At 41.2% G+C, this 68,105-nt stretch overlaps 1 protein-coding gene across 1 annotated transcript; it reads right to left on the bottom strand.

The window, feature by feature from the left end:
- Window positions 1–7,670: 7,670 nt before the first annotated feature.
- LOC128698089 (uncharacterized) lies at window positions 7,671–43,761 on the bottom strand. The gene is made up of 7 exons (XM_053790193.2): window positions 43,238–43,761; window positions 40,324–41,050; window positions 29,117–29,209; window positions 17,910–18,018; window positions 13,435–13,486; window positions 10,669–10,821; window positions 7,671–10,174 (listed from the first exon to the last, which is right to left on the bottom strand). Exons 2-7 carry the CDS (start codon window positions 40,578–40,580, stop codon window positions 9,696–9,698), a joined length of 1,143 nt encoding a protein of 380 aa, XP_053646168.2. The 5' UTR covers window positions 40,581–41,050; window positions 43,238–43,761; the 3' UTR covers window positions 7,671–9,695.
- Between the last annotated feature and the right edge of the window lie 24,344 nt (window positions 43,762–68,105).

Here is a 68,105-nt window from a genome sequence, read left to right as displayed (position 1 = left end):
GAAGTTGATGAGAAGAATTCACTCGATCGAAGACCAGGCAGAACTACAAAGGGATCTGGACAGGCTGCAGACCTGGTCCAGCAATTGGCTCCTGGAGTTCAATCCCACCAAGTGCAAAGTCATGAAGATTGGGGAAGGGCAAAGAAGACCGCAGACGGAGTACAGTCTAGGGGGCCAGAGACTACAAACCTCACTCAAGGAAAAAGATCTTGGGGTGAGTATAACACCAGGCACATCTCCTGAAGCGCACATCAACCAAATAACTGCTGCAGCATATGGGCGCCTAGCAAACCTCAGAACAGCATTCCGACATCTTAATAAGGAATCATTCAGGACCCTGTACACCGTGTACGTTAGGCCCATATTGGAGTATGCGGCACCAGTTTGGAACCCACACCTAGCTAAGCACGTAAAGAAACTAGAGAAAGTGCAAAGGTTTGCAACAAGACTAGTCCCAGAGCTAAGAGGTATGTCCTACGAGGAGAGGTTAAGGGAAATCAACCTGACGACACTGGAGGACAGGAGAGATAGGGGGGACATGATAACGACATACAAAATACTGAGAGGAATTGACAAGGTGGACAAAGACAGGATGTTCCAGAGATTGGACACAGTAACAAGGGGACACAGTTGGAAGCTGAAGACACAGATGAATCACAGGGATGTTAGGAAGTATTTCTTCAGCCACAGAGTAGTCAGTAAGTGGAATAGTTTGGGAAGTGATGTAGTGGAGGCAGGATCCATACATAGCTTTAAGCAGAGGTATGATAAAGCTCACGGCTCAGGGAGAGTGACCTAGTAGCGATCAGTGAAGAGGCGGGGCCAGGAGCTCGGACTCGACCCCCGCAACCTCAACTAGGTGAGTACAACTAGGTGAGTACACACACACACACACACACACACACACACACACACACACACACACACACACACACACACACACACAGCAGGTTAAGAAAATGGAGAAAGATCAGAAATATGCAACAAGGTTTGTTCCTGAGGTAAAAGCATCAGCTGCTACGAGGGGAGATTAACGGAATTGACCTAATAACATTGTGGCACCGAAGAACCAGAGCGACATGATAACATAACAAAACACTCAGAGGAATTTATCTGATAAGATAGATAGGGATAGGCTTTTTGAAAGGTAAGAAACAGGAACCTGAAGTCACATTATTATTATAATCACGAGGGAGCGCTAAGCACTTAGGGATTATACAGCGCCTGATGGGGGCATGGAAGGTATTCAAGCTTAATTCATGGAACTGAAGCACATATCCAGTTCCCTAGATCAAGAGCCCCTCACCAGCGGAGTTCTGAAGTCACAGATGAGTCACAGGGATGTTTGGAACTATTTCTTCAGTCTTAGAGTGGTTCGGAAGTGGGATGATCTTAATAAGGAAGTATTGGACGCAGGTTCCATACACAGTTTCAAGAGCAGGTACGATAGGGCTTACGAGGCTAAGGAGTGAATCTGAAGAGTGGCAAGTTAAGATGAAGGACCAGGATCCGAGAATCGACACCTGCAACCACACACACACACGTTAGGAAGTATTTCTTCAGTCATAGAGTTGTTAGGAAGTGGAATAGTCTAGCAAGTGATGTAGTGGAGGCAGGAAGCATACATAGCTTTAAGACGAGGTATGACAAAGCTCAGGGAGCAGAGACAGAGGACCTAGTATCGATCAGTGAAGAGGCGGGGCCAGGAGCTGAGTATCGATCCATGCAACCACAATTATGTGAGTACACACACACACACACACACACAGGAGCTGAGTCTCGACCCCTGCAACCACAATTAGGTGAGTACACACACACACGCGCACACACACACACACACACACACACACACACACACACACACACACACACACACACACACACACACACACACACACACATATATATATATATATATATATATATATATATATATATATATATATATATATATATATATATATATATATATATATATATATATATATATATATATATATATATATATATATATCCATGCAGCCATGGAAACAAGCGATTGCATCAAAATTTGTACTACTCGGCTGCTCGTACCCAAACTGGAGTGAGAATGAAATAAGTCTCTGGTGATAAAAAGAAGCACGTCTAGCTTCTTCCTCTCGAGGAGCAAACCTAGTAATAATATGAATTTATCAAGGCTTAAAACTAAGGACTAGGCTAGTTCTGGTGCCGCATGCTATATGAACTGTCAAAGTTTTATCCCGAGTGGTATGAGACGTGTCAGGTGTCAGGCAAGTCTCCTGACACCTGCTGCCTGTTACCCTGGTAGTAAATAGGTACCAGAGAATTAATAGACTGTTGTAGATTGAACTGTAAAACCCGAAAGACTACTATATAAGCCACGGATTTACTTACTTTTGTTATTTTTACTTATTATAATAAGCCACCCCTGGGTAATAATAAAGTCGCCGGCTTTTGCTGGCTGTTAGATATGAAAGAGATCAGAGAGCAGGATACATAACCCTGGGAACATATTTTGCCAGGTTGTAAGTCATTCGAGACGGTCTCTCACATGAATATATAAGATAACATTAAGATTAGATTACGAGAATTGTTCCAGTTATCAGCTACTATTGTTGAAGTTTTAATAAGTTGTGACAGATCTTGCTTCCTTTAAAAATATTATGTGACATTCATTTCCCGGCATTTTCTTTTTTTGTTCTTCGTAGAATTAATGGAAGGTGATCTTCTGATGTAATGCTGCATTTTTAAAATGTATTATAAGTTTCTCTTCTAATGTCTTTCGTCGATAACTAAAATATAGGTGAAGCTGTGGAAATTTTTTGCATAATTTCCTAAATGTAGAACATACAAATGAATAATATAACAACACAACTGCGTATTAAAATGTGATGCTATTTGGACCCTTCAAGAAATTTCGACGGGGGAGGCAGAACAGCCGGGGGGGGGGGGGGTGACGCAGCAGAGGGGCACGCCATTTGTAATTTGTGAACACTTGTTGTCATGGGAAATTCTGCCAATAATCCAGCGTCTTCCGAGCCAAATTGGAGGTTTCGGCTTGAATTTGTAATTACGAACCCATGTTAATGTCCCCTGCTGAAGAATTGGGACAGGAAATTTGCGGGACCTCAAAAATTACGTGTAGATGGCGGAAGATAAGGATTATGACATCACTCTCAGGGAAGTGCGCCGTTAGTCCTTGCATTTAGATCTCTAGCTGGCCAGTGTAGGGTCTAGGTGTCAGGCAGGTGTGGTGTGATCCAGCTACAGTAATTAAATGGTAAGTGGTAATAGGAATTTCTTTTGTGTACACAGCAAGCCCAATCATATTCAGTCCACAGCTTTAATTTACCAGAGTAGCCGGTTTTAATATTAGAATTATTAATTTAATGTCAGGTCTAGCTTTGTGTGAGTGGTAGGGAGTGTGCATCAAGGGTGTTACAGTCCTGCGACTTACTGTGACTTAAGTCCCACTTACCTCACCCAAATTACTTGCAAGTAATAATTCAGGTAAAACCCTGTAAACCTCCTGCGGGTAATTTACTCACATAATAATAATTCACAAAGAAGCTTTTCTTAATGAGTACTAGGACTTGGGGTCTTGTTTGGCAAAGGTCAGTTCATAATTTCAAGCCCCCTACCTGCCCATGCTGTTACATTTATAATATTAAGGGGTATCAGTCTGCATTATCTTTAGCTTGCAGGACATATAAGTTGCATAACCGTACCGTCGTTTGTTTACAATCGTGTCATTACGATTTCGTGAGTCAATCTTATGTTAGCTGAGTAACAGTTGAAGCTCATTTTTTTGGAATGCTTGAATGCTTGTAGTCCTCTTGGTAGCGTGTCTGGCAAATAACGCACGCACATACACACACACACACACAGGGGCCAGGAGCTGAGTATCGACTCCTGCAACCACAAATAGGTGAGTACAAATAAGTGAGTTCACACACACACACACACACGTGGACAAAGACGGGATGTTCCAGAGAAGGGACACAGACACGAGAGGTCACAATTGGAAGTTGAAGACTCAGATGAATCAAAGGGATGTTAGGAAGTATTTCTTCAGTCATAGAGTAGTCAGGCCGTGGAATAGCCTAGAGAGTGACGTAGTGGAGGCGGGAACCATACATAGTTTTAAGGCGAGGTATGATAGAGCTCATGGGGCAGGGAGAGAGAGGACCTAGTAGCAATCAGCGAAGAGGCGGGGCCAGGAGCTATGAATCGACCCCTGCAACCACAAATAGATGAGTACAAATAGGTGAGTACACACACACACACACACACACACATCCTATGAAGAAATGTTGAGGGAAATCGGCCTGACGACACTGGAGGATAGGAGGGATAGGGGAGACATGATAACAACATACAAAATACTGCGTGGAATAGACAAGGTTGACAGAGACAAGATGTTCCAGAGAGGGGACACAGAAACAAGGGGTCACTCTTGGAAGTTGAAGACTCAGATGAGCCACATGGATGATAGGAAGCATTTCTTCAGTTATAGAGTGGTCAGGAAGTGGAACAGTCTGGCGAGCGATGTAGTGGAGGCAGGAATCATACATAGCTTTAAGACGAGGGATGATAAAGCTCATGGAGCAGGGAGAGAGAGGACCTAGTAGCGTTCAGTGAAGAGGCGGGGCCAGGAGCTGAGTCTCGACCCCTGCAACTACAATTAGGTGAGTATATATATATATATATATATATATATATATATATATATATATATATATATATATATATATATATATATCGTGCCGAATAGGTAAAACTGGTCAATTAGCAAAAACTCGTTTAAAATTAAGTCCTTTCTAAAATTTTCTCATATACGTTTAAAGATATATATATATATATATATATATATATATATATATATATATATATATATATATATATATATATATATATATATACACATATATACATATACCCTCATCCTCAGAGAAGACAATGAACGTACCTCAGGGAAAACTCAAGGTTCTCCCCACAGCTGTTTGAATATTTTCTTCTACCACCACCTATATTTTATATTCTATGGGAAAATTTATTAATGGATAGAATACATTTACAGGAAACACAAACATGAATACAGTGGTACAATATGTTAAAGATTATGGACTTCCTCCAGCTCCGCCGAAGCCGGACGCGAGCCAAGTATACATATATACATGTATTCAGCAGGAATACAGGACCTTAACTATGCCAGTGCCATCGCTGAATGGGAGACTCTTGCTGCTCCAGCGCCAAACCCTAGTGCAACACTGGCTCACAGTCAAGCTGGGATGGCGCGATCGCTGAAAAGGTGCTTGCCAACATGCTCAGGGCTGTAACATCAGACTGGCCATCTCCTTGCTGTGAGCGCACATCACTCCGGAAACTTCCTCAAAACAGTTCCCATATCGGCAATGGGAACGCGCCTCGACTCTAAGACCCTCCGTATTGCAGTGGCTCTGCGCCTTGCTGCCCCAATTCACACGGAATATACGTATATCTGCGGCGAAGCGCAAGCCGACCAATATGGTCTACACGGTCTTAACTGCTCCAAAACCAAGGGCTGGCATGCAAGACACAATGAGGTCAACGACATCATAAAGAGAACCCTTGCTACAGCTGGATGCCCAGCCGAGAGGGAGCCCCGATCACTAGCTGCCAACAATACCCACAACCCAGAAAACCGCCACAACGGGATCACCATCTATTCTTGGAAGAATGGTAAGTTCTTAGTATGGGACTATACCTTTGTGTCCACGCTGGCTGACACCTATATCCGTCACAGTGTTGGGCGACAGGGAGAAGCTGCCGACCACAGGGAGGGGTACAAGATCAGCAAGTACAGGGACATAAGCCAACAGTATCAATTTGTCCCAGTGGGATCAGAGACCTTGGGATCATGGGGAAAAAATGCTACACGTTTTCTTAAAGAATTGGGTTCCATACTCATCGACACTACCAGGGACCCAAGGGCAGCCACTTTCATGTTCCAGCGCCTCAGCGTAGCCATCCAGAGAAATGCTTGCTGTATACTTGGCTCGCATCCGGCTTCGGAGGAGCTGGAGGAAGTCCATAATCTTTAACATATTGAACCATTGTATTCATGTTTGTGTTTCATGTAAATGTATTTTGTCTATTAATAAATTTTCCCATAGAATATAAAATATAGGTGGTGGTAGATGAATAATATATTCAAACAGCTCTGGGGAACCTTGAGTTTTCCCTGAGGTATGTTTATTGTCTTCTCTGAGGATGAGGGTCCCCAGACCAGTATAGAGGTGGTACCTCCCTATATATATATATATATATATATATATATATATATATATATATATATATATATATATATATATATATATATATATATATATATACTATGTGCGTGGTTGCAAGGGCTGAGCCACAGCTCCTGACCCTGCCTCTTCACTAGTCTACTAGGTCACTCCCCGCTCCAAGAGCCTTATCATACCTCTTCTTAGAGCTATATACGGATCTTGCCTCCACTACCTCATTCTTCAGATTGTTCCACTTCCTGACAACTTTAACATCCTATGACTTATCTGACTTCCTAACATCCCTATGACTTATCTGACTTTCCAGCTTTCAGTTGTGTTCCCTTGTTCTTCTGTCCCATCTGAAACATTCTAGCCCTGTCCACCTTCTCAATTCCTCTCAGTATTTTATACGTCGTTATCATGTCGCCCTGTCCACCTCAATTCCTCTCAGTATTTTATACGTCGTTATCATGTCCCCCATCCCTCCTATCCTCTAGTAAAACACTGATGGATGAACATAAGAGAGTTCCCTTATGTTCATCCATCAGTATATTATTATTATTATTATAATCAAAAAGAAGCGCTAAGCCACAAGGACTATACAGCATCCATCAGTATAAAATGGGTACCTGGGTGTTAGTCGACTGGTATGGGTCGCATTCCGGGACAAAATTGACCTAATTTACCCGAAATGTTCAGCATAACTCCGGCTTTCTATATAGTAGTATGTCATTGATGTCAGCTAGGCCTGTATACCTTGTGCATGTACTTGTAGAAATAAAAAATAATATTTAATAAATAATAATACTTACCTTCTCCCCTTAAGACATACCCCTTAGCTCCGGGACTAATTTTATTGCAAAACTTCTACACTTTCTTCAGTTTCTTGATGTGTTTGACCAGGTGTGGGCTCCATACTGGTACTGCATACTCCAATATGGGCCCGACGTACACAGTGTAGTGTCGTGAATGACTCCTTGCTTAGATATCGAAAAGATATCCTCAGGTTTGCCAGGCGCCTATATACTGTAGCGATTATTTGGCTGATGTGCGCCTCCTTCAGTGAGGTTTGCAGCCTTTGATTCCCTAGCCTGTACTCCCTCTGCAGTCTTTTTTGTCCTTCCCCAGCTTCATGACTTTGCACTTGGTAGAGTTAAACTCCAGGAGATACTTGTCGGACCAGGCTTGCAGTCCGCCCAGATCCCCTTGTAATTTTGCCTGATTCTCGTCCGCTTGTATTCCCCTCATCAGTTTCACATCATCAGCGAACAGGGACATCTCTGAATCTATTCCTTCCATCTTATCATTCATGTGTGTGTGTGTGTGTGTGTGTGTTAGAACACATTAGTTTTACAATTACACAAGTTTTCTCACAGGAAAAAAAAAAACTTCGCAGAAAAATAATTCGTTTAATACAGATTCAGATACAAAGCTTTTTTTTGTGAGTCAATAATAATAATGATATTATTATTATTACAATTATTGTTGGTGTCTGTAGACTACCTCCACCACTACTACTGATGCTATTGCCCCACTACACTCTTTGACTCTCATGTCACTACCACTACTCCCTTCTTACCACTTCTGGCACTATTTTACTACTTACTACTGCTACTACCTCTACCACTACCTCTGTTTTTATACTACTACCTCCTGTCGTTCTCCTGGCCTTGCCCCCTCTTGTATATACATTGACTCTCTTCCCTTCGCGCTTCTGTGTGACTAGTTAATGGCCCGAAACATTTTCTTAAGTTTCATTCTCCTATGTGCGGGTTATTTGTGTATTGTTCCAATCACAGTAGTATTGTGCCTTTTTATTATTTTCCGAGCATGATACAAACATGATACAAGCATGGCACAAACATGATACAAGCATGGCACAAACATGATACAAGCATGGTACAAACATGATACAAGCATGGCATAAACGTGATACAAGCATGGCACAAACATGATACAAGCATGGCACAAACATGATACAAGCATGGCACAAACATGATACAAGCATGGCATAAACATGATACAAGCATGGCACAAACATGATACAAGCATGGCACAAACATGATACAAGCATGGCACAAACATGATACAAGCATGGCATAAACATGATACAAGCATGGCACAAACATGATACAAGCATGGCATAAACATGATACAAGCATGGCACAAACATGATACAAGCATGGCATAAACATGATACAAGCATGGCACAAACATGATACAAGCATGGCATAAACATGATACAAGCATGGCACAAACATGATACAAGCATGGCACAAACATGATACAAGCATGGCACAAACATGATACAAACATTATACAAGCATGACAAACATGATACAAACCATGATACAAACATGATATAATGATTCAAACATGACACAAACATGATACTACTATGATTGCCTCCCACTTCCCATGGACTGGATGACCTTGACGGCTTTAATGCTTTTCCACGAATAATAATTAATAATTATTACATGAGAAGGTCCAACATCTGTGAGTCATGAACGAACCGTTGAGATCGAGTTATTGTGATAATTGTGGGGATAGTTATTGTGATAATTGTGGGGAAGAGCTAAATCCGTAGGTGTTGCACATTGCCTGGGGAATGAAAAGAAATCAGGTTTGATTCAAGGAAGAGGAGGGTAGCTCTAGTTCCGTAGAACAAGAGCCCTTAACCAGCATGAAGACATTTCATTGAAGGGAATGAAGAGTTAAACTCAACCTTGGAAATAAAGCTGCAGAGGCGAGCCATTTTTCAAACCATCAGCGTAGAGTGAGACAGTGTATGTGTGTGTGTGTAGTCGTAGTAGTAGTAGTAGTAGTATAGTAATAGTAGTAGTTACTAGTTGTCAAAGGCACTTGTCGATAGACACTTGACCTGTTATGTATGGTGTGATTGTTGGTGTATGCAGTAGTTACTAAATGTTAAAGGCACTTGTCGACAGATCTTGGTCTGTTTTGTGTGTAGTGCGATTGTTGGGGTGTGTGTGTGTGTGAGAGAATGAAAATGCTGCTTATTTAACACTCAAGTAAAAGTTCTTGCTCCTGAAGCTTTCCTCAGTGGTGGGCTTAAATTCACCTTCAGGAAATTGTCTATCAAATGATGTGAGCAGCCGGGAGTGGTTCATCCTGTCTATCATTACACACCACAAACTAGTTAACCAAACTTAGATAATATAATTATGATATAAGTTATTATCTGGCCTACTGACCATTATGTTCAGTGTCCTTCCTCTTTCTATATTCAGGAAATGAGTCTGAGACTTTTTTAAGTTGTAACAATAATTTGCTAAATAATATTTATTTGTCCACCTGTCTGTCATGGCTACTATGGCATTACTCTCTACTTTCAATTTTGTCATCACAATGTATAGTTTTTACTATTATTAACAACATATTTTTATTTGATAAATATCAACAGTAATCATTTTCTAAATAACCATTGGTGTTATTTTTATTGACATTAACTTTTTTATCAGAATCAGCACTGCTAAGTATTCGTGCAAACCTTGTAAATGTGATCTCAAAAATGCTCCATTTGTAGAGTATAAAGCTAAATGCCACGACCTGAGCGACGAAGGGCACTGCCCATGCTACCCACTGTATACTAGTATCGTGGTGCTTCACTATCTGAGGCAGAGACATACCCAGCCAACACACGGTAGTCAATATTGTGGCTATCTTCTCCTTGGATGCGGTCATAGCGTACAGTGCAGCTATCGGCAAGGGCATAATAAATCGGAAAAAGATGTCGGCAACACTTCCTGTACATAAAGGCTTGGTGGTGCACAAACACATGATATAATTAAAAATGATGGGTGCTGCAATTACAAATATAAGAAACCACCAACTGATGACTGCTGCTACCATAGCCATAGAGACGATACGTCCACCTGTAACACAAACATTGTAAGTTGACAAGACATGTGCAAGAGTTAGGTATCTATTACGAAACGCTTCGCCTACACAGTAGGCTTCTTCACTCGAATAGAGTGAAGGCAACTGAATCAGTAGAGATGTACAGATTAAATCGTCTTTACGTCTCTACTGCCTCCTCTGTATTCGACTGAAGAAGCCTACTGTGTAGGAAAAACGTTTCGGAATAAAGACACCTAACTGTTGCACATGTGTCTCTGACAAAACCTAGCACAAAGTATTTGTATCTACCGAGCGACACTTTATCTGTCATTGTAACATTTATAGTTATGTTAGTAGTGTCCACAGTACTTCTAAAACAGAGATCAACTGCTTGATCTTAACTTAAACTTAGTTACATTTGATTTCAACAACTATTTTTTATATGAAAATATGGCAAATGACAAAATATTTGAGGAAAATCAAAATGTCTTCTGTACCCATATATAAACAGAAGCACGTCAAGACTTACACATATTGAGAGAGACGGACAAGAAAATAAAGAAGAAATCTGTGATGGGGATTGTTTCGTGTTCCTCCTCGTAGTGCTCCTTCCAGATGTAGGTACACATGCCCACCACTGCATGAACTGCAAACACCGAACTACCAACTACCATTACAGTAACTGTTACAACACAAGAGTCAACGTTGTAGTACAGATATCCAACTGAATCTTGTCTAAATCATTTTTTATTTACATTTAAGAAGTGTAATATGGACATGGTACATATTATGTTATAAAGATCTAGTAAATACAAACATCCAACTGAATCTTGTATAAGGCAGCGTTTTTTTATTTACATTTGTTTAAGAAGTGTAATACGGTACACCTGGATTCATACCAGGTGACCATTGCGAATTCCTCCCTTTTTAAAATTACGTTGCCTTAATTTTTTATCAAATACTTTTTAAGGTTATACGTAGATATAGTTAAATTCAGCAGAAGATGCATTATATTGTTTATATGAATTGTGGAAAATTAAAATTACCTGTATGAACCTCATAAGATACATACCAGTAATTGGTATTATTCTTTATCAAGGTTACAAAGACATGTAGGAATTTTAGGACATCCTAGGTCGCAAAAAATGTCCCCCTTCGATACCTACTCCACTCTATCTCCACAAGTCACTCTGGACTTATATTAATTTCAAATGAAATATACATCACCAGGAATTATGGTATAACATTAATATAAATATGTGGACTGTATGTTAAATTTAATAAATGACTACATATACACATTTATGTAACAGAAGGCGAATTTATAATAATAACACTCACCAATTTGTCTGGAGATTACTTGGTGTGTCATACATAAACTCTTGCCTAAAATATGAAGAAAACGCTGGCCAGAATTTCAACATAAATATAGACATTACTCAACTGGGGTGATTTTATCCTCTTCCCATCTAATTACGGAGTCCTGTCCAGTTGCCTGTTTATAACATTCTACAGGACTGCAAATCCAACAATTTCTGCTCCTATTTGAGAGGTTTTAAACAATTTAACCTCTAGAGCGACGAAAATTCTTCTAATTTTCACTAACGTTCTCTTGCCCAGTTCAAAAACAATGGCCTCCTTCCTTCCCCAAGCGACGCTAACCCTATCGCTGGTTCCTTTTTTATTTACAAATTAATTTTTATTAACTACAGTATATTTCATCAATTTACATACAAAATACACTGTATTTTCGGAAAATATACATTATTTTCCACATGAATAATAATTGTGAAACAGGGACTAGCAGAGGCAGCTGACTCTCTTAAACATCAGTGAATGTAGAATATAACTGAGAGCTGTGTGGATTGAAATGAAAGTGGTATGTGAGAGGTGAGTAAGTCTGTGATGATGCACCTGGAGGTGAGAAAGACTTTACACTGGCTGGAATTAAATTTAAGAAACCTTTTAGCTGACTAGTCCTGCAATTTGTCCAGATCCATTTGAAGCCTTTCCTTGTCCTCTTCTGCTTTTATCATCCACATAAGTTTTACGTCATCAGCAAACAGGAATATATATGAATCAATCACATCTGTAATGCTATTCACATAAACCAGAAATAGTACTGTTCCTTTTTCAACCCCTCTAAATTTCCTCTTCTAAAATCTGTTTTTTTTTTTTTTTCACTCCTCTACTTACCGTACTTCCCGCTACCTTTAGTTCCACTAGGCACTCGAAGTTCAGAATCGCACGATCACTAGCGCTCAGAGGGATCTCATATTCTTTTTCACCTGTCAGGTATACCTGTGGCAAACACTGGGTCCAGTCTTAATGGTTAGTCATCTCCTCTCTCCCCCTTCCATGTCCTTAACTAGCTGACTCAGAACATTTTCTCTTATCACCTCCATCAACCTAGTCCCCCACATCTCCGGTTAGGTTAGGTTAGGTAAGGTTCGTCAGGAAACAGGACAAATGTTTCCTGACGCGGGTCTTAGTCAGATGATGACCCGCCTTTGGAGCTTTAGGTCATCTGACCGAGGCCTTCCGCTGGCTTACCGGTCCACCCCTTTAAAAATTATGGTCATTTATAACCAGTCTGTCCTCCACGTGGGTTCCAGTTCTCTCAGTTCATTTATCTATGGTTGAAATCACTCGTTACAAGTATAGTTTCATTTTAGCCCTAAATGCACTCCCGGCTGCTTCTGCTATGATGTCAACAATCGCTCGGATATCTTCATATTTCATATTCCCGCTGTCTCTTATTATTAGGTGATGTACTGTGTATCACTGCAACTACTACTCTGGGACCACCGGTCTTAACTGACCATTCTATGAAAACATTTTTTTCTTAGATCTATTGTTTATTCCTCTCACTTCTTCTAAACTCCACTGATTTCTGATTAACAGTGTCACTCCTCTGCCTCTCCTGTCTTTTCTTAATATGTACTTGGCATCCTGTTGGAAATCTGGCATTTGATGTTATTCAGCTTTGTCACTGTGATACCTCTCATGTCTAGAGTGACCTCACTTGTTCGTTCCTTAGAAAAACCATATACATTAGTGTACTACACTCTGAAACTACTTTTTCTTACAGTACACTGATGTGTGTATGTGTGTGTGTGTGTGTGTGTGTGTGTGTGTGTGTGTGTGTGTGTGTGTGTGTGTGTGTGTGTGTGTGTGTGTGTGTGTGTGGATGTGTGTGTGTGTGTGTGTGTGTGTGTGTGTGTGTGTGTGTGTGTGTGTGTGTGTGTGTGTGTGTGTGTGTGTGTCTATTAATTATTATGCAAGCAACACTCACAGTCTTCAGAATAGCTGGTAATGTTCCACCACAATCTGATCATGATGAACGTCTGAAACAATACAGCAACTCTTAGATTTATTGTACACATAATAATAATAATAATAATAATAATAATAATAATAATAATAATAATAATAATAATAATAATAATAATTATTATTATTATTATTATTATTATTATTATTATTATTATCATTATTATTATTATTACATGTATTATTATTTATATGTATTTATTTTTTTTTAAGTTTTAATTTTTGAAACTGTTATACGATCAAATATTCATACAGCGAGTAACAGAGTTCAAAGTTTTCTTCAGATGAATCAAGCGTCTATGACTAAAAAATATTTCGAAATTGGAAAAAATATCAAGCGTGCTCTATATGTATTACAAAAACAAAACAAAAGAGCATAGTCATAAAGATTTTCTTGTTTAAAATAATATATATATATATATATATATATATATATATATATATATATATATATATATATATATATATATATATATATATATATATATATGAATGAAATGAAATGAATGAATGAAAAGAAGTTGGATGTCCTGGCCCTAAGCGAAACAAAGCTGAAGGGGGTAGGAGAGTTTCAGTGGGGGGAAATAAATGGGATTAAATCTGGAGTATCTGAGAGAGTTAGAGCAAAGGAAGGGGTAGCAGTAATGTTAAATGATCAGTTATGGAAGGAGAAAAGAGAATATGAATGTGTAAATTCAAGAATTATGTGGATTAAAGTAAAGGTTGGATGCGAGAAGTGGGTCATAATAAGCGTGTATGCACCTGGAGAAGAGAGGAATGCAGAGGAGAGAGAGAGATTTTGGGAGATGTTAAGTGAATGTATAGGAGCCTTTGAACCAAGTGAGAGAGTAATTGTGGTAGGGGACTTGAATGCTAAAGTAGGAGAAACTTTTAGAGAGGGTGTGGTAGGTAAGTTTGGGGTGCCAGGTGTAAATGATAATGGGAGCTCTTTGATTGAACTTTGTATAGAAAGGGGTTTAGTTATAGGTAATACATATTTTAAGAAAAAGAGGATAAATAAGTATACACGATATGATGTAGGGCGAAATGACAGTAGTTTGTTGGATTATGTATTGGTAGATAAAAGACTGTTGAGTAGACTTCAGGATGTACATGTTTATAGAGGGGCCACAGATATATCAGATCACTTTCTAGTTGTAGCTACACTGAGAGTAAAAGGTAGATGGGATACAAGGAGAATAGAAGCATCAGGGAAGAGAGAGGTAAAGGTTTATAAACTAAAAGAGGAGGCAGTTAGGGTAAGATATAAACAGCTATTGGAGGATAGATGGGCTAATGAGAGCATAGGCAATGGGGTCGAAGAGGTATGGGGTAGGTTTAAAAATGTAGTGTTAGAGTGTTCAGCAGAAGTTTGTGGTTACAGGAAAGTGGGTGCAGGAGGGAAGAGGAGCGATTGGTGGAATGATGATGTAAAGAGAGTAGTAAGGGAGAAAAAGTTAGCATATGAGAAGTTTTTACAAAGTAGAAGTGATGCAAGGAGGGAAGAGTATATGGAGAAAAAGAGAGAAGTTAAGAGAGTGGTGAAGCAATGTAAAAAGAGAGCAAATGAGAGAGTGGGTGAGATGTTATCAACAAATTTTGTTGAAAATAAGAAAAAGTTTTGGAGTGAGATTAACAAGTTAAGAAAGCCTAGAGAACAAATGGATTTGTCAGTTAAAAATAGGAGAGGAGAGTTATTAAATGGAGAGTTAGAGGTATTGGGAAGATGGAAGGAATATTTTGAGGAATTGTTAAATGTTGATGAAGATAGGGAAGCTGTGATTTCGTGTATAGGGCAAGGAGGAATAACATCTTGTAGGAGTGAGGAAGAGCCAGTTGTGAGTGTGGGGGAAGTTCGTGAGGCAGTAGGTAAAATGAAAGGGGGTAAGGCAGCCGGGATTGATGGGATAAAGATAGAAATGTTAAAAGCAGGTGGGGATATAGTTTTGGAGTGGTTGGTGCAATTATTTAATAAATGTATGGAAGAGGGTAAGGTACCTAGGGATTGGCAGAGAGCATGCATAGTTCCTTTGTATAAAGGCAAAGGGGATAAAAGAGAGTGCAAAAATTATAGGGGGATAAGTCTGTTGAGTGTACCTGGTAAAGTGTATGGTAGAGTTATAATTGAAAGAATTAAGAGTAAGACGGAGAATAGGATAGCAGATGAACAAGGAGGCTTTAGGAAAGGTAGGGGGTGTGTGGACCAGGTGTTTACAGTGAAACATATAAGTGAACAGTATTTAGATAAGGCTAAAGAGGTCTTTGTGGCATTTATGGATTTGGAAAAGGCGTATGACAGGGTGGATAGGGGGGCAATGTGGCAGATGTTGCAAGTGTATGGTGTAGGAGGTAGGTTACTGAAAGCAGTGAAGAGTTTTTACGAGGATAGTGAGGCTCAAGTTAGAGTATGTAGGAAAGAGGGAAATTTTTTCCCAGTAAAAGTAGGCCTTAGACAAGGATGTGTGATGTCACCGTGGTTGTTTAATATATTTATAGATGGGGTTGTAAGAGAAGTAAATGCGAGGGTCTTGGCAAGAGGCGTGGAGTTAAAAGATAAAGAATCACACACAAAGTGGGAGTTGTCACAGCTGCTCTTTGCTGATGACACTGTGCTCTTGGGAGATTCTGAAGAGAAGTTGCAGAGATTGGTGGATGAATTTGGTAGGGTGTGCAAAAGAAGAAAATTAAAGGTGAATACAGGAAAGAGTAAGGTTATGAGGATAACAAAAAGATTAGGTGATGAAAGATTGAATATCAGATTGGAGGGAGAGAGTATGGAGGAGGTGAACGTATTCAGATATTTGGGAGTGGACGTGTCAGCGGATGGGTCTATGAAAGATGAGGTGAATCATAGAATTGATGAGGGAAAAAGAGTGAGTGGTGCACTTAGGAGTCTGTGGAGACAAAGAACTTTGTCCTTGGAGGCAAAGAGGGGAATGTATGAGAGTATAGTTTTACCAACGCTCTTATATGGGTGTGAAGCGTGGGTGATGAATGTTGCAGCGAGGAGAAGGCTGGAGGCAGTGGAGATGTCATGTCTGAGGGCAATGTGTGGTGTGAATATAATGCAGAGAATTCGTAGTTTGGAAGTTAGGAGGAGGTGCGGGATTACCAAAACTGTTGTCCAGAGGGCTGAGGAAGGGTTGTTGAGGTGGTTCGGACATGTAGAGAGAATGGAGCGAAACAGAATGACTTCAAGAGTGTATCAGTCTGTAGTGGAAGGAAGGCGGGGTAGGGGTCGGCCTAGGAAGGGTTGGAGGGAGGGGGTAAAGGAGGTTTTGTGTGCGAGGGGCTTGGACTTCCAGCAGGCATGCGTGAGCGTGTTTGATAGGAGTGAATGGAGACAAATGGTTTTTGATACTTGACGTGCTGTTGGAGTGTGAGCAAAGTAACATTTATGAAGGGATTCAGGGAAACCGGCAGGCCGGACTTGAGTCCTGGAGATGGGAAGTACAGTGCCTGCACTCTGAAGGATGGGTGTTAATGTTGCAGTTTAAAAACTGTAGTGTAAAGCACCCTTCTGGCAAGACAGTGATGGAGTGAATGATGGTGAAAGTTTTTCTTTTTCGGGCCACCCTGCCTTGGTGGGAATCGGCCGGTGTGATAATAAAAAAAAAATATATATATATATATATATATATATATATATATATATATGTATATATATGTATATATATATATATATATATATATATATATATATATATATATATATATATATATATATATATATATATATATAATATATATATATATGACCACGAACGAGTGGTATAGATCAATAACAACACTGCGACTAGCCAAGGACTCGAACCCATGCTGCTTTGGCCTGCCTCATGATGGGCGAAAACTCATGACGCCTTAATCCACTGGACCATACAATCCTTAAAAGTAGCGCATCCAGCGGAACTGGATGTTGTACTTGTACCCAAGGACATACGATGGTGTGGATGACTCTAGGCTAATTACATTCTAGTCCCTGTTTGGTGTACTAGTACAACGATATATATATATATATATATATATATATATATATATATATATATATATATATATATATATATATATATATATATGACTTTAGAGGTGGACATAAAGTTTTCTGAAGTTGGTCAGTTGATTATCTGGAGTTTGAAGCCTATCAACTACACATGGGGTCATTAAGGCTGCATGTAACCTATTCACCACTGATCAATACTTTGAATGCCTAAAATAGAGATTAAAGTATACAGTCTGAGTATATATACACTGAGAGACATGCATCTGTCGGTATACATATCCGGCAGCCTAATCAGGAAGAGAAATTTGAAGAAATTGATGTAGGCTTTTAATGGGACAAAATATTACGGGTGGCACAGTTGTTTAGTTAGAAAAGGATGGAAGGGTGTAAATAGAGGTAGTAAGTGTGTAAGGAGTAATAATGGGAAGTGTGCATACCTGAAACACAGCCTGTACGAGGGAGCCTACTGAAGTATGGAAGATCCTCAGTGTTGCTACCCAGTAGTTGATGCTCCAGCTGCTGGGGTCTTTTATCCACTCCAGGGTCCTGTAGCAAGTAACAACCACACTTTAGTTACTGGAAGCAAGTAACAACCACACTTTAATTACTGGTAGCAAGTAATGACCACAGTTTAGATACTGGTAGCAAATAGCAACCACATTTCAGATACTGATAGCTAGTAACTACACTTCAGTTACTGGTAGCAAGTAACAACTACACTCCAGCTACTGGTCACATTACACATGAATATCAGCGCTACAAGCTAGTGACTGCTTCTACATCTAGACTGCGCTAAAAATATCCTTAAAAAATTCAACCAGCAGAGGTGGATAACCATACATATAATTTTTTTTTTATTTAAAACAGTGCGATACAAATGACAGAAATATATTAAAAAGATACACGACAAAAGATTACTGCACTAGAATCGCACTTAACCCGAGACCTAATAACGACACCATACAGTACAGTGGTAATACACACTCACACACACCACACCGTATGTTACATTGGTATTACACTCACACACAACACACCGTATATTACAGTGATAATACACTCTCACACACAACACACCGTATATTACAGTGGTAATACACTCTCACACACAACACACCGTATATTACAGTGATAATACACTCTCACACACAACACACCGTATATTACAGTGGTAATACACTCTCACACACAACACACCGTATATTACAGTGGTAATACACTCTCACACACAACACACCGTATGTTACATTGGTATTACACTCACACACAACACACCGTATATTACAGTGGTAATACACTCTCACACACAACACACCGTATATTACAGTGGTAATACACTCACAACACACCGTATATTACAGTGGCAATACACTCTCACACACAACACACCGTATATTACAGTGATAATACACTCTCACACACAACACACCGTATATTACAGTGGTAATACACTCTCACACACAACACACCGTATATTACAGTGATAATACACTCTCACACACAACACACCGTATATTACAGTGGTAATACACTCTCACACACAACACACCGTATATTACAGTGGTAATACACTCACACACAACACACCGTATATTACAGTGATAATACACTCTCACACACAACACACCGTATATTACAGTGGTAATACACTCTCACACACAACACACCGTATATTACAGTGGTAATACACACACACAACACACCGTATATTACAGTGGTAATACACTCTCACACACAACACACCGTATATTACAGTGGTAATACACACTCACACACAACACACCGTATATTACAGTGGTAATACACTCACACACACAACACACCGTATATTACAGTGGTAATACACTCTCACACACAACACACCTATATTACAGTGGTAATACACTCTCACACACAACACACCGTATATTACAGTGGTAATACACACTCACACACAACACACCGTATATTACAGTGGTAATACACTCACACACAACACACCGTATATTACAGTGGTAATACACTCACACAACTCACCGTATATTACAGTGATAATACACACTCACACACAACACACCGTATATTACAGTGGTAATACACTCACACACAACACACCGTATATTACAGTGGTAATACACTCTCACACACAACACACCGTATATTACAGTGATAATACACTCTCACACACAACACACCGTATATTACAGTGATAATACACTCTCACACACAACACACCGTATATTACAGTGGTAATACACACACACACAACACACCGTATATTACAGTGATAATACACTCACACACAACACACCGTATATTACAGTGGTAATACACCCACACACAACACACCGTATATTACAGTGGTAATACACTCACACACAACACACCGTATATTACAGTGATAATACACTCTCACACACAACACACCGTATATTACAGTGATAATACACTCTCACACACAACGCACCGTATATTACAGTGATAATACACTCTCACACCCAACACACCGTATATTACAGTGATAATACACTCTCACACACAACACACCGTATATTACAGTGGTAATACACTCTCACACACAACACACCGTATATTACAGTGGTAATACACTCTCACACACAACACACCGTATATTACAGTGATAATACACTCTCACACCCAACACACCGTATATTACAGTGGTAATACACTCTCACACCCAACACACCGTATATTACAGTGGTAATACACTCACACACAACACACCGTATATTACAGTGGTAATACACTCTCACACACAACACACCGTATATTACAGTGGTAATACACACTCACACACAACACACCGTATATTACAGTGGTAATACACTCACACACAACACACCGTATATTACAGTGGTAATACACTCACACAACACACCGTATATTACAGTGATAATACACACTCACACACAACACACCGTATATTACAGTGGTAATACACTCACACACAACACACCGTATATTACAGTGGTAATACACTCTCACACACAACACACCGTATATTACAGTGATAATACACTCTCACACACAACACACCGTATATTACAGTGATAATACACTCTCACACACAACACACTGTATATTACAGTGATAATACACTCTCACACACAACACACCGTATATTACAGTGGTAATACACTCTCACACACAACACACCGTATATTACAGTGATAATACACTCTCACACACAACACACCGTATATTACAGTGATAATACACTCTCACACACAACACACCGTATATTACAGTGATAATACACTCTCACACACAACACACCGTATATTACAGTGATAATACACTCTCACACCCAACACACCGTATATTACAGTGATAATACACTCTCACACCCAACACACCGTATATTACAGTGGTAATACACTCTCACACACAACACACCGTATATTACAGTGGTAATACACTCTCACACACAACACACTGTATATTACAGTGGTAATACACTCTCACACACAACACACTGTATATTACAGTGGTAATACACTCTCACACACAACACACCGTATATTACAGTGGTAATACACTCTCACACACAACACACCGTATATTACAGTGGTAATACACTCACACACAAAACTATACATTACAGTGGTATTGTTTTATTTGTTAAAGAACATCTCTAACAAGGTTACATATTACCAAACATCAAACACTGAAAATTATGAAGATTGTACAATAAAACAGAGATAAACAAAAAACACGCACAATGACACACATACACAAGCACACACATTACACTACATGAGACTACATCAGGCACATACTAGGTGAGGTTTCTGCCTGTCAACACACACGTTACACTACATGAGACTACATCAGGCACATACTAGGTGAGGTTTCTGCCTGTCAACACACACGTTACACTACATGAGACTACATCAGGCACATACTAGGTGGGGTTTCTGCCTGTCAAACACGTATGCAAGACTAATTCTAAGATCTCAGGTGCTTAACAGAGCACCACGATACTCAAAACATTAATATTGGCGATTATCACGAGATCTTAACATACATAGGTATTTACTATTCAAAGAAGGAAACGGGATAATACTAAAAGTCACTATAAAAACATCCAATATAACAAAACAAAACTACGATGTGATATTTTACATCTCAGCAAAACAAAGAAAAATAATACAAACTAGTTACATGTAATAGAATATTACTGAAAAGCACACTGTAACACAGCATAAAATATAACATAAAATAAAAACCAATTGCTTATGCTAGGAAACACTTTTTACCACTTACAATTGAATCAAAAACAGTAAAGACACCTATAACATATTTGAGTCTCATTGAAAATTTTCACCATAAAGTCCTTGAAATGATTTATACATGATAAAAAATATGCAATCGTAGTGCTACATATTTCTAAATGATAACTGTGTAGTTGCTGAAACCCTCGGGGTAATAACCCTATTGCCTCTAGATATCAAAACTCAATTATACATCCATATAAACAGCTCTCCATGCTCACACCCAAGTCTAGGAAAATAGCCCGTCGTATCCCCTTACCCATTTTGCAAATCCCATAAATCCCTTAATGTGAAATTTCGATAACCCTCACTAAAATCTCTCTCCCATCTCCCTCCATACACCCCTTTATTTCTACACTGTGTCCTATAAAAAGTTGCTGCCAATGCATTAATTCTTGCACGCACGTCCGCCTCCCTCATAGCCCACATCATGTATATATAATCCGTAATCATATACCCAATCGCATTCTCAACCCTTTTATTCACCCCAGTTATATCTAAACTTAAAACCCTCAAAACCTGCAAACCCCCTCCCCCCACTAACCTTAAAACCTTACCCATCCAAACCCTTATAAGTTCAATACAATCGCAAAAATATACTGTATGATAAATAGTCGCCAATCCTCCACAATCCTTGCATTCCCCATCCTCTCGTATTCTCTTATAGAATAAAACCATTCCTGACGGCAAGATTCCATGTAAAAATCTATACATAACTTCTCTGACTTTAGGTTTTAAACGCAATTTATTTAAACGCCCCCAAATATTATGCCAATCATACATCGGATAAACTCCTTCTACCGCCGCTACCAGAGCCTTACCATCTGCCCTATCAAGATTTCTCAATTTAATTTGTGAGTGATCCCTCACGTTTATGAAGACCCGTAACATTGCCTCACCCATCATGAACTCCCGACCCCCCCACCACCGTCGCATATCCTGATGTATCCTATGAAGACCGTCTTCTTTCGCCCTCCCCCCCTCCCGCTTATAACTATGTTTTAAATACATACTTATTATCCTCTTTTCGACATCTATAAGACCCAGCCCTCCACGGCCAACCGGGAGTGTGACAACCGCTCTACTTAACCATTCGCTCCCTGTTCCCCAAATGAATCTAAAAACACTTTTTTGTAACCTTTTTAATTCACAACGAAGTATCGGAAATATTACCGTAACATGCCATAGTTTACTATATAATAGCACATTCGTTGTTATCACCCTTTGTTGCAAACTTAAATTAGCAGCTCTTAACCCACTAAGACGCTTCAGAACACTATCAACGATACGCACGGAATTTATTTGTTGTGCTGACTTGATATCATTTACATGAACGATCCCACATATCTTTATTTGGTCCACCCTTTCCCACCTTTCAGCTACCATTCCTTCCTCACGCGACCCTTTTCCAAGATTCATATACTTTGTTTTCCCCATGTTGATCGTCATGCCAGTAGCCTTTTCAAAAACTTTCACTAACTTTTCTACCCGAATCAAATCCATGTTTTCTCTCACCAAAATCGTCGTGTCGTCGACATATCCAACAATGCCCGCTCTCCCATCCCTTACATTACCCATCCCCTTAGCTTCCAATAAAACCCTTATCCCTCTATAAAAGGGATCTTGAAAACAAGCAAAAAAAATTTGTGAAAGGGGACAACCTTGACGCAAACCCCTTCCCATCTGAATCCGATCTCCCAACCTCCCATTCACCTGCACACGCAAAGATGCCTCCTGATACATTAATTTGGCCCATGATATAATTTCCGCCCCAAACCCCTGCCATCTCATTATCTTCCATAACGTCTCCCGTTCCATACTATCATATGCCGCCTCCCAATCTATAGCCAATACCCTCCCCCCTCCCAATCTTACTCTTTCTTCAATAAAACTTCTAATCATACCGTGACCTTCATACATAGACCTGCCCGGCACCCCATATTGTCCCTTGTCAATCACTTTGCCCAGGACTTTTTTTATTCTGTTGGCCAAGATCCTTCCAAAAATTTTATAGTCCCCACATAATAACGAGATTGCACGATAATCTTTAACCGTTAATGGCTCGCCTTTAGGAACTAGGACGACCACAGCCAACCTTTGTTGTTCCCCTAAAACCCCATCCCGCTTCATGATATTGAATAAACGTACCAAAAACCCCTTTAAAACGTTCCAATTTTGAAGATAAAAGTCGCTGGGCAACCCATCTATCCCTGGCGCCTTACCCAATTGCGCCCCAGATAAAGCCTCCCAAGTCTCACACTCCGTTATCGGCCCTCCCAACATCAAACGATCATGCTCCTCCAGCTCACAACGCACAAACCTACCGATTGACTGCAATGCAATTTCACTTATTCCAACACTTTGCGTTTTCAATTTAACCCAAGCATCAATATACCCACTCATACCCTCCGTCGTCGTCAACACCTGATTCACTCTATACCCCTGCATACCTACCTGGACATTCAACCCCATTAACTCCATTGTTTTGCGACGTCTGTGTTGATTCCTCAACACACACGCCGACGGCCGATCTCCCCACAAAACCTCTTCGATTCCACCCTTAAGCCTTTCCCCATCAAACCTTTCGTTTTGTAAATTTCGTAGTTGCTCCTTAATTCGTTCAATTTCTGTAACAGGATAATTAGCATTCGCTTGTACATAGCAGTCGCGCAACTGCCCCTCTAAATATCGTTGGAAACCATACTGTAACTGATTATATCTCACTCCCTGACTAATATAATATTCCTTAATTCGCTTTTTGGCTATCGTTTCCCACCAATTAACCAAAGCCACATCTCCAGGTGCTTCAACCACAAGGCATTCCCACAGATGCCCAAAAGACAAACGACTTTCCTCTCTCTTCAATAACTTTACATTTAATTTCCAAAATGACGGACCCCTTCTAGGCACACCCGCAATATCTACATCCAGTACAACTCCTCTATGATCCGAAAAAAACACATTTATCACACTCACTCTCCGCACTGTAACCGCATAGACACGTACATTCTATCCAATCTCGCCGCATAATCTCGTCTAATGAAAGTATGCTCCACATTGCCACCCCCCCCCCCACACATCCATTAAACCCACACTCGTCAATAAATCTCCCAAAAACCCCAAGCAACAACCCGCTCCTCGAGGCTCCACGTCTTTTCGTCGTATTACACAATTCCAGTCTCCCCCTATTATCGCTACATTTGGTAAACTACGTAGATAATATACTAATACATCTTGTACAAAATGAGTTTTAAGTCGTACATCTCCCTCGGCCGGCCCATATACACCTACAAAACTTATATGTACTCTACCCCATAACCCATCCACCCTAATCACTCTCCCCTCCCCCCTTTCACTATGGCGTACTACAAACGGGCTATTTTCCTTTACCAGAATGGCGACGCCTCCTTTTAACCTCGTCGCATATTCCATATACACATCGTAACCATCCATTTCTAACTCATATCCATATCGCTTTTTGGCTATCGTTTCCCACCAATTAACCAAAGCCACATCTCCAGGTGCTTCAACCACACTGTGTATTGTGTAACTCATATCCAATTCTGTAATTGTGTTCTTGGATAAATACCACATCCACATCTAGACGCACCAAAAATTCATTAAACCACTTTCGCTTCCGCTCAGATCTCAAACCGTTAATATTTATTGTCAAAACCTTAAAGTCAATTAATGGGATTTTCCTTTGGTTCTAGGTATAGACTTTTCACTTATACATTTTACACCTCTATCCCTCTCCCCTTTTTTTGGGAATCACCTTGATAAACTCTTGTTTCGTGGATTCACTGTTCTCTTTCCTCTGTACATCCGCCCAAGACTTTTTCCCTGGCCTTTGGGCAGGAGTAAGCACGTCGTCTGAGTCTGATGGGGTCGCAGTTCGCTTTCGCGTCCTACCCTCCACCTGCATTGGGATTTCTTTAGTACTATCATGATGCACCTCCACTTCTGCTATATTCACCATCATACCATGCGACACACCAGACTCAATGCTTTCATCCGTCGCCTCACCATGATGCTCAACCGATCCCAAATTTGCACCTGGATCCTCCACACGGTTGACGATCGACTCGTCTAACAATACATCCAGTGCCTTCACTAAAGACGCCGCTACATCCTCGTCCCCCATAGTGGGCAGAGTCTCTTCAAATACTTTATTTATGTCCAGTGACGGTGATTCTTCTCGCTGTTTTGCATCCTCCAAAGCATTCTCCTGCGCTTTTTCTACCTCTTCACTCCAAGATGTCCGTTGTCGAGACGGGTGAGCATAAGACTGTTCTCGTCCCTCAACTTCCTCGACCTCTTCCGGTTGTTGCTGTTGCGATATTTGGAGATTCCCACTACGCTTACCACACTGTGCCGCTATGTGGTCATGCGACCCACACAGCCGACACGTACGACGTTGCCCCGCATATGTTACATATACTTGAGTTCGAAATGCTTGCAACATAATATAGGACGGTATGGGATGGCGTAAGGTCATCTATAAATATCAGAGTAGTCTGTGGTATCCTCTCGCAACCTAAAGCCCAGACAAGAGACCTGAAATAATGCTCTACAGACAATCCAACTGACACATTCCCATTGTAGAAATGACTTCTGCAACCATGACAGAGGCTGCATACTCTGGAAAAAGAGTCCGTCTTTTAACAGTATGTGTACATCACTTGGTGGCTTTCTTCTAATAAATTATATCTCTACGATTGGTACACCTCCTGATCTGCAGATTCTTAACGTTGCAGTGGCTCACCTTGCTGTCTCTAACTAGCAGTAAAGTTGTATTTCACCTATATAGGATGCACATTCTGAACTGCCTAAATTGCGAAGGATGACAATCCAAGAGAAAAATTTTAATCTCTTATTATCCAACAACCCAGACACACCTGCTAGCCACCCTGACGGAATCACTTTATATCCCAAAAAGGACAGGAGACTGCAGGTTTGGGACTATACACCTGCATTCACATTGGCTGACACTTGTATTACATGCTGTGGTGGGCAGCAGAGTTGTGCTGCTGATCATAGGAAAAGAGTATCTGCCTAATAAGCAGCCCATTGTCCCAGCAGCATCAAAACCCCCCGGGCCCTGAGTAAGGGGTTCCAGGAGTTTCATATAAGAACTGGGTTCCGAGCACATCGAAGCAACTAGAGATCCGAGAGCTGGAGCCTTCGTCTTCCACTGTGTCAGTGTGGTGCTCAAGTGGGAAATGCTTCCTGCATATTCACAACTGTGGGAAGCGCTAAGCCCGTAGGGGTTATACAGAGCCTGATTTGTTCCAATTAAATAAAAGGCTGGATCCCCGGATCAAGAGCCCTTCACCGGTATTGAGGCAGTGAAAAAAATATTTATACTATTCCCCATATAACTAACAACATAACACCACTTATTATATATAACACCAATTACAGATAACACCAATTATAGATGACATAAGTCAGATAACACCAATAATAGATGACAAATTATGGATTGCATCAATTTTCGGTAACACCAATTACAGATGAAAAATTATAAATTGCATCAATTATAGATAGCACCAATTATAGATTGTACTGATTAGAGATAACATCAATTGCAGATAACATCACAGTTATAGATAACACCAATTATAGATGATATCAGTTATAGATAACGCCAATTACAGATAACACAAAGATGACATCAATTATAGATAGCACCAATTATATATAACAAATTATAGATATCAGTTACAGATAACATCAATTATAGATAAGAAGTTATAGATCACAAAAACTATAAGTAACATTAATTAGAGGTAACATCAGTTACAGATAATATCAATTATACGTAACATCAGTTATAAACAACATCAATTATAGACAATTAATTTTCATGTAAAACCTGAGCATATTGTTTGTTCTAAATGCTGTTAAAAATATACATTGTGATTCTAACTGGCTTAGAATAAATACTGAGATTCTGACTGGCTTAGAATAAACGCTGTGATTCTGATTACCTTAGAATAAATACTGAGATTCTGATTGGCTTAGAATAAACGCTGTGATTCTGATTACCTTAGAATAAATACTGAGATTCTGATTGGTTTAGAATAAACGCTGTGATTCTGATTGCCTTAGAATAAACACTTGTTCTGACTGGCTTAGAATAAACGCTGTGATTCTGATTGTATTAAAATAAACACTTGTTCTGACTGGCTTAGAATAAACGCTGTGATTCTGATTGCCTTAGAATAAACACTTGTTCTGACTGGCTTAGAATAAACGCTGTGATTCTGACTGCCTTAGAATAAACACTTGTTCTGACTGGCTTAGAATAAACGCTGTGATTCTGATTGGCTTAGAATAAACACTTGTTCTGACAGGCTTAGAATAAACGCTGTGATTCTGATTGGCTTAGAACAAACACTTGTTCTGACTGACTTAGAATAAACGCTGTGATTCTGATTGGCTTAGAACAAACACTTGTTCTGACTGGCTTAGAATAAACGCTGTGATTCTGATTGGCTTAGAATAAACACTTGTTCTGACAGGCTTAGAATAAACGCTGTGATTCTGATTTCCTTAGAATAAACACTTGTTCTGACTGGCTTAGAATAAACACTGTGATTCTGACTGACTTATAATAAACATTTCTTGGAGAAGTTACATTAGAACAATTTCTTAGACCAACAAAGCTCTTGTATGACGCCTATTTGTGATTACTTAGAAACTTAGAAACACCTGTGGCAGGTTCTGTTAGAAAGGAGCTAAGAAAAAAACAGGGCAAGCATGTGTCACGTTTCGTTCTACAGAGTGAAATGTCACAGATCTAAACAATGTTACAACTGAGCGAAACGATGACACAATAGAGTGAAACGTTGTAACAGTAGATCGTAATATTGTTACAACTGAGCAAAACGCTGACACAAAATCATCGACATAAACGACCAAATATTGGAAGGGAGAACAGAGGCAAGGTTATTCACAGCAGCAGGAAGAAGATAGTGCTGAGAACACAACCCTGAGGGACGTCTTCAACCTGGACGCAGTAGGATAACAGTGAAACGTTGTCAGAGTAGAGCAAAACGTTATCACAGGCTTGTTGCGCACCTGTCTTTCATTTACCATGGGCAGCAGCACAATACTGAATGCTACTGTAAAAATCCTGTTTGAATAACAAACTTACATTTGCTAATAAAAATTACTATGAATAAAACCTATGTTTCCCAGCCTTTTTTGAGTGGTTTATTAGCCTTTTCACTGTTCTCGCCATAGGTTTGGCGAGGATAGCAATATTGCTATCCACCCCATGAAAATAACCACGAGCCACTCAAGGGGTCCGCGGACCCCAGTTTGAGAACTACTGAACTAGGCTGTTTAATAAGTTGACCCACCAGCTCAGGAGGGCTTGTCCTGGGATGAACAACATCAGTATTTTCTTCGCCTTCTTCAGCAGTGTCTGGTTCTTCAGCAGGCGGGACTCACGTCTGTGGATATATGACTATTAGTTGTAAAAACTAAGCGTCTGAAATTGCATGACAAAAAATTGCGTGTGTGTGTGTAATTATCTGAGTTTGCGAGTGGTTGAGCCTCAGCCCTTGGTCCCGTCTCTTAAACTTCCGTCCAGCTAACATAACTGATCCTCGCCATATTTATTTTAAGCCCTTCATGTAGAGTTTGCTTTCCCCGTGTTGTTACTCAGCTCATAAAACCCATTTACCACCTCCTTTATTCAATGAAGATATACTTCTCAATACATTTGAATTTCATCTGTGTGTGTAATTTACAACCGTGTAATCTAAATCTTGTATATCCGATAAAGAGCTCAGCCTTGTCTACCCTGCCTATACCACGTAGTATTCCATACATGGTGATCATAGTTCTCAGTTCTTCATTCCTCTGGCAACATAAGAACCAGTTTTCTTATTTTCTTTTTGTAGTTTATTTCCCCTATCTCAGGTACTCCTTTGTACTGGTATCATCAACCTTGGTAACTGATACCTACAAAGGATTTCAAAAGACGCGAAGAAGCACTAGAACATACCATCTCACTTCCTAGTATTTGCTCACATATTTCTAAACCACTGTGGGTACCATACAGGCGCTGCATACTCAACAACGAGTAGCAATTATAAGGTATAAAGTGTTTTCAATAAGTATTTAAGATTCCCAAAAGCCACTCTCATATTTGCAAGCTTACCCTGTGCTGATGATGTTCAGTTTATACGTGTCTCGGGAGACAGGCTTATTATAATGGTTATATATCAAGATATTTTTCTTGAACTGTTACTGTAACTTACCTACCCGTCCCGCTCCACCCTGATGATACTCTGTCTTCCATTAGCTTACTCCGTTTCCACCATCATAAGTTTGCCTCTTTTTATAAGATTAAATTCTAGTAGCCATTTATCCGACCATTCCTGAAGTCTATCCAAATCTTATCGCAGCCTTCATTCATTCTTTTTTAAGAGTTAATGTGCACAAAAGGCCTTAAATTAGGAACTTTGCATCAAAGTTCCGATATGCCATCCGCTTCAAAGCCACTGTTAAAAATCACCTTCATTGTGATTTTGACAGCAATATACCATGATAAAAAAAATCGTGAAACCTACTGTTTTCATCTACTCCTACCCTGTCATTATTTCAAGTGTTTTCAACTCCCGTATATTGTAAGATGTACGGGAGTTTTTTTTTTTTTTTTTTTTATTCGCCGGTATTCTCCCGGCCCGGGTCTTTTCCAAGTAGTGGTGACCCGGCCTCGGCTCCCTATCTGGGGAGTGTCTCGAGACTTATGTCTCCCATGAGAGGAGGTACAAGTACCCCCTCATCTTTGGGACCAACTGTCCCCAGGCCTAGCCACATTCCCCGCCCTCACGGGACTCGTAGGGAGAAGCTAGGCCTCTAAGTGTACGGGAGTTGAAAACAATCCCTTCTTTCAGACTTAGCTGCAGAAATAATTCTCACAGGAACATAATTATACTACATCGTTATATTTCGTATTGTAATTTAAACAATTAATACTACTCACCCTGCTAAAATAAACAATTTTTTTTTGTGATATTTTATAATTTTAACCTATATCTATGTGTTTTCTAACGCGGGTCTTAGTCACATGATGATCCACAGTTGGAGTTTTGGTCATATGACCCCTGTCAACCCCTTTAAAAATTATAGTTATGATTACAACCATTTATTGAATCCACTTTATCTATCTATTTTTTTAGGTTAGGTAAGAACAAGTGTTTTCTGACGCGGGTTCTTGTTAAAAACAGTATTAACAGGAACCTGCGTCAGGAAGCACTTGTCCTTATCTAATAAATACAAAATAAATAAAACTGTAAATTTTAAGTACAGTATAGTCTATTTTGTCCGAGATACTATGCATTCTTTGGTCCTTCAGATTATTGAATATCCTGTACAGTAATACTCAAATAGATTAGTATTTATATTTGAATATATGTAATAACCACTGAATACGTTGTAACAAATTGCCTTACCCATAAAAACATGTCATCATAAACCAAAGTGTTAGTTAATGTCAAAGATTGCAAACTTGAGCATTCTGATAAACCAACTTGCTTAAAGAGTCATCCAGTAGTTATAAGTTTCTTTTAAGGCTGCCAGAAATGCTCTACATAAACAGGGTCTTGAATAATGTGGATAAACTTATGTACAACTCAGGACATAAGTATCTTATTCCACATTCTGTCGGCATCACCATTCCATTTATTTTCGGCATACCAATAACGTCAATTAATCCTCTATAAAAATTATTATTATTATTATTATTATTATTATTATTATTATTATTATTATTATTATTATTAACTCGTTTAACCAGGTCATGTAACTGCACCAAAAACGGTATAGGACCCAACAATGATCCCTGTGAATCTCCACTAGCTACGCTCTACCATTCTGACATCTTTTCTATTACCGTGACTGTTTTCTAGTGCTCAAGTATTCCTTTATTCTTTCTTAATACCCCAGCTTCCTTCTCCATTAAATGCTGAATAGCCTTCTGTGTCACTGTATCAAAAGCCTTCCTATTCTAGGAATATACAGTCGACCCATCTGTCTATCTCCCTTGCATGGTGCTTGTTAATTGATCACATGTCTGAAGTTAATAGCTGATAACCTTTCACGTTAGAATCCATGCAGATATTCCGTGAAGAATAGTGAATCTTGCATTTTTCAGGTATTTAACGTCTCTTTCGTATTATCTTTTCCATCATTTTGCATGTTATCCTAGATTAAAGAAGCATACATATTGTACTTTTTATGTGCCCATGACATGTGTTCCTCAAGTCCATTGTTAAAAATAATTGTATTTTATATACCCAAAGCCTAAACATAAAGTTTCTTAGGCTCGTCACATTTCTAGAATATTTACACCATACATCTATGTTTCAGTCATATGGCGCTTCCCATGTCATTAATAATAAGAGTGTGTATGAAGCACTTGTTTTTTTGCACCAGAGACCACTGATCAGCTTGACCAGGAAAGATGCAATAAACCTCAGTGGAAATACCTGAAGATGCCGGAGAGAGAGAGAGAGAGAGAGAGAGAGAGAGAGAGAGAGAAGAGTCTCTTCAGTGCACCACTCCAACAAGATCAATGAAAGTGTGGTGTTGTTTGGGCGCGGTTAGTGCCTGGGATCACAGTGCTGGGAGTCACTGTTGAGGGCCAGTGCAGGGGGCCTAGTGGGGGTGTTGTTGGGGGGAGGGACATGAGAGGAGTGTGAAGAATTCAAATTCAAATTCAAATTCAAATTCAAAGTTTATTCTCTATAAGGATTACAATGCTGAGTTTACAGAAATTTGGTTATTGTTTGGTTTACATGTAGTAAAATTGTGATTACAGAGCGTACCACTAGAACGCTTAGCATGGCTAGGCATTTCGGGCATACTTAGTTTTATTCTTAATTGTAAAATATTACAAATTATGAGGTAAGTTGGTATTATGGCTAAGTGACTAAATACTAGTTTGTGAGTTTAGCAATGTGAATGCTTTTGTTTTGGCACAGTACATAGTTTCAGTATTGGAGTATAACAGGATTCATTATTTTAAGACTGAGATTAATATTTCTGTTTATGGTCAAATGAGTGAGTGAGTGTAAGTGTGAACCACCAGGTGGTATTCGTGTAGTTAGTTGACGGGGTGTATCAGGGAGATAAGATGTTTTCTAATGGTAGTTTTGAAGGTGATGAATGTGTCTGCAGTTCTAGAGTTCTCAGGTAGGGTATTCCAGATTTTAGGGCCTTTGACATACATTGAATTTTTGTAAAGGTTTAGTCGGACACGGGGAATGTCGTAGAGATGTTTGTGTCTGGTGTTATGCCTGTGGGTTCTGTCACAACTATCAAGAAAGCGTTTTAGGTCAAGGTTGATATTAGAGTTTAAGGCCCTGTAGATATAGATTGCACAGTAGTAAGTGTGGATGTACTGGACTGGGAGTAAGTTTAGATCTATGAAGAGTGGGGGGGGTGTGTTGCCAGGGATGGGATTTAGTGATTATTCTTACTGCAGCTTTTTGTTGGGTTATTATTGGCTTTAGGTGTGTTGCTGCAGTTGATCCCCAAGCACAAATAGCATAGGTGAGGTATGGATAAATAAGTGAGTGGTATAGTGTGAGAAGGGCATTTTGCGGCACGTAGTATCGTATCTTGGAGAGGATCCCAACCGTTTTGGATACTTTTTTGGCTATATGCTGGATATGGGTGCTGAAATTCAGGTTGTTGTCAAGGTATAAGCCTAGGAATTTTCCCCCATTATTTCTGGTAATTAGAGTGTTGTCAATCTTAATGTTAATTTGTGCATCTCCTGCTCTGCTACCAAACATAATATAGTAGGTTTTGTCAGTGTAAGCTTAAGTTTATTGGCTGTCATCCAAGTCGATATTTTAATCAGCTCCTCATTCACAATGGTGTTGAGGGTGGCAAGATTAGGGTGAGAGATGACATAAGTTGTGTCATCAGCAAAGAGAATGGGTTTCAGGTGTTGGGATACGTTTGGAAGGTCATTGATGTATATGAGGAAGAGCAGGGAGGAAGAAAAGGCATAAAGTTGCAGAGGAAGCTCTTATTACGGCAACATTTCGCCTTGGGTAGAGCTTTATCATGTTTTTGTGTAGAGCTGTATCAAGTCATGTTTCTCTGCGTAGAGCTTTAGCAAGTCATGGTTCGCTCTTTGTAAAGCCTTAGGAAGTCATGTTTCGCTGTGTAGAGCCTAGCAAGTCATTCGCTCTGTGAAGAGCATTAGAAAGTCATGTTTCGCTCTGTGTAGATATTCAAGTCACATATGAGATGCTGGGATGAGGTCATTAAGTGCATATTTAGGTTAAACAAACATTTAGTCTTTTTTTATAGTGGCCTTGAGGGCACACGGATGTTATGGACACACATTTTCGATACGTTAATGTGGATATTAACTTACTATAACCCCGTGGTTAATAGCACACAGCTCTGTTGGTGTGAGAGTACATATGTATACAACAAGAGTATGGGGATGGATGTTGCTGTTGAATCACTGAGGAACTAATAATACGGCCTAGGATGAAGGAAGCTGTGTGTGCATGTGTTGTATGCTGTATCCTCAGCTCTTCCCCGGCCCTAACTCAGCTCTTTCCCGGACTAGGGTGAGTCAGTATTCCTCAGGGATTGCAACCCCACCGTTCACGACTTCCTCCTAATCCCCACCGTCACACATGTGGCACGCTGCCCGCTCAACCGTGACCCACCCAGCCCTCTCGTGACATACCCAGCCCCACTCCCACCTGTGACCCAGGCAATCGTCCTGTCAAAGCAAGAAACATCAGGTGACAGCCATAATGAACCACAACCATCAGTACAATGTCAAGAGTATCGCCAGAAAACATAGCCCACAGGAAACAACACAAGCCTTTATTATGGAAATGTTATGCTCATTGAAAACATTAAGACCAAACCGTCTTCATAATAAAATCTAATAAAGTGCTGCGCCGCTTACAGCGTCTTTGGCATGTACTTGTGTGTTCAATGTGTCTTGTACATAGTTCATATGCGCTGAGTGTTAAATATATATACCAAGACCTATCAAACCCGGCCACAACTAAAATAGAAAAATGTAGCAAAGACTGTAACAAAAGAAAGAATCCTAGGAATCAGGATGAACAATCTCACACAACTGAACTGCTAACACTGCAGCAAATTCGCTGTATGCCAATAAATAGCGGAACCGAACAAACTAGAAAATACCTTAGACCAAAGGACCTAAAATCTGGAACACCCTACCTGAAAACTCTAGAACTGCAGACACATTCATCACTTTCAAAACTACAGTTAGAAAACATCTCCCTGATCCACCCCGACAACTAACTACATAATAACCATCTGGTGGTTCAAAATTACACTCACTCACCCACTGACTATAAACCCAGAAATACTAATCTTAATCTTAAAATAATAAATCCTAACTAGTCATAAGTTTGCCTATGATACTCAAATATAGACACCTTGTATTGTGCCAAAACAAAAGCATTCACATTGCTAAACTCACAAATTATGATGTAGTCACTTAGCCTTAATACCATAATCTGTAAGGATTTAATGTTAAGAATTAATCTAAGTCTGCTCGAAATGCCTAGCCATGCTAGGTGTCCTAGTGGCCCCCTCTGTAATTAGTATTTTATAACATGTAAACCACAAAATACCCAAAACCTGTAAACCCCACATTGTAACCATTATAGAGAATAAACTTGAATTGAATTGAATTCACTTACGATGAAGATCAGGTTCGGAACATCATAGTGTCGAAGACAGTAAACTCAGATCACTATCTAATGGAAACTCAGACATACACACTCACTGGTCCTAATTAGTAAAATACACTCAATCATGAAGGTATGTTTAGTAGATTTATCTTTAACAAGAACATCAATTGAGACCCAATAAATCGTGAGCTTACTGAAATATGCCGAGAAGACAATACGATCAACGAGGACCTAACCTAAACCACTACTCCCAGAGGGTCAGCTCGCCGGCCTAAAAATATGCCGCAGACATGTACCAATACAAATTAGAAGAAGGTGCAGGTTGGAAAGAGAGAGGAGTGCCCTTTATTAGCGAACACGACGAATATCAAAGCTCCTCAAAGGCAGTATATTTTCTGAAGAACGAAAATAAGCACTAGCGAGAGAAATGGAAAACACTGAGCTCAAACTGCATGCATCACGGTCCAAGAGAGACGGGAAGCAAAAAACGTAAGTGAAATTGTGAGAACTCCAAATTGCTTCTGATATGCAAAAACATTTAGTATCGGACCTTTGATTGAAGATGGAACACACGTGACGACAGCAAAGAAATAAATAGAATGCCCAAGTCCCAATACGACTCAGTGTTCAGTGAGTCATTAATCAACCTAAAGATTGACGATCCAAATAAATTCTTCATGAACGAGAGGAAAAACACTGCAGACATCTCCATGATCTCTACTACAACCATAGTCCCACGTGACTTGAAAGAGGCCATTCATTGTATGCCAATGCACTCCGCCCCAGGCCCAGACTCATGGAACTCCATATTCATCAAGAATTGCAACAACCCATTATCACAAGCCTAAATGTTCTGTGAAGGAGCCTGGTCACTGGAGTCATCCCATGGTCATTCAAAACCACTGATAAAGGCTCCATCCCACAAAATTGGCAGTAAAGCAGTTGCAAATAACTATAGACCGATACCGCTGACTTCCCACATTATGAAGATTTTTTAAAGTATTTTAAGAAGTATGATTGCCAGTCACATGGAATCGTGGCAGTTGCATAGCTTAGGTCAACATGGGTTCAGAACAGGTCGCTCTTGCCTCTCGCAATTGTTAGACCATTACATGGTCTTGGATGCACTGGAAGACAAACAAAATGCAGATGTAGTGTGTCTTTGACAGTGAGGTAACTGCACAAGTTGCGTGCAAAAGGAATAACTGAAAATGTCCTCATCTTTAGTAAATTATTATTATTATAATCAAGGGGGAAGCGCTAAACCCGGAGGATTATACAGCGCCTGGGGGGGGGGATGTGGAAGGCATTCAGGCTTAATTCGGGGAACTGGAGCACAGATTCAATTCCCTAAATCAAGAGCCCCTCACCAACATCAAGGAACCTTCCTTGAGGGGATCTTTAGTAAAGACTTTATCATCTGGGTAATCTGTAGTGCTATGAGCAGTTGTTCTAATATCCTTTAAAACTTTAATTGTTGCAGCTTAAACGATGCTTAACCGCTCACCTTTCTCTCGCTCTATGTACCAGCTATTAATAGGTAAAAGTCCAGAGCCAAAGAAACAAATAACTATTGGTCTTCTTTTTATCTTTGCAAACAAGATTCCGTCTCCATGTGTGTTGAGTAATTTTGCTTTCAGCATTTTCTCAGTTACTAGTTAATCAATTGATAAATGTTCATTAAGTTTCTTGATCAAGATGCATAGAGAGAACTGTCATTCCTCAGATTCATCAATAAAGGAGCACAGCCTTTCGAATGCAGTAGCAACGTGTTGATCCTGTGGTCGTCCACGTTTTAGAGTCGATGGTCGGTGCATGCAGATTTAGAGTAACATTTGACCACCCTAGAAAATGCCGTGCCCATATGACAACGAGAAAATGCAAACTCCCTTCCTGTAAGCTTTTTCACCCTGAAATGTGTACCTCTTCAGTACAGGAAAGACTGTGCTATAACTTAAATTGCCAGGCACACCATCTAAAGGGGACAAAAAGATACAAAACATCCAGGCCATGGGAAAACCTGGGTAGCCACAGCCACTCAAGAGAGAGAGGTTTTTTAGTGCCAGGAAGGAAAAAAAACTGGCAGGAAATGGCAGAAATCGTACACCAAATCCAGTCATTCCTGGAGTGGAATCACAGTCGATGGCCTCCACTCCAAACCAACAGATACAGATACTAATGCCGGAAAAAAAATCCCCCCCCCCCAGTACCAACAATACCACCAGTCCGATGACATTCTTCTTTGCAAATATACAGGGTCTAAAGCCAGCAACAAACAACAAAATACCTTTAAATTTTCATCAGAGTACAAAACAAATTCTGGCCACAAAATAGAGCGAAACACCAACGTCAAAGACCTGGGAGTGATCATGTCGGAGGATCTCACCTTCAAGGACCATAACATTGTATCAATCGCATCTGCTAGAAAAAATGACAGGATGGATAATGAGAACCTTCAAAACTAGGGAGGCCAAGCCCATGATGACACTCTTCAGGTCACTTGTTCTATCTAGGCTGGAATATTGCTGCACACTAACAGCACCTTTCAAGGCAGGTGAAATTGCTGACCTAGAAAATGTACAGAGAACCTTCACGGCGCGCATAACGGAGATAAAACACCTCAATTACTGGGAGCGCTTGAGGTTCCTAAACCTGTATTCCCTGGAACGCAGGCAGGAGAGATACATGATTATATACACCTGGAAAATCCTAGAGGGACTAGTACCAAACTTGCACACGAAAATCACTCACTACGAAAGCAAAAGACTTGGCAGACGATGCAACATCCCCCCAATGAAAAGCAGGGGTGTCACTAGCACGTTAAGAGACCATACAATAAGTGTCAGGGGCCCGAGACTGTTCAACTGCCTCCCAGCATACATAAGGGGGATTACCAACAGACCCCTGGCAGTCTTCAAGCTGGCACTGGACAAGCACCTAAAGTCGGTTCCTGACCAGCCGGGCTGTGGCTCGTACATTGGTTTGCGTGCAGCCAGCAGTAACAGCCTGGTTGATCAGGCTCTGATCCACCAGGAGGCCTGGTCACAGACCGGGCCGCGGGGGCGTTGACCCCCGGAACTCTCTCCAGGTAAACTCCAGGTAATAAAGTGCTTCTTCTGCAGTAAGATATACCACACTCTTCACTCGTCTCATCACTTTCTCACCCCACTCATCATTTCTTTGCTTAACATCCTCCAGTATTTTCTCTCTTACCCGGTCAGGGTACAAACCTCACACATAACTTTCACGTTTATTCACATGGTTTCTTTTCTTCCCTGCTGCGATGTCACTTTTTTTTACGACAAAACAAACGCTACTTAAAATCAACTCGTTCTCCTGACCACAAAGTACATTCTTTCTGTTTTAGATCTTTTGCCTTTCTTACTGTAAATTTCTGACAACAGATGTAGATAATTTAATAATTTAAAAAATAATTTCTGCTATTTCGTGTTGTTTTTCTTCAAGAGTAATCTGACTGGACTATCAGAGAAACTGGTGCATAGGCCAAATTATTATTATTATTATAATCAAGGGGGAAGCGCTAAACCCGGAGGATTATACAGCGCCTGGGGGGGGGGGAATGTGGAAGGCATTCAGGCTTAATTCGGGGAACTGGAGCACAGATCCAATTCCCTAAATCAAGAGCCCCTCACCAACATCAAGGAACCTTCCTTGAGGGGCATAGGCCAAAATAATATTTCTGGCGCTTGGGAGAAAATATAGGTTAAGGAGAGTAGTTGGTTGGTTCGTTAGGCTTGAAGCCTACCAACTGCAAGATGATCATTAAATCTGCATGTCACCTATACACTACCCGCCAGGAATACTTTATTCCATAAAGCAGGAAATATGAGTCAACTCTCGATGGTTATACACTAAGAAATACACGCCTCTCGGTGTATTTACAGTTTCGAAAAGTGAGTAGTGGCATTTTTCTCATCCAGTAAATGAGCTCGACAGCTTGCGCACTTAGAGCACTGAGGTCCATGGTTAGATCCCCGGTACGAGTGGAAACATTAGGACGTGTTTCCTTAAGACACCTGCTGTCCATGTTCACCTATCAGTAAAATAGGTACCTGGATGTTAGTCAATTGGTGTGGGTCGTATCCTGGGGACAAAATTGACCTAATTTTCCCGAAATACTCTGCATAACAACCGGCTTTCTGTATAGTAGTATGTCATTGATGTCAGCTAGGACTGTATACTTTGTACATGTACTTGTAGAAAAAAAGATTATTTTTATTATTATTACTAGATTCAGGGATATTGTTGATGAATCACCGAGACAGTAACAACACGTCCCGTGAGGTAAGACAAAGATATAACACAAACAACATGGTATACTTGCAACAAGATATAAAATGTCGCAAACAACATGGTATACTTGCAACAAGAAACAAATATGACAAACGACATGGTATACTTGCAACAAGAAACAAATATCGCAAACATGATATAATTGCAACAAAAAGCAAAATATGACGAACGACATGGTATAATTGCAACAAAAAAACAAAATGTCGCAAACAACATGGTATACTTGCAACAAAATACAAATATCGCAAACGACATGGTATAATTGCAACAAGAATGAAGAAGTATCCACAGATTATTTGGTACGTATTTCTTGTGAACTGTAATGCTATCTATTGTGTAATAATTCAGGGCTAAGAGTGAACACGAGGCACATCACCACACTGCTCTTGTGGCCTCTGCAGTGTCAGGTTAAACAGCTCTGTTATAGCTTGTCATGTATGTGAATGACGGGTACATGCATATTGTAAGAATCTTACAGATGAAGATGAATGTAAGAAAGTGGTGCGTACTAAGATGAGAAAGTGGTGGCTACCAACCTGAAGAAGTTGAACAAGTTGACGGACACTCCGCCGATGAAGAGAATAACAATGGTGAATATTCCGAACACCACGGAGACGTTATCATCTTGTGTGGAGTTGTAGTCATCTTGTGTGGAGCTACCTCTTAGGAAGTGCAGTACAGCGCAGTACAGTACCAGGATCACGTCAGTCAGGTACAGCATTAAGGTGGCCTGGGGCTGTACGCTATTCAATATTTTGAACATCATAATACACCACCTGTGATTCTTCCACATCACCTCTGATGCCTCTACACCACCTCTGATGCCTCTACACCACCTCTGATGCCTCTACACCACCTCTGATGCCTCTACACCACCTCTGATGCCTCTACACCACCTCTGATGCCTCGACACTACCTGTGATGCTTCTACACCACATATCATGCCTCTTCACCACCTGTGATGGTTCTACACCATCTGTAATGCCTCGACACCACCTGTGAGGCCTCAACACCACCTGCGATACCTGAAAACAACTTATATCACTATAACTTCTACGCGTGTTCCAAGTAATTTTGCATGTTCATCTGACTCATCTACTTCATTTGCGTAACCTTTTCCTTCACGTTCTTAATCTTCTCAACAACTGAGTTTGCTTCACTAATTTCTTTGAACGTTCCTCATCATTTTTAATAATAGTTTTCTGACGGGTGGTTTAAATGCAGACTGCCCCTACGTCCCTAATACATCAACATCACTTGTTCCTGAAAAAATAAATGCTTGTCAGTATAAATTTAGATTTGGATGTTATCAAGAAATTAAAAATCACATCATTTGATGTGACTGGCAAACTTTGTCACTTTAAGAGAAGCAATTAGTCAGTGTGAAAGAAGGAAGGAGTGAGGGAGGCAGCAACACCTTGGTTGTAGTAGGGATCAGTATAGTACCCTGAGGGTGGTGTACAGTACAGTGTTGCGACAATAACTGTTTCATATTAACTAAAAGGTACACTCAACAAATTACATACGACTCAACACTGATGTAGTGGACATAGCCAACGTCTTGCTAGGATACGAGGTTAGTTTTTTTTTTTTTTTGGTGCCGAAGCTGCTAGTTCATTTTGCATCCCAAATTAATTCTGTGGAGGGTAGAACAAGAGAATATGGATGCACAAAAAGCCTAGGAACTGAGTCCCTAAAGGGTAAACAAGAGTACATTTGAATTTATATCTTCAGTTGTCTTATATGCTGCAAGTAAATTTACAAAATTTGCTTAATATTTCTGGTATTTTATTTTCATTAAGATATCTCGACATATCGTATAGGTTATTATACCGTCACAATAAGTGTCAGGGGCCCAAGACTGTTCAACTGCCTCCCAGCATACATAAGGAGAATTATCAATAACGCCCTGGCTGTCTTCAAGAAGGTGTTGGACACGTACCTAAAGTCAGTACCTCATCAGCCGGGCTGGGGTTTGTACGTCTGTCTGCGTGTGGCCAGCAGTAACAGTCTGGTTGATCAGATCATGATCCACCGGGATGCCTGGTCAGAGATCGGGCCGCGGGGGTGTTGATCCCCGAAACCCTCTCCAGGTAAGACAGTACTCGTAGCAATGGATTCAAGTTGGATAAATTTGGAGTTAGAAAGGATGTTGGGAAGTACAGGTTTGGCACTAGAACTGTAGATGAGTGGAACAAACTCCCAGGTAGCGTTATTTAGGCAATTTTCAGTAGCTTTAAATATAGGTTCGACGAACACATGAGTGGGCGTTGGTAGGTGTGAGTTAGACCTGCTTAGTATGGGCCAATAGGCGTGCTACAGTTTCAACTTTCCCATGTTATGTCACCTGGTCACCATCAGACATGGATGCCTCTTCTAATCAGCTTGAATCCTTAAAAAAATGATGTACCTTGCCTAGAGAAAGGGCTAGGTTGAAGAGGTAAAAAAAAAATCATTATGTATTTTCAGTTATGTAATTAAAATGTTTTTAGAGTGGCAAGGTTGAAAAGCTGGGGAAATGACTGTTTATTCTATGTTGGTGCTGAGGAAAATATCACATGGAATTAATTCCAAAGAAATATTAGAATCCTCCAGAGGTCTTCCATTTACACCGCCATTCTCAGAGAGTATTTTCCCATCACTTCAAGTTGGAAACATTCTACAGGTGGTAGTATATACTTTGGCTGGTTGGTCAATGGGGTTCAAAACTTATCGACTAAATTTACTAACGAAGAACATTAATAATAATAATAATTTAATAATAATAACTATATTTCTACAAGTACATGTATTAATATTATTATTAAAGATTCGCCGGTATTCTCCCGGCCCGGGCCTTTTCCAAGTGGTGGCCCGGCCTTGGCTCCCTCTTTATGGAGTGTCTGAGACCTAAGTCTCCCATGGGAGGAGGCACAAGTACCTCCTCATCTTTGGGACCAACTGTCCCCAGGCCTAGCCACAAGCTAGGCCTCTCTGGTCTGCCATCCCCGCCCCAAGGGGACAAATGGGAATGACAGTCTTGTGAGCTAAAGGCTCGGGCTCAGGCACCTACCCTACCCTAGAAGGGTTAGGCATGGTGTCGATCAAAAAGTACATGTACAAGGTAAACAGGCCTAGCTGACATAAATGACATAACTATATAGAAAGGCGCTTGTTATACAGAGCATTTCGAGAAAATTAGGCTGCATACAACTTGTTCACTACCAGACAAGAATACTTTAATATCCGAAATAAGGATCAAGGTTAATTTTGTGTATATACGCTGAAAGACATACACCTCTCGGTGTATTTCAAAGCCCAGCCCTGGAACAGCTCTTGGTATGTGATTTCCACTATGGAAAAAAAAGTTTACCCGACGTGGTCACCAAAACATTCTGTTTTCATAATATAATAGCCAAAAATTCAGTAAATGTCAAACGTTCTTTAATGAACCCCTAAAAGGGCACTCACCTTCAATAGTTCCAAGGGCAGGAGCAGGTGTATATATGCTGTCCACAGATGCAAGGAAAACAGTTGTATTATTAGCCCCAGCCAACACTTGTATTAGATTTGGATCGTCTAAGTTTAGACAGGCATAGGCTAGGTTAGACCAGGATAAGCTAGATTACATTACAGTTAGGCTAGACAAGGTTAAATAAGACGTGAAAGATAATACAAGGATAAGTTTAGTAAGATTGGGTTGTGTTAGGTGAGGCGAGTTTAGGTTAGGTTAGGTTAGGCTAAGGGAGGCTAAAGTCTCAGCAGTTTCCTCAGTGTGAGTGAGTAAGTGGAGTGAATGCAGGCTACATAAGATAAGGTTAAGTAAGATAACACTTTTAACATACAGCAACTGATAAGTATTATCTTATTTTTATCTCTACAGTATATGAAAATAATTGTATTAAGTTAACTGTGCATTATTTTTGTCATTAAAAAATGCAATACATTGCAATTAATTTGGAAATTATTTAAATATTGTTTGAAAGCATATTTAACTCATGGAGGTGTTTGTGTGTTTTATGTAATAAACTTATTCATTTATGTTTTTGAAAGAATGTCATGAAAAATTTGTAAATTAACATAGAAGAAACCCAGTTGTGTGATAAATAAACTTTCTTGCTGCATTTCAGTTATATAAATACAAATACAGTAAAAAAGGCCTGAGCTTGCTACCATCTGCAGCTCATAAGACTGCCATCCCCACGAGCCCCTTTGAGGCGGGGTAGATGACAGACCAGAGGCCTAGCTTCTCCCTACGAGCCCCGTGAGGGCGGGGAATGTGGCTAGGCCTGGGGACACTTGGTCCCAAAGATGAGGAGGTACTTGTACCTCCTCCCATGGGAGACTTAAGTCTCGAGACACTCCCCAGATAGGGAGCCAAGGCCGGGTCACCACTACTTGGAAAAGACCCGGGCCGGGAGAATACCGGCGAATAAAAAAAAAATACAGTAATATAAATACAGAAATAAGAAAGCATTGTTTTGTATATTACATACAGTGTTATAAATCTATTTCCACATTAACTGTTATATTTAGGGGAGCGCCAAACCTGTAGGAGTCATCTCTTACAGCTCCTGAAGACTGTGAGGTAATCAGGGTTTATATACGGGGGAGGGGTAGCCTCAGCTCCTTGAATCAAGAGCCCTTTACCACCATCAAGGTTCACCCTTCAAAGTGAACGTACGATTTAAGGACACTCGATAAAATAGTGAAAATTTCGAGCTACTGCCAAGGAATGTTATTGTGTGACCAACTGATCACCAGCTGCCAGTGTTGTCACTATTGTGTTGGCACCACCAGCTGCCAGTGTTGTCACTTGTGTTGGCACCACCAGCTGCCAATGTGGTTACTACTATGTTGGCACCACCAGCTGCCAGTGTGGTTACTACTGTGTTGGCACCACCAGCTGTCATTGTGGTGACTACTGTGTTGGTACCACCAGCTGCCAGTGTGGTCACACCTGTGTTGGCACCACCAGCTGCCAGTTTGGTCACAACTGTTGGTACCACCAGCTGCCAGTGTGGTCACTGCTGTGTTGGCACCATCAGCTGCCAGTATGCGTGCAGCCAGCAGTAACAGCCTGGTTGATCAGGCTCTGATCCACCAGGAGGCCTGGTCACAGACCGGGCCGCGGGGGCGTTGACCCCCGGAACTCTCTCCAGGTAAACTCTCTCCAGGTATGGTCACAACTGTGTTGGCACCACCAGCTGCCAATGTGGTCACTGCTGTGTTGGAGCCACCAGCTACCAGTGTGGTTACAACTGTGTTGGCGCCACCAGCTATCAGTGTGGTCACAACTGTGTTGGCGCCACCAGCTGCCAATGTGGTCACGACTGTTGGTGCCACGAGCTACCAGTATGATCACAAATTTTAGTGCCACCAGCTGCCAGTGAGGTCACAAGTATTAGCGCCACCAGCTGCCACTGTGGTCACAAGTGTTGGCGCCACCAGCTGCTAATGTGGTCACAAATGTTGGCGCCACTAATTGCCAGTGAGGTCACAACTGTTGGCACAACCAGCATATGACAAGAAACATATTGGTACCATCAGCATTATAAGGCAGGAAGGGTGTCAGGACCACCATAGTGCAAGGAGGAAAGAGGACTGGGTTAGTGCAAATAGGTGGCCCCGTAACCTGGTGGCTAAAACTCTCGCTTCACACGGTGAGTGTCCAGGTTCAATTCCCGGCGAGGGTAGAAACAATGAGCGTGTTTCCTTACACCAGTACTCTGTGTTCACACATCAGTAAAATGGGTACCTGGGTGTTAATCGACTGGTGTGGGTCGCATCCTGGGACAAAACTGACCTAATTTGCCCGAAATGCTCTGTATAACAAGCGGCTTTCTATACAGTAGTATGTCATTGATGTCAGCTAGGACTGTATACCTTGTACATGTACTTGTAGAAATAAAGATATTATTATTATTAAACGCTTCTTCTGTCTTGCGCTGAATGACCAAAGTTCCTTAACATGAATAATAATATAGCAAGGAGGAGGACAATGTAATGTGCGGTTAAGCTCAAGATCTGTTGGCATGAAACAGTTTGTTGTTGTACCTTATAAAAATGATATCTATTTTTTTTTATTTTGGGTAGATTATCATAACTAAGCGCTCAACCCGTAATGCTCATACAGCGCTGCTATTTTGGGTAGAGGGGGCCCGACAGTGTCCCTGGTTGCCTAACTACAACCCTGGAAAGTGTATTGCAAAGTCCTAAGTACCTCCCTCATGACGCTGGTTAACCAAGCATTGCAGCAACCTACAATTAGCTCTGGTAAGGACAAGGAGTCTGTAAATGAGAAGTGTCTTAGATTGAGTCACCTTACAGTTCAGTCGAACTATGATGAACAGATATGAATCTCTCAATCAGTCCTCTTAACCACAGACTGTTGTAAAAAACAAAAAAAGTCAAATGAATGGCTGTTGACGGAGCCTTGAACAGTTGAAATATAACATAACCTAACCTAACGAAACTCAACTTTACTTAGAAATGGGCTGCGAGCCCTATGTGCAAGTGTGACAGTATTATTATAATTATAGAAAGCGCTAAACCGACAAGGGTCATGCAGTTAAAGTGTGGCAGTTATTAGAAGATAATTATAATAAAAAAGAAGCGCTAAACCACTAGGGTAGTTAGTAGAGGAGCAGGTAGAGATCTATATATGAGAAGGTACGTTTTTGGGACTAGATGTGTTTGAATACCAGTGTTCATTATTATTATTATAATCAAGGGGGAAGCGCTAAACCCTGAGGATTATACAGCGCCTGGGGGGGGGATGTGGAAGGCATTCAGGCTTAATTTGGGGAACTGGAGCACAAATCCAATTCCCTAAATCAAGAGCCCCTCACCAACATCAAGGAACCTTCCTTGAGGGGATACCAGTGTTCAAAATATGAATTTAGTGGAGTAAAAAGAGACTGGTCTGCATGCCACAACCTCCCCAGAGTACAATATAATAATAATAATAATAATAATCTTTATTTATACAAGTACATGTACAAGGTACATAGGCCTAGCTGATATCAATGATATAATACTATATAGAATGTCCCTTTTATGCAGAGCATACCATACCACCTCTGTAATCTTTTGACTACCGCATGAACCAGCTACATGATCTATATCAAGTTGGACAACAGAGACATTTCCCTGCTCCATGGGATATTACCCCATTCCAAACTACCATTCCTCCATTTCCCCCCAAAACTCTTCTTAAATCACAACCAAAGCTTCGTCTTGAAGCCAAACATGATGCCTTAAGCTGTATTGATAACTTAGTCACACAGAACAATCTTTCACAAATTATTTACGTCGATGGTTCTGTTCACCAGTCCACTGGTGCAGCTGGTAGTGCTGCTGTCACACAGAGTGATGGCTCTCATAAAGAAATTGGAGCACGCATCAATAACTGGGCCTCTACCCTTCAAACAGAACTGTTTGCCATACTCCTTGCACTCAAATGTGTCCATGTATCTAAGGTTGACACTTTAATTGTAACTGATTCTCTGTCATCCATAAATGCTCTCAACTCATTAAGTATAAATTGTGGCATGCTTTTGTCAGAAGCCAGACATAGATATGGTAAGATTGTGGACAGTGGAGTCAGAGTGCACATGCTGTGGATTCCATCTCACATTGGTCTTCAGATGCATGATAGAACTGATAAATTGGCTAAGCTGTATGCTTTCAAAGAGGGGGTAGATTACAATCTTGGGTTGTCAGTTAGCAGTTTGAGAACAATAATACGAAAAGAACTTCAAATGAACTTTATTGACTTAAGACTTAGGGAGATTGACACAAGTCAGTCCATCTATCATCATTCCATCATGCAGGAGGAGCCACATGTCTATGGTGCATCCAACAAGATAAGCAGACTCTTGGATGTCACTACTGCCCGGCTCCGGCTGGGTTACAAGTATCTTTGGCAGGTTAAATCACCACCACCAGATGTAGACCAAACGAAATGTAAACTTTGCCAGATGGACTATTGTCACACATTGCGTCATTATGTACTGGAGTGTGATAAAATTAATGAATTTAGAAACAACTCACTCAGAAGTGTTCAAGAAATGGCTAAGTATTTTATCCACAGTGGTATATTGCAGACCATTCTGGAGAAATACCCTGACTTTGCTAGCTGTAAATAAAGCATTACCACATGTGTGCATGTGTGTGTGTGTGTGTGTGTGTGTGTGTGTGTGTGTGTGTGTGTGTGTGTGTGTGTGTGTGTGTGTGTGTGGGTGTGTGTGAGTGTGTGTGTGTGTGTGTGTGTGTGTGTGTGTGTGTGTGTGTGTGTGTGTGTGTGTGTGTGTGTGTGTATGTGTGTGTGTGTGTGCGTGCATGCGTGTGGGTGTGTGTGAGGGTGTGTGTGCGGGTGTGTGTGAGGGTGTGTGTGTGTGTGTGCGTGTGTGTGTGTGTGTGTGTGTGTGTGTGCGTGTGTGGGTGTGTGTGTGCGTGTGTGGGTGTGTGGGTGTGTGTGTGTGTATGTGTGTGTGGGTGTGTGTGAGGGTGTGTGTGTGGGTGTGTGTGAGGGTGTGTGTGTGTGGGTGTTGGTGTGTGTGTGTGTGGGTGTGTGTGTGTGGGTGTGCGTCCTTGTGTGTATGCATATATTTGTACGCTCGTGTGCACATGTCCGTGCGTGCGCCCTCGTGTGTGTATGTGCGCGCGCGCGCTAGTGTGGGTGTATGATCCACTTAATATTTGTATTTATAACTCATTACAATTGTGACCAGGTGTGGACGTATCAGTGGTTCATTACTTTGTAATTTGTTCATGACTGTAACTATGTATAGGAGTGAAGCTGATTCATTACCTCTGTAACTTGCCATGATTAGTGACCAGATCTACCTGGAGTTCATTACCTTTGTAACTAGTTCAGCTATCATAACTTTGGGGTCCAGTCACTGGACCCATTATGTACCTTTGTAATCTTTTGACTACCGCCCACAGGATGGGTATGGGGTGCATAAAGATATTAAACTAAAGTGTGTGTGTGTGTGTGTGTGTGTGTGTGTGTGTGTGTGTGTGTGTGTGTGTGTGTGTGTGTGTGTGTGTGTGTGTGTGTGTGTGTGTGTGTGGTGTGTGTGACTCAACAATCAATATTTGCACCAATAACTCATTACAGTTGTGACCGGGTGTGGAAGTGTGAATTGCTCATTACTCTATAATTTGTTCATGATTGTAGCCAAAGTATAAACGTAAGTAACCATTCTACAGAATTCATTACCTTTGTAACTTGTGAGCTCATTACCTTTGTACCTGGTTCAGCTATCAAAACTTTGGGGGCCCAGTCCCTGGACCCATTACGTACCTCTGTAATCTGTAAATACCTTTGTAACTTGTCATGATTGTGACCAGACTTACCTGGAGTTCATTACCTTTGTAAATTGTGAGTTCATTACCTTTGTAAATTGTGAGTTCATTACCTTTGTAAATTGTGAGTTCATTACCTTTGTAAATTGTGAGTTCATTACCTTTGTAAATTGTGAGTTCATTACCTTTGTAAATTGTGAGTTCATTACCTCTGTAACTTGCTCAGCTATCAAAACTTTGGAGTCCAGTCCCTGGACCAATTATGTACCTCTGTAATCTTTTGACTACCGCCCACAGGATGGGTATGGGGTGCATAATAAACATATTAAACTAAGGTCAGAGTCTCAAAACTCCAGACCGTCGCGTTAGCCACTGGACCAGCTAGCCACAATAAGATCCGTCCAACTAGGTATATTTCTACACCATAGGAAGGTTAGCATAGGCACCACTGCGACCACAAATGCAAGTTTTTACAGACGAATCTCCAGCTAGCATGGCCGTGACGAACTCTAGCTCAAGTCCCCTCACTGCCGTCAGCATGACTCACGAAATCGTAATGACACGATTGCAAACAAACCATGTACCTAGTTGGACGAATCTTATTGTGGCTAGCTGGGTCCAGTTGTAGACAGCCTGTACTGTCTGCACAGACAGCCCATGCTGTCTGCCAGCTTAGTTCATATTTCGCGCCACTCAGGTGCTGCCATCTATAGGCCTTGCCACTTCAGTATGCCCAGACTTGCCTCGCTCTCACTCACACAGCGGCCTGGCATCAAGACACAAGTACTCCCAGCTCTCGTGGGCATGGCCCTGCCCGGGCCATGGGCACAAACACACAAGCCTGTGTAACCCACCACTAGTTATCAATAAAGTAAGAAGCCTCCGAAGAAGATATATCATTAACCACCGCTCTACAGCCTTACTAAATAACCTCATTATAAATGGTGACAGCGGTGCTCCGCAGCAGTTGTGTTTGCCTGGAGAGGAGGAGGAAGAGGTATGAAGTCATCTTCACTTCATCACCCTACACAAGAAGCATCCGTCTCTCAACGAGTTATCCTGATGTCGTGTCTGCACGTTTGAGCATCCAGACACAGGTACTAGCAGGATCCAGCCGAAATTTGCCGAAATTCTCCGAGAATTGTAAGTGGCGTCCCAGTGATCCCACTCTGTTTCTCAAGTCACGTGTTCAGCGTCACTTGTATGTTGCTGTTGTTGTTCAGCTCAGCACAGCTGTTTCAGCAAGCCAGAGGTGAGTTTTGTGGTGATTTCCGCGTCCAGTGTGAGCTTCTCCACGTGTTTGTGGGTGGAGGAGGAGGAGGAATGGCCAGATGCCCGCCCTGCCATACACTCACGCACGCTCCTCGCCACCACACTACCATACACTCACCACTGCCCACTCCCTCTGCTGTGTTTTCTGCTGCTTTTCGTATGAATTCATTGCCAGTGCTGTGTATCCGAGTGCCCGAGGCCACTCGAAGCTACGTGGATTACGACGTCACGTGGGTGTGGCCGATGTCACATAGACCTACAAAGCCATGTGAGTTACCAGATGTCCCAAGGCCACATGCTGTGGTCTGCTGCCCGCATCACATCGACGCCACCCACGATGCTGCCCGACTTCATGACGTCACGATGTCTGTTGACGTCACCTCACGATGTCTGCCTGACGTCACCTCGAGATGTCTGCTGACGTCACCCACGATGCTGCCCGACTTCATGACGTCACGATGTCTGCTGACGTCACCTCACGATGTCTGCCTGACGTCACCTCGAGATGTCTGCTGACGTCACAGTGCTGTTGACGTCACCTCGCGACATCACGCCTGACATCACATGATGTCACATCGAGTGTTCTAGTAATTATTTCAGTATTGTCGAGAAGATATATGTCGTGTGTTAATTAATTCCTCTCAGTCAGTGTTCTCACATTTTAGTATGTCTTAGTCAGTTTTATGCGCAGAAAAGCATCATTTGCTAGTTTAAGCCATGTTGTACCGTATGTACAGCGGTGTGTTTGTAAAGTTTCCGTGTGTCCAGTGAGGTCTGAGCCAGTCAGACCCTTGAGTTGCACCACTGTGCTGTCACCCGCGTGACCAGTGTTTGACAGCTGATTTCTCAGCCCTGAGCGTACGAGCCCTCTTGTACAGAAAGCTTTTATGCTCGTCGCTCGTGTTGTTCTGCAGAATCGTACCTGCTACGATTCCCATCGAGATTTGTTTCACTTCACCTCCAGACCGTCAGAGTGCAGTTATATGTAGAGAAACAAGTCTGGGGATGCTTAGACTAACCTCTGCTATAACTCCAACTGTCGAGAGATGATACTCGTCAAGCCGCAGCCAGCCCTGTCGGCAGGCGCTGTGTCAGCCTCGTGTCACAAGCTTCAGTGAGCAGCCTGCACAAAGAAGATGTCACTTTGACTGCTAGCTCTCTCACTGCAGTCTGGTGTATGATGTTACGACTCCCAGATGTTTCGCCCAGTCGTCTCTGCCACGACTCGCTCCACAACTCGCTCCACGCTCGCCGGCAGTGACAGCCCAGCGACAGTACCAGTCGAGAAGTGTCCTGAGTCGCTTGCCAGAAGTCCTGCCCAGTTGCCGAGTTTTGTCGACGCCTCACTTGAGGGCACCAGCATGTCGTGCCCCAGGTTGAGTGAAAACCTGCAGCGACTCCTACGATGTCTGCTTCACCGTTCCAGAGGAGACCGTACCCTGTTACGTCACAGCTCAGCTGCAGCGATGTCTCCCGTGTTGCAGTATCTGTCCAGACGCAGGAAGTCGTGCAGTGATGCCCATCGACGCTCATTGCCTTTGACCACGATGTTTAGCACACCCCACATGTTTTTTTCTTCCCTCCCTGTAGGAAGTTTTTTTTCCATGTCCATATGTATATATATGTTTTTATTTTGTGTTCTGTGCCCTGTTCCTACGAGAGAGAGACCGAGTTTTTTACTACCAGTATTGTCGCGTCGGGACGACGCGCGGTAGGTGGCCGAGCGTATGTAGACAGCCTGTACTGTCTGCACAGACAGCCCATGCTGTCTGCCAGCTTAGTTCATATTTCGCGCCACTCAGGTGCTGCCATCTATAGGCCTTGCCACTTCAGTATGCCCAGACTTGCCTCGCTCTCACTCACACAGCGGCCTGGCATCAAGACACAAGTACTCCCAGCTCTCTCTCGTGGGCATGGCCCTGCCCGGGCCATGGGCACAAACACACAAGCCTGTGTAACCCACCACTAGTTATCAATAAAGTAAGAAGCCTCCGAAGAAGATATATCATTAACCACCGCTCTACAGCCTTACTAAATAACCTCATTATACAGTGGCTAACGCGACGGTCTGGAGTTTTGAGACTCTCTGACCGCGGGTTCAAATCCCGCCCGTGGTATGGTTTGTTTGCAATCGTGTCATTACGATTTCGTGAGTTGCAGAGCATTTCGGGAAAATTAGGTCAATTTTGTCCCCAGGATGCGACCTACACCAGCCCACTAACATCCAGGTGTCTTAAGGAAACTATGGAAAATTTTCTAGGGTGCTTACCTGTATGTACCTCAACATTATATACATACCAGTAATCTCATTGGGAGACAATCATATTGTTTACCGTAGTCACCCCGTGTAGACATGTGAGAAAACTTAACCACCCCTGGTCGCACCAAGTGGTCCCCTCGACCTCACAATCTTATCCATATCTATCCGAGACCAGTATGGATTGGGTAGCACCCACAAGTACGGTGCTACTAATTAATTGTGGACTGTATAGATTATATTAGTTTAGCTGAATGAAGGGGAGGGGGGTAGGATACACCTGGATACATCCATCAAGGAAAACATTTATACATAATCCCACCACTTACCAGATGTTCTCTGGTGGTCACTTGATGTAGTTGGATCACTCATAACCTATCTAATTACAACATACCACAACTGGCCAGCCTAAGGTTGCTATAACTAGAAGGGTTACTTAACTGTGGGTGATTGATATTCCTCATTTCTTCCATTCACCATCTCATTTTCGATGTCCTGCTACACCGACACGATTTTCAATCCAGCAGGACGAGGTATCCGCTGGTTTGTCCTGCTTTAGACGTCGTGACTCAAGGAGCTTCACTTTCCTCGTCTCGCTAACAACGAGGTCTAACGTGTTCACTCGGAGCAAAACGACTTATTTCACTTCACACATTCTCTTAACTTAGCGTTATTATCATTAATTACATTACAATTCACAAGACGATTTAATGACTCAAATTATTATACACATTAGAGATCACTCCATTAAGATCTGAGACCGATGAGTGATGATTAAACCAAGGGTAATTTTCCCGGGACTCAGTCCAGGACGACGCGTCAGTCACCCCCGGTCCTACCCGTATTCACACCTTTTACCACTCTATTATCGTGGTCCCGTAAATCACGTTCCCTCACTCTCCACTAGGAACAGTCACGACACTTCCTATTACGAAATGAGGCCTATATTAATCCTTAGGCCGCCGTGAATGCCAATTTCGTGGTACCATGCTTTCTCAGCTTCTTCACCACCTTCAAAACAATCCGCGCCTCTCCCCCCCGCACATCCGCGCATGCGCAAAGGGAACTCTTGGTTCTACTCTTATTTTCAAATACATTTTTGACCCATATAGACACATTAAACACCTATTAGGCACTATAGTTTCGGAAAATCAAAAAATTTTCCACACTGCGGCCGGGCGGAGGTCGTTGCTAGACGACTTACATAATGTGGAGTACAATTTTCCCATCTTCACTGGCCACCCATATTTATTGAACCCTCAAAATGGACTAATTAGTGTTCCATCCTCTCAGGGGCATAAGCCTATGCTCCCTGGATTAATTTATTGGGCATACTGGAATTATGAGACTTTAACAATAACAAGTCTCTCTCAGTATCCCAAGTCAGCCCCAGCACATTACTGCATATAGGCACCAACTCCATGGCCATCCATATTTATTGAACCCTCAAATGGACTAATTAGTGTTCCATTCTCTCAGGGGCATAAGCCTATGCTCCCTGGATTAATTTATTGGGCATACTGGAATTTTGAGACTTTAACAATAACAAGTCTCTCAGTATCCCAAGTCAGCCCCACCACATTACTGCATATAGGCACCAACTCCATGGCCATCTATATTTATTGAACCCTCAAATGGACTAATTAGTGTTCCATTCTCTCAGGGGCATAAGCCTATGCTCCCTGGATTAATTTATTGGGGATACTGGAATTATGAGACTTTAACAATAACAAGTCTCTCTCAGTATCCCAAGTCAGCCCCAGCACATTACTGCATATAGGCACCAACTCCATGGCCATCCATATTTATTGAACCCTCAAAATGGACTAATTAGTGTTCCATTCTCTCAGGGGCATAAGCCTATGCTCCCTGGATTAATTTATTGGGCATACTGGAATTTTGAGACTTTAACAATAACAAGTCTCTCAGTATCCCAAGTCAGCCCCAGCACATTTCTTCATTATTTCATTAACCCCTTCACATATCCTCATTAGTTCCTCTTCAGTTGACGTCACACCCGGAAATTGTCCACATAAGATTATTTACCCAATTACTTCGCTCAGTGGACCGCCTGTGCACTTAAGGTGTGCATTTATCGTCGCCTGAAGTAAGAACAATTTATTATTTAACTGCTTATTAATTATATCATTATAAGCGGTCAACAATTTTGGTGTCTTGCTCAGTTCGCAGAGCTGGGCCCTTTAACTGTCCATACGCCATCCTATAATTAGTAGGTAATTCTGGACGGTCAAGCTTCCACGGAAGTCGCACCCAGTAATGTCCAGATTCACATTTAACATCCTTCAGGTATTGTTCCTGAGTAAAGGAATCATTTGGACTTTCCTCATTTACATTAATCCCTATGCTGTCCAGCTCCCACAAATTAGACTGGTTCAACATCATTCTCGATAGAAGAATACTTGTACTGGGTTGACCTTTCATGAGTAAGACACCGCGACCGTATTCACTACTTCCTCTAGTCATTATTACTAGGCGGTAGTCTGCCATATATTACATGGCCCGTACCAGTGTTGAGGAGAGTGACACCGTATGGTTTTGGATTTATGCCCTTTATCCTGAATTTTTACATCCAACACCGGCAAGGCTACCTCAGCTAGGCCATCATTATTGCCATTAGCTGCAACCTTTACATCAGTCACTGTAGTGTCAGGGTTATTAACATTATCATTATTGTCACCATTATTATAAGAATCACATACAACCCTGCACATAACTGTATGGTGCTTTCCCTTGTTGCATTGATAGCAACTGTTCAATTTGGTATGACAATCCTTTACATTATGATTGTCTAGACATCTGATAAATCTGTCAAGTTCTTTCATTCTTTCCACTTTAATATCCCATGAATTACAGGCATTACAATTTTTAGTGAAATGAGTACCCTGGCAGAAGAGGCAGTCTCTCTTTTCCTTGCCTGACCTCTTATTAACTGGGTTACACTTACTGAGGTACTTATTCCTCTTACCTTGATGTGAGGAACCACTATTACTGATTCCTGACTTGATATGTGCCTATTTAACTCTTAACTATGATTATTACCACTGGGATTATTTTTCCCTTTTGAGGCTTGACAGATACTTCAGAGTCTTATGTGTTATATCCTTAGAACTGTTTGGCTGACTGGTCTGCAATTGAACAATTAATTCCTGCCGACCTAGTCTGATTTCCTCCAGACCGTACTATGGAGGTTTTGGCAAACCCACCCTTTGCATTAATAGGTTGATCAACTGCCTGGCTTACACCCTTTAATTTATTCAAAGCCTTACTTTTACAAGACAGTTTTTCTTCCAATTCGTAATGTTGATTAATTAAAACATTCATTTCCATTCCATCTGCACAATTCTCTAGCAGATCTCTTTCACAGTCTTTAAACCACAATTTGTACCAATCAAATCTACTCTCTAAAGCATCTAAATATAACTTTAATTCATTAGGGTTCACGGTTCTTTGATTCACTAAATCAAATGCCTTCGTCACATGGCTTTTAATAGCCTGTAATGATGCTTTCATTACTCTAAAATTCACAGACTTGTCAGCAACATTAACTCCATTAGATCCAGTCATGGTTAGAGAATTATTAATCACTGATTATACAACTTAAGTAGGCGCCTTATAAGAGTAATTCTTGCACTTTACTCTTGTATAAATCCTAGCCACACATGTGCTAGCAATTAATTGGGCTAATTGTCATCCATCACACGATCGATTAAACTTGTGCACCCTACACCCACTTCCTTCAATCAGTCACTTAATTATTAAGTAATTAATTCAATTAATTTTTTCACTGATTGCATCCGGTTCTCGAAGGACCAACGGGCAGATATGGAAAATTTTCTAGGGTGCTTACCTGTATGTACCTCAACATTATATACATACCAGTAATCTCATTGGGAGACAATCATATTGTTTACCGTAGTCACCCCGTGTAGACATGTGAGAAAACTTAACCACCCCTGGTCGCACCAAGTGGTCCCCTCGACCTCACAATCTTATCCATATCTATCCGAGACCAGTATGGATTGGATAGCACCCACAAGTACGGTGCTACTAATTAATTGTGGACTGTATAGATTATATTAGTTTAGCTGAATGAAGGGGAGGGGGGTAGGATACACCTGGATACATCCATCAAGGAAAACATTTATACATAATCCCACCACTTACCAGATGTTCTCTGGTGGTCACTTGATGTAGTTGGATCACTCATAACCTATCTAATTACAACATACCACAACTGGCCAGCCTAAGGTTGCTATAACTAGAAGGGTTACTTAACTGTGGGTGATTGATATTCCTCATTTCTTCCATTCACCATCTCATTTTCGATGTCCTGCTACACCGACACGATTTTCAATCCAGCAGGACGAGGTATCCGCTGGTTTGTCCTGCTTTAGACGTCGTGACTCAAGGAGCTTCACTTTCCTCGTCTCGCTAACAACGAGGTCTAACGTGTTCACTCGGAGCAAAACGACTTATTTCACTTCACACATTCTCTTAACTTAGCGTTATTATCATTAATTACATTACAATTCACAAGACGATTTAATGACTCAAATTATTATACACATTAGAGATCACTCCATTAAGATCTGAGACTGATGAGTGATGATTAAACCAAGGGTAATTTTCCCGGGGCTCAGTCCAGGACGACGCGTCAGTCACCCCCGGTCCTACCCGTATTCACCTTTTACCACTCTATTATCGTGGTCCCGTAAATCACGTTCCCTCACTCTCCACTAGGAACAGTCACGACACTTCCTATTACGAAATGAGGCCTATATTAATCCTTAGGCCGCCGTGAATGCCAATTTCGTGGTACCATGCTTTCTCAGCTTCTTCACCACCTTCAAAACAATCCGCGCCTCTCCCCCCCGCACATCCGCGCATGCGCAAAGGGAACTCTTGGTTCTACTCTTATTTTCAAATACATTTTTGACCCATATAGACACATTAAACACCTATTAGGCACTATAGTTTCGGAAAATCAAAAAATTTTCCACAGAAACACGTCCTAATGTTTCCACGTGTACTGGGGATTGACCCCCGGACCTCAGTGTGAGTTGAGTGCGCTGCCAATCGAGCTACGGGACATCCTATATATATAAATGATGAGTTCAAATCGCCTAATAAAAGAAGCGGCAATGAAAGGGGGCATAATTAAAACTTGCATGTCAGTTCAAGACAAAGGGCATGAGGAAGAGAGGCACAAAACTCAAATCATGTCCCAGTTGTTTAGGTATTAATAAAAATAATATATCTATTTCTACAAGAACATGTACAAGGTATACAGTCCTGGCTGACATCAGTGACATACTACTACATAGAAAGCCGCTTATATACAGAGCATTTCGGGCAAATTAGGTCAATTTTGTCCCAGGATGCGACCCACACCAGTCTACTAACACCCAGGTACCCACTTTACTGATGGGTGAACAAGGACAAGCGGTGTAAGCAGACACTTCCGATGTTTCCACCCCCTTCTCCAGGAATCAAACCCAGACCCTCACCATGTGAAGCAAGAGCTTTTGCCACCAGGCCACGATCAACTATTATTATATTTAAGTTAAACGCTAAACCAATATTGAGTCATTGCAAGGCATTGTGGAGGTTCGAGCTTCCATCTTCTGAGCGCGAGACAAATGTGCATCCTGTTTATACTCGCCTAGTTCTATTCTGCAGCCCTTGTCTAGGTAGATAAGGGCTGTGGTATAGTAAGGTAGATTATTATTATTATGGGGGAGCGCTAAACCCAGAGGATTATACAGCGCATGTGGGGGGGGGATGGAAGGCATTCAGGCTCAGTTCAGGGAACTGGAGCACAGATCTAATTCCTTAGATCAAGAGCCCCGCACCAGCATCGAGGAATCTCCCTTGAGGGGTTGTAAGGTAGAGCATGAACGAAAATTTGAGAATGAGGAATATTATGACCAAAGTGGTCATACAGCACCTAGATAATGAGAAGGTTCGATCCAGCCTTTAAGGCTGTGGAGATGCCTTAACCTATCATCTGGTCAACATTATTACTCTTGATAAACATCCCACATTTTTTGAACATGAATTCTTGTTCAAATTTGTGGTCACTCAGGTATTCATAGGGATCTCTTGTAATGAATTTTGTTCAAATGCTTTCGGAAGATTTCTGCGAGTGGGAGAGGTTTCCAGGTGGTGTACTCCTTAGTACAGTATGTGATCAAGGTGTTTGTGCTATGTCAGCTTTGTTGCTTGTCTGTCATTATACAATGGAAAATGACCTTGAGCCACTGTCCTTTGACACTTGGATGATCCATAAATCGTCGCCACATCTTGGGGTGAGCAAGTTCCATGGTCAAGGTACAGCAGTGTCACGGGTACTAGAAGGGATAGGTGAAGGCCAGTACCAGTTTCAAGCAAAAAGTGGATGTCTGAAAGAGGTTCTAGGTTTTGAGGTGGGCCTGAGCCATGGCCATTCCTGGGTCAGTAGTGTTGCAGTCATTGAAGATACCGGAGAATGAGATAATGTATCATTCATCATAGTAAAAAATGGTATTATTATAATCAAGGAGCACTAAACCCGTAGGATTATGCGGCGTCTATGGGGGGGGATGTGGAAGGTATTCAGGTTTAATTCAGGGAACTGGAGCACATATCCAATTCCCAAGATCAAGAGCCTCTTACCAGCGTTATGGAACCTCCCTTGACGGGTCCTACCCGGCGCACACCAGGATGGCTACTTCAAAATTCAATGAGCAAGGTATGATAAAACTCCTTGTTCAAACAAGAGCACTGACTGTGCAGTTAATTTTCAGTTAATAATGACAACAAGTGAACCAGAAAAAACAGCAAGTCTCTTACACCTTCAAAAATAACTCGTGAATCTTGCAGGCAACCTTCAGAAGCGCTTCCACCATGAGGTCCTACCAGATGGCCACCCGATGTCTTGCCGGAGGGTCACTTGACGCGCCCAAAATGACCCAGTTTCCACTGGGTAGTGTCCAAATCACCAACACTTCCATGTAACAAGGCCAATTGTGATTTCCTTTGGTCTAATTGCTGAATTTCATAAAATGAAAAACATTTGCATTAAGGACAAAATGAAGGAGGGTTGTGATATTTAGATCTGAATCAAGGTAGGAAAGAAATTAAATCTTCATCAGAGTACAAAACAAATTCTGGCCACAAAATAGAGCGAAACACCAACGTCAAAGACCTGGGAGTGATTATGTCGGAGGATCTCACCTTCAAGGACCATAACATTGTATCAATCGCATCTTCTAGAAAAATGACAGGATGGATAATGAGAACCTTCAAAACTAGGGAGGCCAAGCCCATGATGACACTCTTCAGGTCACTTGTTCTATCTAGGCTGGAATATTGCTGCACACTAACAGCACCTTTCAAGGCAGGTGAAATTGCCGACCTAGAAAATGTACAGAGAACTTTCACGGCGCGCATAACGGAGATAAAACACCTCAATTACTGGGAGCGCTTGAGGTTCCTAAACCTGTATTCCCTGGAACGCAGGAGGGAGAGATACATGATTATATACACCTGGAAAATCCTAGAGGGACTAGTACCGAACTTGCACACGAAAATCACTCACTACGAAAGCAAAAGACTTGGCAGACGATGCACCATCCCCCCAATGAAAAGCAGGGGTCACTAGCACGTTAAGAGACCATACAATAAGTGTCAGGGGCCCGAGACTGTTCAACTACCTCCCAGCACACATAAGGGGGATTACCAACAGACCCCTGGCAGTCTTCAAGCTGGCACTGGACAAGCACCTAAAGTCAGTTCCTGATCAGCCGGGCTGTGGCTCGTACATTGGTTTGCGTGCAGCCAGCAGCAACAGCCTGGTTGATCAGGCTCTGATCCACCAGGAGGCCTGGTCACAGACCGGGCCGCGGGGGCGTTGACCCCCGGAACTCTCTCCAGGTAAACTCCAGGTATTAACAAAATAAGCATTAAACCCTCATGGGTCATACAACACGACAGTGGTGGGTCTACAAACTGCAGGTCAAAGAGGATAAAATGGGATCCAATTCCTGCTGTGATCCCCTGCAACATGGTAAGTGACCCTCTTGAAAGGGCGATTCCTGAAGTTACCAGTAATGACCGACTTGTCCACAACTTTCACTGTGGAAGGAGCTGCTGTCACATACTAAAAATTCTCATAAAATGAAAGACATGGGTATGGTATTAGATAAGTGGGATTTTTTTTTTTAACAAGTCGACTGTCTCTCACCGAGGCAGAGTGACCCAAAATGAAAGAAAATCCCCAAAAAGAAAATCTTTCATCATCCTTGGCCCTCTTCTCTTTCTCCTATACATAAATGACCTTCCAAATGCTTCGCAATTACTCAAACCCACACTATTTGCAGATGACACTACATACGTCTTCTCTCACCCGAGCCCAGTCACGCTAGCCAATACTGTAAATACCGAATTACAGAAAATATCTACCTGGATGAGGACTAACAAACTTACACTAAACATTGACAAAACCTACTTCATTCAGTTTGGTAACAGAGCTACAGATGTCCCTCTTAACATAATGATAAATGGATCACCTATCACAAAACTAACAGAGGGAAAATTCTTAGGAATCCACCTTGATAATAGACTCAAATTTCATACACATATACATCAAATTTCTAAGAAAATTTCCAAGACTGTAGGCATACTATCGAAGATACGGTACTATGTTCCACAGTCAGCCCTCCTGGCCCTATATCACTCTCTTATTTACCCCTATCTCACCTATGGAATTTGTGCATGGGGCTCAACAACAATTAACCATCTCGGACCACTAATTACCCAACAAAAGGCTGCAGTTAGAATGATAACAAATTCTCACTACAGGCAGCACACTCCACCAATATTCAATACACTAAACCTACTCACCATACAAAACATCCATACTTATTACTGCACCTATTACATACATAGAACACTTAACTCTGATATTAACCCTCCCCTCAAACATCTCCTTGCCAACCTCAACAGAACACATGACCATAACACAAGGCACAGATCACTCTTTGATGTTCCTCGTGTCCATCTCACACTATGCAAAAACTCAATGCACATAAAAGGCCCTAAAATCTGGAATTCATTACCTGTAAATATAAAAGAAACACAACCTGTTTATAAATTCAAGTCTCTTCTCAAAGATTACTTACTCACCCAAAACCAAATAAATACTGAATAACTGAACATTATAAATTGTATATCTTAAATGTTTCTCACAATTATATCACATAAATGTTAAACCTAAAACCCAATCTAACTTTATTATTTTTTAAATACACTACCTAACAGAATCACTACCTAACTGAATGCAACCATATGACCTGTCTTTGTAATACTCACTTGTGCTTTATAGTTATCTGTTTACATTAATGTTTTATCACTGATTTCATCATTGCTTAGTAGCAGCGCTGTATAGTCCTTGTGGCTTAGCGCTTCTTTTTGATTATAATAATAATAATAATCATTGCTTAGTTAATCTTAAGTTAATTTTAAGCCAGCCCGTAATGCTATGCATAGTATAAGTGGCTTTGGCATACTGCTCTTATCTGTATTTTTTTTGTACCTCTGTATGTGTGCACAAATTGGAAATAAATAAATAAATAAATAAATAAATAAATCATTCAACACTTTCACCTCACTCACAAATAATCACTGTCATTGCAGAGGTGCCCAGACACAACAGTTTAGAAGCATATATAAAGATATAGAACATACCCCTCCAAATTGCCAATATCCCAAACCCCTCCTTTAAAATACAAGCACTGTACTTCCCATTTACAGTACTCATGTCCGGCTGTAATAAAATAACTGGTTTCTCTGAATCCCTTCACTAAATATTACCCTGCTCACACTCCAACAGCTCATCAGGTCCCAAAAACAATTCGTCTCCGTTCACTCCTATTGAACACATTCACACACACTTGCTCGAAGTCCAAGCCTCTCGCCCACATAACCTCCTTTACCCCCTCCCTCCAACCTTTCTGAGGACGACCCCTACCCTGCCTTCCCCTGTAGATTTATATGCTCTCCAAGTCATTCTACTTTGATCCATTCTCTCTATATGACCAAGTCACCTCAACCACCTCCTAATTTCCACACTCCGAATTCTCTGCATAATATTTACACCACACATTGCCCTTATCCGGACATCTCTTGTGAAAATTTGTGTGGACTGCCTCCAAGTGAGTCGCCTACCCTGGCAAACTCTGTTGACACCGAGCTCTGAGGTGGGTACCTCAGCCTCACAAGTGGCTTATAGGACAGATTTTCATAAATGATTGGTATTGCAAGAAACCTCGCCTGCATGCACGTATAAAGGACTAACTTACTTGGTGTTGCAGCATATATCCTGATCTTCACTTCCCTAAGCTAGCCTTAGCCCCTTTGGACTCCCCCTCAGAAACCACGTGCAACCGGGAGCATTAATTCCTGCAATATTCAATCGTAATTAGTGTCCTGCCTGCACCTCAGAAATTCCTATATCCAAGAGGGTATGTATCCCCTAGTATAACTATGCAGACTCAGACACTAGCTTCTAGACTGCTCTGAGACACTGGTACTTACTGGGCATGCTCAACCTGTTGCAACCGGGCCCACAGTTGACTCACTCACAATCTCCCCAGACACTGGCCAGTAATCTACGAGAAAAAAAGTGAAGGTCTTGTCTTACTGTATGGGCCTGACGGAGGTCATCTACGGTACATCGAGGTGCCTCTACCAATTTCCCCAAGTCTCAGATGTGAAGACACGTGGGGGCACCGTCTGCTGATCACGGCACGTCTTGTCCAGTTGGTGTCTGTCTTAAGAAGAACGAGCTGGTCCCTCTTCCAGACCCTCGTCTCTTGCTTCAAACTAGGGCTGCCAGTTCTCCCTAGCTAACTTATCCTAGTGTTTGTCTACATTATCGGCCTATTACTACCTATGTTAAGGTCTTAGGTCTACATTATCATTATCTACAGATGCCTTAGTAAACCTAATATTAGTGTACTACCAGTAAAACTACCTACTCCTTCCCTGGAGAGTAAATCTATAAATTAAATACATGCCTACCAAGAATCCATCGCCGACAAGAGAATGCTTCCCTGTTTGGGTGGGGTATAAGGGCCATCCAGCTCAGCCGTCCTGTACAGCCATGCTGGATCTGTCCTGTGGAATTTTAGGGACCAAATAAATTTCCACATCTCTACTGCCTCCAGCCACCTCCTCGCTGCAGCATTTGCAACCCAAGGTTCACAACCCATATAAGAGTGTTGGTACCACTGTACTTTCGTACATTATCTTCTTTGCCTCCATGGATAACGTTGTCTCCACAGATACCTCATTGCACCACTCACCTTTTTTCCTTCATCAATTCTATGGTTAACCTCATCCTTCATAACCCATCTGCTGACAAGTCAACTCCCAAATAGTATATGAAAACATTCTCATTTTCCACACTCCCTCTCTCCAATGTGATATCCAATTTTTCTTTATCTAAATCATTTGATACCCTCATCACCTTACTCTTATCTATGTTCACTTTCAACTTTCTACCTTTACACACCCTCCCAAACTCATCCACTAACCTTTGCAACTTTTCTTTAGAATCTCCCATAAGCACAGTTACATCAGCAAAGTAATCATTTTAAATAACGATTTTAAAAGATAGAATGAGTAAAAACTGTTTCTGCATGTGGCTGCACCAGAAGTGCTAGAGGGTGCCATGAAAACATGTACTATTATATTCATGAAGAAGTGCTAAACCCATAATACGGCATTTGTTGAATGGAATGTAGTCGGATATGATACACGGAAGAGGTAGCTCCAATTCCACGATTTTTATTTTAATCAGGGAAGTACTAAACCCTTTCACACCAAAAAATCCCCATTTGAGGATACAATGTTAAAAGTTTAAGAATGGTATAAATGATTAAATTGCAAAATGTGAACCAACACATCACTTTTGTATACGAGTAGAGTAAATCCTTATAAAGTGACACCACAGTGCAATTTTGCCTAAATGCAATTTCACATCCTTTTTCTTGTACATCACTTACAAAAAGCCTTAATGGTTTGTGAACAAGGAAACATCAAGTTATGATCAAAATCTTGATAGTCCATGATCCAAGTGTGGTTTAAGGGTTGAATGTTTCAAGAGGCACTGCCACCCAAGATGCCTAGTTACTGTCTGGAACAACTTGTGCCTTATACTGTTTATCAAACAATTTTGATATCTTCATCACTCCCATCTCATATGCATATTAACTCTGCTACTCAAGATTTTATTGATACTCATCATGGAGAAAAAGCTGCTGAAACTGTAAGGGGTCATATATTGCTGGAGGGAATGAAAGGCATTCAGAAGTGATCCAAGAAAGTAGGGGAAAAGTCTGGGTTCATGGCTCAAAAGCCCCTCACTGACATCAAGGCACCACCCTTGATGGGGCACCCAAAATGAATATTAGTGATACTGAAGGTACCAAAAAGACTAAGCATGAATCTCTGAGGGTACTAAAGTCTTAATTTTTTATATGCTTCAAGGTTGTGCACATGTATGGAAATTTTATATCTGAGAGAATCCACCATTCTTACAATTACAGACAATAAGCATTTGTTCATTTACTATAGAATAAGATCTGGCAAAGAGCATGTCAAAGAGGTTAATACTAAAGAGTAAATCAAACCAGATATTTTACGCAATACATGTACTTGACAATGCTCCAGTACAACCATCAATTATTAAAAACTCTGCACAAGAACCACAGCCATTCATTGCAACCCAGTAGAATGACATCAGCTCTTCACATACACTTCCATGTCAACAGGCAACAACTTGAATGAAGGATAAATTGTAGCGGTTTGTACCCAGTAAAAAAAAAAAATAATAATGGAAGCACCTGAAACAACCCTAATATTCTCCACATGTTCATTTCACAATACACTGATTTCCATAAGGTGCCAATTTTAAGGCACGTATCCCCCACATTGAGATGTTTTTTTTGTAGTACAGTACTTGATGAAAATAAGAAAAATTTTTGGAGTGAGATAAACAAGTTAAGAAAGCCTAGGGAAAGAATGGATTTGTCAGTTAAAAACAGAGTAGGGGAGTTAGTAGATGAGAAGCAGGAGGTATTTTGTAGATGGCAGGAATATTTTGAGGAACTTTTAAATGTCGATGAAGGGAGGTGGTAATTTCATGCACTGGCCAGGGAGGTATATCTTTTAGGAGTGAAGAGCAGGGTGTGAGTGTAGGGGGAGGTGTGCAAGGCATTACATAGAACGAAAGGGAGTAAAGCAGCTGGAACTAACGGGATCATTACAGAAATGTTAAAAGTGTGTGTGTGGGGGGGGGTATATGTAGTGGAGAGGTTGGTATTTTTTAACAAATGTATGAAAGAGGGGAAGGTACCTAGGGATTGGCAGAGAGCATGTTTAGTTCCTTTATATAAAGGGAAGGGAGACAAAAGAGATTGTAAAAATTATAGGGGAACGAGTTTACTGAGTATACGAGGAAAAGTGTATGGTAGGGTTATTGTTGAAAAAATTAGAGGTAAGACAGAGTAGGATTGCAGATGAGCAAGGAGGCTTCAGAGTGGGTAGGGGATGTGTAGCATATATGTGAACAGTATTTAGATAAAGGTAGGGAAGTTTTCATTGCATATATGGATTTAGAAAAGGCATATGATAAGAGTGGATAGGGGAGCAATGTGGCAGATGGTGCAAGTATATGGAATAGGTAGCAAATTACTAAATGCTGTCAAGTTTTTATGAGGATAGTGAGGCTCAGGTTAGGGTGTGTAGAAGAGAGGGAGATTACTTCCCAGTAAAAGTAGGTCTTGGACAGGGATGTGTAATGTCACCATGGTTGTTTAATATATTTATCGATGGGGTTGTAAAAGAAGTAAATGCTAGGGGGTTGGGGAGAGGGGTGGGATTAAATTATGGGGAATCAAATACAAAATGAGAGTTGACAGTTACTTTTTGTTGATGATATTGTGCTTATGGGAGATTCTAAAGAAAAGTTGCGAAGGTTAATGGATGAGTTTGGGAGGGTGTGTAAAGGTAGAAAATTGAAAGTGAACATAGATAAGAGTAAGATGATGAGGGTATCAAATGATTCAGAAAAAGAAAAATCGGATAACACATTGGAGGGAGGGAGTATGGAAGTGAATGTTTTCAGATATTTGGGAGTTGACTTGTCAGCAATAGTTTTATGAAGGATGAGGTTAACCATAGAGTTGATAAAGGAAAAAAGGTGAGTGGTGGTGTGTTGAGGCATGTGGAAACAAAAAGCATTATCCATGGAGGCAAAGAAGGGAATGTATGAAAGTATAGTGGTACCAACACTCTTATATGGGTGTGAAGCTTGGGTTGCAATTGCTGCAGCCAGGAGGCAGCTGGAGGCAGTGGAGATGTCCTGTCGAAGGGCAATGCATGTGTAAATATTATGCAGAGAATTCGGCGTTTGGAAATTAAGAGGTGTGGAGTTACTAAAAGTATTAGTCAGAGGGCTGAAGAAGGGTTGTTGAGGTGGTTTGGTCATTCAGAGAATGGATCAAAGTAGAATGACTTGGAGAGCGTATAAATCTGTAGGGTAAGGAAGGCAGGGTAGGAGTCATCCTTGATAAGGTTGGAGGGAAGGGGTAGAGGAGGTTTTGTGGGGAAGAGGTTTGGACTTCCAGCAAGCATGTGTGAGCGTGTTAGATAGTGAATGGAGACGAATGCTTTTGGGGACCTGATGAGCTGTTGGAGTGTGAGCAGGGTAATATTTAGTGAAGGGATTCAGGGAAACTGGTTATTTTTATATAGCCAGACTTGAGTCCTGGAAATGGGAAGTACAATGCCTGCACTTTGAAGGGGAGACAGCAGTAAAAAAAAAAAAAAGAGAAAGAGAGAGAGAAAGAGAGAAAGAGAAAGAGAGAAAGAGAGAGAGAGAAAGAGATAGAGAGAGAGAGAGAGAGAGAGATAGAGAGAGATAGAGATAGAAAGAGAGAGAGAAAGAGAGAGAGAGAGAGAGAGAGAGAGAGAGAGAGAGAGAAAGAGAGAAAGAGAGAGAGAGAAAGAGAGAGACAGAGAAAGAGAGAGACAGAGACAGAGAGAGAGAGAGAGAGAGAGAGAGAGAGAGATAGCTGTTGTTGAAACATTTTTGGATGACAGGACTCCAGAAAATTTTGCAAGAATTGCTGGCTACACCTCATGGATGAGAAGAGACAGGCAAGGGCAAGGAGGTGTTGCTGTGTGCTTCTCTAAAAGTGTTCATGCCCAGCACATTGATGTTGCCACCCCTACACATCTTGAAATGATGTTCTTCAAGCTCTGTATAAACACTAGTACCTCTGTACTAGCATGTGCAATGTACAGACCTCAGTGGCAACATGCAGACCCCATCAACTTCCTAATGGAAAATATTGACTCCCTTCTGCTACAACACAACTGTCAACATATTATAATTGTTGGTGACCTCAACCAGCACCTTATACAGAG

Source organism: Cherax quadricarinatus, chromosome 58 (genome assembly GCF_038502225.1).
Source record: "Cherax quadricarinatus isolate ZL_2023a chromosome 58, ASM3850222v1, whole genome shotgun sequence".
Lineage (NCBI taxonomy): Eukaryota > Metazoa > Arthropoda > Malacostraca > Decapoda > Parastacidae > Cherax > Cherax quadricarinatus.
This window is presented reverse-complemented; position numbering and strand designations above follow the sequence as displayed.

Excerpts from the sequence above, each read along its gene's own strand:
- LOC128698089 (XM_053790193.2), bottom strand. The coding sequence starts at position 40,580 with ATGTGGAAGAATCACAGGTGGTGTATTATGATGTTCAAAATATTGAAT. Across the intron at positions 13,487-17,909 it reads TCGTACAGGCTGTGTTTCAG|ACGTTCATCATGATCAGATT; the intron begins GTATGCACACTT and ends GTATTGTTTCAG. Across the intron at positions 10,822-13,434 it reads TACCAGCTATTCTGAAGACT|TTACTGTAATGGTAGTTGGT; the intron begins GTGAGTGTTGCT and ends GTGTTGTAACAG.